The sequence below is a fragment of the Pecten maximus genome, chromosome 1 (genome assembly GCF_902652985.1).
Source record: "Pecten maximus chromosome 1, xPecMax1.1, whole genome shotgun sequence".
Classification (NCBI taxonomy): Eukaryota; Metazoa; Mollusca; class Bivalvia; order Pectinida; family Pectinidae; genus Pecten; species Pecten maximus.
Genome location: NC_047015.1, coordinates 27312851 through 27384939, shown reverse-complemented (window position 1 = coordinate 27384939; position 72089 = coordinate 27312851). Strand labels below are relative to the sequence as shown.

At 37.8% G+C, this 72089-nt stretch overlaps 4 protein-coding genes across 4 annotated transcripts in view; 3 read left to right on the top strand and 1 right to left on the bottom strand.

Annotated features, from left to right (window-relative positions):
- The window catches only part of LOC117329174, a 14885-nt gene extending 9515 nt beyond the window's left edge, over positions 1-5370 (top strand). The window contains exons 2-3 of the mRNA XM_033886944.1: positions 1129-1287; positions 3892-5370. Coding sequence (XP_033742835.1) covers positions 1129-1287; positions 3892-4208 — 476 coding nt within the window. The 3' untranslated portion in view covers positions 4209-5370. The remainder of the gene's footprint in view (positions 1-1128; positions 1288-3891) is intronic.
- Positions 5371-6905: 1535 nt separating this feature from the next.
- LOC117329170 lies at positions 6906-10482 on the top strand. The gene is made up of 3 exons (XM_033886928.1): positions 6906-7703; positions 7894-8049; positions 9338-10482. The coding sequence occupies exons 1-3, from the start codon at positions 7112-7114 to the stop codon at positions 9637-9639; spliced, it is 1050 nt and encodes a 349-aa protein (XP_033742819.1). The 5' UTR covers positions 6906-7111; the 3' UTR covers positions 9640-10482.
- A 17530-nt stretch (positions 10483-28012) lies between these two features.
- Positions 28013-50124, bottom strand: LOC117329159. Its single transcript, XM_033886917.1, has 3 exons — positions 49684-50124; positions 48300-48455; positions 28013-28332 (listed from the first exon to the last, which is right to left on the bottom strand). The coding sequence occupies exons 1-3, from the start codon at positions 50033-50035 to the stop codon at positions 28046-28048; spliced, it is 795 nt and encodes a 264-aa protein (XP_033742808.1). The 5' UTR covers positions 50036-50124; the 3' UTR covers positions 28013-28045.
- Positions 50125-58903: 8779 nt separating this feature from the next.
- LOC117329151 lies at positions 58904-61420 on the top strand. The gene is made up of 3 exons (XM_033886904.1): positions 58904-59437; positions 59985-60140; positions 60320-61420. The coding sequence occupies exons 1-3, from the start codon at positions 59032-59034 to the stop codon at positions 60673-60675; spliced, it is 918 nt and encodes a 305-aa protein (XP_033742795.1). The 5' UTR covers positions 58904-59031; the 3' UTR covers positions 60676-61420.
- The last annotated feature ends 10669 nt before the right edge of the window (positions 61421-72089 follow it).

The window sequence follows — 72089 nt, the reverse complement described above, 5'->3', positions numbered from 1 at the left end:
ACACCTGCAGGCAAAGTGTATTGATGCGTGAATTTTGTTATTAGCTCACCGGTTACGAGTAACCGAGACCTAATGCTGTCGCGTCGGCGTCCCACCCCAAAACTTTAAAGTTTTTGGAGTAAGTTTTTGGAAAGCTTGTAAGTCCAAAAGTATACAGCTCAGGCCCTTCTAAGTTGGTTTATGCATTCATTAGAGGTCTAAGAGTGATGTTATGGCAAAATAATGCAGAATTTTCTTTTTTGATTTTTTCGCATTTTACCATTTAGTGGACTTAACTTTTTTTGGCACCAAAACCCACTTTAAAGTTTTTGGAGTAAGTGTTTTGAAAGCTTGTAAGTCCAAAAGTATACACCTCATGTCCTTCTAAATTGGTTTATACATTCATTAGAGGTCTAGGAGTGATGTTATGGCAATATCATGCAGAAAAAAATTGTGATTTTTTCGGATTTTACCATTTTGTGGACTTAACTTTTTTGGCACCAGAACCCACTTTAAAGTTTTTGGAGTAAGTTTTTTGAAAGCTTGTAAGTCCAAAAGTATACACCTATCACCCTTCTAATTGGTTTATACATTCATTAGAGCTCCAGGATTGATGCTGTGGCAAATCATGCAGAAAAAAATTGGCATTTTGGCATTTTACTATTTAGTGGACTTTGGGGGTTAGTTTTGAAAGCTTGTTAGTCCACACCCTTCTTATTTGGTTTATACATCCATTAGAGGTCTAGGAGCGATATTATGTGACATACCATTTCAAAATTACATGCTTATACATACATAAAAAATGAATGCATAGTGTGATTGCTGCCGCCGGTGAGCTTTCGCAATCATTGATTGCACTTGTTTCCCCTGATATTATATTCCGTGGGCAATGACATCCTTTAAAACTTTTCGTTATCGAGGATTCCGGCGGACGCTATAATATTATACTTGCTAGTAACTTCAAATCCTAACAAAACCAATAGAAATGACGGATGGATTATTAGAATTTTAAAAGAACATTGGGCCTTTATAGTCATAACCATTCAGGTGTACTTTTGTAAAATGATTATCGAGGCAGGAAACGTTTAAATCAGATGAAGCTGTATGCAATGGATTAGTTTTATTTACCTGGAATCATCTCTTCCACAGTTGCCGACATTTTGAACATCGCTCAATACCAGGTACTTACATCGCTCGCCGTCGGCCTCGGCGTCGTCGGCCTGCTGTTCCTCGGGCTCCACTTCCGTCGACCCGTCCTCTCCAGCAAGTGTAACGGCATGTTGTCCATTGGCTGTTTCTTCATCTCGGGTATGATTTTTAACATTCTCTACTGGACAGTGATTTAAGTTTGAATGGGTTACCTCCCTTACATAGTATTCCATGTGCTGATAAAACTCGAGTATATTAGGATTATACAAAAGTATGAAGTAAATATATTATATGTACGTAACATTAATCTTAAAGGCCATGGATGGTGGAACAACATAAACAATCGTTGATAACACGCGACTTACATATTATAGGTTTGCTACATTGATGTTTGTCCGGATCACAGTTATGTAGAACATAATTAAGACTCAGAACTGAAGTCGCTTAAAATTATTAGTCGTGTCTTTATCAATCGCCGTGTAGTAAAGGACTCGACCATCCAGAGCACAGTGTCTTTATTCTCTTTACTATAAAAATAGCATTTTCAGTGGAATGTTTTTCGTATTTTGAAAATAAGTTTCTCTTTTTGTTATAAGTCAATTAAAAAAAAAATCCATAAAAAAACAATAATAAAAAAAACGAAAAAAAAATATGGAAGTCCTTGTAATACATTTTGACGTGTTACATATATACATGTACTTGTGATACACGTAATGATGACGTGTTACATATATACATGTACTTGTGATACACGTAATAATGACGTGGTACATATATACATGTACTTGTGATACACGTAATAATGACGTGGTACATATATACATGTACTTGTGATACACGTAATGATGACGTGTTACATATATACATGTACTTGTGATACACGTAATAATGACGTGGTACATATATACATGTACTTGTGATACACGTAATAATGACGTGTTACATATATACATGTACTTGTGATACACGTAATGATGACGTGTTACATATATACATGTACTTGTGATACACGTAATAATGACGTGGTACACATATACATGTACTTGTGATACACGTAATAATGACGTGGTACACATTTACATGTACTTGTGATACACGTAATGATGACGTGTTACATATATACATGTACTTGTGATACACGTAATAATGACGTGTTACATATATACATGTACTTGTGATACACGTAATAATGACGTGTTACATATATACATGTACTTGTGATACACGTAATAATGACGTGTTACATATATACATATACTTGTGATACACGTAATAATGACGTGGTACATATATACATGTACTTGTGATACACGTAATGATGACGTGTTACATATATACATGTACTTGTGATACACGTAATAATGACGTGTTACATATATACATGTACTTGTGATACACGTAATAATGACGTGGTACATATATACATGTACTTGTGATACACGTAATAATGACGTGGTACATATATACATGTACTTGTGATACACGTAATGATGACGTGTTACATATATACATGTACTTGTGATACACGTAATAATGACGTGGTACATATATACATGTACTTGTGATACACGTAATAATGACGTGTTACATATATACATGTACTTGTGATACACGTAATGATGACGTGTTACATATATACATGTACTTGTGATACACGTAATAATGACGTGGTACACATATACATGTACTTGTGATACACGTAATAATGACGTGGTACACATTTACATGTACTTGTGATACACGTAATGATGACGTGTTACATATATACATGTACTTGTGATACACGTAATAATGACGTGTTACATATATACATGTACTTGTGATACACGTAATAATGACGTGTTACATATATACATGTACTTGTGATACACGTAATAATGACGTGTTACATATATACATATACTTGTGATACACGTAATAATGACGTGGTACATATATACATGTACTTGTGATACACGTAATGATGACGTGTTACATATATACATGTACTTGTGATACACGTAATAATGACGTGTTACATATATACATGTACTTGTGATACACGTAATAATGACGTGGTACATATATACATGTACTTGTGATACACGTAATAATGACGTGGTACATATATACATGTACTTGTGATACACGTAATGATGACGTGTTACATATATACATGTACTTGTGATACACGTAATAATGACGTGTTACATATATACATGTACTTGTGATACACGTAATAATGACGTGTTACATATATACATGTACTTGTGATACACGTAATAATGACGTGGTACATATATACATGTACTTGTGATACACGTAATGATGACGTGTTACATATATACATGTACTTGTGATATACGTAATGATGACGTGTTACATATATACATGTACTTGTGATACACGTAATAATGACGTGGTACATATATACATGTACTTGTGATATACGTAATAATGACGTGGTACATATATACATGTACTTGTGATACACGTAATAATGACGTGGTACATATATACATGTACTTGTGATACACGTAATAATGACGTGGTACATATATACATGTACTTGTGATACACGTAATAATGACGTGGTATATATATTTGTACTTATGATACACGTAATAATGACGTGGTATATATATTTGTACTTATGATACACGTAATAATGACGTGGTATATATATTTGTACTTGTAATACACGTAATGATGACGTGTAACAGATATATGTACTTGTGGCGTACATAATTTTCATATTTAACGAATGATTCATTATTTCCCTAGGCGTCTTGATGTGGTATGTGATCGGGAAATTTGCGAAACTTGCTCTTAATCTCCACCCTATCCTGTCCCAGGCAGAGGAATTGACCGCCATAACTCCCTTCTCTGTCGTCCTCGCTGCCATTGGAGCCTCTTTTTCGTTTGTCGTGGCGATCTTGTTGGTGCTGGAGGTGTTCAAAACCGCGGGTGCAACAGAGGGAGGGATTGTCGTAAACAGGCAACAACACACACTACTGAGTATCAACCACCAGACAAACGTGATGCCGCCTCCTGTTGTTTCTCAAACGACTCACATCAGTATGCACAATGCTTGTATGTAATGTAGTGGTTGACTGATAGCATATGTTCATAAACACAAACCCTCACTACATAAAGAAGTTGTGAAATTACTTGTGCGACTATAGGAATATGTCCATTTATCTTCATGGCCATTAACTTGACACCTTGTTTTTGAGTTAATCACTTTGCATTACTGACCAATAACTTAAAACTTTGATTTTCGATTACCTTTATTTTTACAGTGTGAATTGTGACGTCATCACTGTTAGATTGACGACCAATCACATTGGTGATCACTGACCATTACCTTTATTTGACGATGTTTATTGTGACTTCACAATTTTGAGACGTCGCCATGTTTAGATTAATTAATGACCAATAACTTGACACTGATTATGACGTCAGTACTCAAAGATTAATCACCAATAATTCTACACTGTTTGTGACGTCATCACTGTAAGATTAAATGTCAATAACTCCACTGATTGTGACTCCATCTGTTAGATTAATGACCAATAACTTTACAATGTTTGTGACGTCATCAACAACAATAGTAACAATAACATTACACTGTTTGTGACTTCATCACTGTTAGGCTAATGACCGATAACTTAACACTGTTTTGACGTCATCACTGTTAGATTATTTACCAATATTTTTACACTGATTGTGACTTCATCACTATTGGGTTGATGACCAATATCTTTACATTTATTGTGACTCCAACCCTTAGATTAATAACCAATATCTTTATCCTGATTCTGAAGTTATCACTCTAAGATTAATTACCAATTACTTAACACTGAGTGTTACGTCTTTAGTCTCATATTTATGACTATTGTCTTTGCAATGTTTGTGACGTCACCAGAAATATTAATGATTAAAATCATTTTACTATGACGGCATCAATTAGGTTAATGACCAATAGCATTACACCGTTTTTTACGTCATCGGTAACAATAATGACCATTAACATTACAATGTCTAGGATGCCATCAGCACCAGTAATTGCAAGTGGCTGCAACTGTTCGTGACGTCACAAGTATCAATAAGGACTAATAACTTTATACTGTGATTTTTTCTTCATTTATGAAATTAATGACCGATGAATATCAATGTTTGTGACGTCATCACTGTAAAATAATGAACTGCCTTCTTTGGAGAGTTATGGTCCAGTGATTCTCAAGGGATTGCAGACAAAAACGTAATCCAGTGAGAATTATAGAACCATAACTTTCCAACGGTAGTTAAATGCTTCCAATAACTTTTCACTGTGTTTGTGACGCCATCATTGTTGAACTAATAGCCAATAACTTTACACTGTTTGTGACGTCATCATTGTTGAACTAATAGCCAATAACTTTTCACTGTGTTTGTGACATAACTTTACACTGTTTGTGACGTCATCATTGTTAAATAAGTGGCCAATAACTAAAAACTGTTTGTGGCGTCAGCATTGTTAAATTAATGGCCATTAACGTTACATTGTGTTTGTGACGTCATTATTGTTTAACTAAAGGCACCTAACTTTCCACTGTGTTTTTGACGTCATCATTGTTAAATTAATGGCCAATAAGTTTACACTGTTTGTGACGTCATCGTTTGTGAATAAATAGCCAAAAACTTCACACTGTATTTGTGATTATTCTGTTTTGTCCATGTCTTTTTTGCAAACAAAACAATTAATATGATCATTGTTGTTTGTTTCTCTGTCTAGTCAAATATTTCGTGTTTAAAAGTAGGTATTCGAACTAATGTCCGCGACAACACACAATTGGATTTCAGATACTTTACTTTGACAACAATGAAAAAAAAACAATATTTTAGATTGAGAATTTTATCACTTTAGCAAATCAAAATTGATTTTTTTTTTTTTTTATTAAACATAAAATCACTATCTACCTGCAGTATCGCGCTTCAGTGTAATAGATACATTTTCATGATAATTTTGCTATTTGCCTCGAACAGTTTTCTATCAACGAAGGGGCTACGCATGGGAAGGAGGAGAGGGGGGCGGGGGGGGGGGGGAGAGAAATGGGACATTATACACTCGACGGGGCTCGAGGTTTAGTCTCTGCGTTCCATTTATAAGGTATAATATTAGGAAAGAAATAGTTGTTTAGAAAGAAGTTGAAAAGATTAGTAGCCTCTTACAGATTATACAAGGAAGGACCCGGTACGATTCTTACACAGGGCCACTTGGAGACACAAAAAAGCCAACAATAGCAAAATCGTATCGGGTAGAAATTATAAGCAAATCATGAGACCCAAACTACCTTCTTACACCTTCTGATTGGCATAACTAGCACAATGCTAATGGCTGTAGACTAAATGGATTCTTACCAAAACGAAACAAGCGGCCATTATCATTTCCTCGTGACATTAGAAATTGGAATGATATGGAATAGTCAGGCGTACATTTGCCTAACAAGTCACGTGTAAAATAAGCGTTTACCGTAAAATGTTCGCGATAAGTAGCACGTTTTGAGACATGTTTATGTTAATGAGTTGTATACATGTACCCGGTTGGGTGAACACACAATTTGGGCTCTATTGTTGAAACTACTCCATGGTCACGATTTCCGTATGTATGTTTTATTTATAGTCATGACCTAGCAGTCGTCCAATTGGCAGGCGCGATCATTACTGTATTTCTAGTCCACGACCGTAATACTGCTGGGATATAATGCTATTTACAATTTTGAGGCAGTCGGTCTACCCGGTATAAGTGAAGGAAATCCAGGTTTTACCTGTGCGTCAGTCTTGCATTATAGAACACACACTGAGTGCCGTCTGTCAGTATCGATCGTCTCCTCCAACCAGGTACACTTACCGCAGCATCACCTGGTGTCTACAGGTAGCATCTCATTACCTCAAGGTAGACCAGCTCCCGAGAACGACACAGTTGTTAAGTTTTACGGAAGCGAATAGCACACTTTCGAAAATGGAGGTTTCTCGTCAGCTTCTCGTTATTGGGGTGCTGGCCAGCTTGGGTTTGTTGATGAAAATAATTGTGTTTACTAGCCCTGGCTGGGCTGGCGTACATATTCCTGTGAAGAAGGCACAACCTGTGTTTATCGACGATATGGTGATGCCGCCATGTGATGACGGAAGTATTAGCGAAATCCCGGAAGATGCCAGGACGGACCAAATGCGTCGTCTTCCTCCATGCAATATGGTGAAACCGGCACCATCTAGGAGAGTTGCGATGCATGAGGAACACAGGAGAGGAAAACACCACTGTGGTCCCGGTGTACACATGTCCCTTGGTCTTTGGTACACCGTCACGTGCACTCGCGTCAGTAAACAGGACGGGAAGAGTAGTCCACCACCAACCCCGGAGATGATTATTGATCGCAAGAAACGCAGCAACCATGACAGTTCCGAGGAGATTGACGATGACGATGACGACCATGATGATCATGACAAAATGAGGAAGAACTGTCACGTGACGTCATACAAGCACGCCGATGACGTCGCTAACGATCTACCCGCTGAGACAAGACCTTTGGCTGAAATAGTGAAAAACATTGCACGTGAGTTGCATTTTATTTTGAATTTTGTTTTTTATTTTTGTTTTGATTTTACTTTAACAGCATTGTGCGTTTCATTTTACATTACCTTTATCTTTTTTCCAGAGTAGTGAATGGATAAAATACAATTCTAGTATCAATACAATGGCTTTTGTTGTGGTACTACTTACACCAATGTATTATTTTATTACAGTATACACGGATAAGATGCTGTGTGAGTTCCGAGTAGAGGCCACCATCGGACTCGCCATGTCCTTCATGGGAATCTTCGCTCTGTGGGTGTATGCTCGTGGTGGCGCTAGGGGTCGCTGGAGTGCTATCTTGTCGTTCATGTCCCTCCTCACATCCGGTAAGTTTCCTAGAACAGTCCTAGCACTATTCCTATGTACCAGTAAATAGTTTGTAATTGTGTAATTATTTTACATTGTCTTTATCTTCAGTTTGCAATTCCCCATTGTGTTCTAACAATACATATTGTTTGTCGGATTACAGTGTTTACTTCCGTGTTTGAGTTGGACCAATAGGAATCGTCCGAAATTGTACATCTCCGACCTTGACTGAAGTTATAACATGATGAAATGGATATGTTTTTGTTAAATATATAGTACATGTATATAGAGGTACATGTAGATAGGGACAAACAGTGCGGTAACCAGAATGGAAGTCCGGCATATCGGAACCTGTACAAAGCTATACATGTAGAGGTGCATCATCTCCATTTTAAAGTCAGAAGCTAATCATTGGTCAACACTTCTGTTTATAATCATAGGCCTGTTTCAGCAATATTACTTATTCAATATTTTCCTCCAGTAAAACCTTCCATAATTTTAAGGACGGTTCCTTAACAAAATTATTCCCTGAAACTCTATAATGCTTCCCTTTGGGTTTTTAATGGATATCTAAACAGCAAATCCACAGTGATATTTAACAAGCCTATACATTCCTGATATTGTGCAATTTAATAGAAATAACTCGATGAACTATTAGAATGTACCATGACAAACCGTGGGCCTTTCTGTGGACATGTAATTTGTTAAACTGTGTGTAAATTCAACAAAACAAGCGAAAAATGTATGTTTCAGGGGGGGCATGATTAGCTCATTTGTAACAAAAGGGCCATGTCGTTCATAGTTTCGCTATTTTTCAAGTTTGGTTATTTGTGTGACTCAGAATTATGACCTGCTACATCTTACCACAAAGTAACTCATTAGAAGAAACTGTTGGCATCTACATCATATTATTGGTGTTATGAAGAAACTAAATGTCCAAACAAACATTTTGGTATATTAAATGACTATTTTTGTGCAATATTTAGATATATGTTTCGTGTTGGAAATTCAACATTATTCTGCTATATAGACGCCCCTTAAGAAGAGGAACTTCTTTGTAAACATATACGAATTGTTTCAGATGCTACCTTTATAGGGATCAATGATTGAAATAATTGGTTGTATTTACATCATGTATTTATTGTAGTACTTTCGAAGATAATTCCCTAGTTTGCCGATTGAACGAAGTTTGTTTAACTCATTAATAGAATGGCTCTCAAATACAGGGATAGGACGCCATTGGAGGTAGCCAAACTAGACAAAAATAGACTTAGTCCCAACCTGTCATTTTTTTATTTACCATTACAGGTGTCATCTACCTCGTTGCGGTCGGTAAGGTGGCGTCCGTTCTCATAATGGCTCACAAGTATCTGGAGTTCCAGATGAGTGACCTCAACGTCCACATCACTGTGCCATGGTGCCTCATTGTCGCCGTGGTCGGCTCCTTGTTGACCTTGGTCGCAACCTTCGGAATGCTTCTAGTTCTATCTAGGGGACACAACACCCGTGATATCGCAAAGCCATATGCAGTGGGCATGAACGAGAACGGCAAATATGCCCGTTTCGTCAACGACGAAGCCGGCCCACTTCCCATGAAGGTGAAGTTTTAAGGAAGACATTCCTGAAAACATTGTTTTTTTTTTTTTTATACATGTATAGTTTTTTGTGACTTTCCTTTTTTATATATAACCCACTTATTTGTGAATGTAAGAACGAGGCTGGCCTTTATGTACACGATTCGTAGGATGTTTGCGGAATCATCTCTGAATACAGTTGTTTGATGCAATGACTCCAATCAGGGACCATAGATGAAGATGTACTGGCATTGATGTACTGTGATGAACAGGCAATGATGTACTATGATGTACCCGCATTGATGTACTGTGATGAACAGGCTATGATGTACTGTGATGTACCCGCATTGATGTACTGTGATGAACTGGCAATGATGTACCCACATTGATGTACTGTGATGAACTGGCTATGATGTACTACGATGTACCCACATTGATGTACTGTGGTGAACTGGCTATGATGTACTGTGATGAACTGGCAATGATGTACTACGATGTACCCACATTGATGTACTGTGATGAACTGGCTATGATGTATTGTGATGAACTCAATTAATAAATTAATATCGGAATAATCCAGAGAAAAGCTTTCTGTAGTGTTTGCGTTTTTAAAAACTTTTTGTTAGTCTTACTTTATTTGATATTTATCTTCGAACGCTCAAACAAATTTTGAAATTGATAGCATTTCTTCTGTAAAGCAAATGTAGACTGTATTTGTTTTTCTTCCAAACGTAATTAAATACACCAATTTCAGGCATAAAGAACTACTATAGGACGCATACTTTCGGCTTTGTTGTGAGTACTTACCAATTAGGCAAACCAGATATTTTGTTATACGGTATTTTGTATTTTCAGAAATAAAATTTGTTATTTTGTGTCCATATCTTGTTTCATATCTCATGGATCTACTTTTTAAGATGTCCTGTCATATAAGATAGGACCGTCGGTACAACACACCTGACGTCCATATAGTACTTGCTGCTCATTCGGGGAAATGGACCAGGATCTTCAAACTCTGTTTACTGCGCAATGCTTCCGGTCAATTCACGACCTCACATTGGCTGTTTCTTCCGATTTTCCCCATTAAAATGTTGTAACCAAGGTTCCATAGAGTAGATTTATATAGTAAACTGACATCTCTTCTCCTGCTACAGCTGGTTTCCTATTTTCACACCTAATTTACTATAGATATAATACTATAGGGAGGAAGGGATCTTCACACCTAATTTACTATAGATATAATACTATAGTGAGGAAGGGATCTTCACACCTAATTTACTATAGATATAATATTATAGGGAGGAAGAGATCTTCACACCAAATTTACAACATATATACTACTATAGGGAGGAAGAGATCTTCACACCAAATTTACTATAGATATAATACTATAGTGAGGAAGGGATCTTCACACCTAATTTACTATAAATATAATACTATAGGGAGGAAGAGATCTTCACACCTAATTTACTATAGATATAATACTATAGGGAGGAAGAGATCTTCACACCTAATTTACTATAGATATAATATTATAGGGAGGAAGAGATCTTCACACCTAATTTATTATAGATATAATAATATAGGGAGGAAGAGATCTTCACACCTAATTTATTATAGATATAATACTATAGGGAGGAAGAGATCTTCACACCTAATTTACTATAGATATAATAATATAGGGAGGAAGGGATCTTCACACCTAATTTACTATAAATATAATACTATAGGGAGGAAGAGATCTTCACACCTAATTTACTATAGATATATTACTATTAGGAGGAAGAGATCTTCACACCTAATTTACTATAGATATAATAATATAGGGAGGAAGGGATCTTCACACCTAATTTACTATAGATATAATATTATAGGGAGGAAGGGATCTTCACACCTAATTTACTATAGATATAATATTATAGGGAGGAAGAGATCTTCACACCAAATTTACAACAGATATAATACTATAGGGAGTAAGAGATCTTCACACCTAATTTACTATAGATATAATATTATAGGGAGGAAGAGATCTTCACACCTAATTTACTATAGATATAATACTATAGGGAGGTAGTGATCTTCACACCTAATTTACTATAGATATAATACTATAGGGAGGAAGATATCTTCACACCAACTTTACAACAGATATAATACTATAGAGAGGAAGGGATCTTAACTCCTAATTTACTATAGATATAATACTATAGGGAGGAAGGGATCTTCACACCTAATTTACTATAGATATAATATTATAGGGAGGAAGAGATCTTCACACCTAATTTACTATAGATATAATACTATAGTGAGGAAGAGATCTTCACACCTAATTTACTATAAATATAATAATATAGACAGGAAGAGATCTTCACACCTAATTTATTATAGATAAAATAATATAGGGAGGAAGAGATCTTCACACCTAATTTATTATAGATAAAATACTATAGTGAGGAAGAGATCTTAACTCCTAATTTACAACATATATACTACTATAGGGAGGAAGATATCTTCACACCTAATTTATTATAGATATAATATTATAGGGAGGAAGAGATCTTCACACCTAATTTACTATAGATATAATACTATAGGGAGGAAGAGATCTTCACACCTAATTTATTATAGATATAATACTATAGGGAGGAAGAGATCTTCACACCTAATTTACTATAAATATAATAATATAGGGAGGAAGAGATCTTCACACCTAATTTACTGTAGATATAATACTATAGGGAGGAAGAGATCTTCACACCTAATTTACTATAGATATAATACTATAGGGAGGAAGAGATCTTCACACCTAATTTACTGTAGATATAATACTATAGGGAGGAAGGGATCTACACACCTAATTTATTATAGATATAATATTATAGGGAGGAAGAGATCTTAACTCCTAATTTACTTTAGATATAATACTACAGGGAGGAAGGGATCTTCACACCTAATTTACTATAGATATATTATTATAGGGAGGAAGAGATCTTCACACCTAATTATGGGCCGGCAGGAGCCGGGCCATTATATTGTATAGTTCTAGTTTACTATAGATATAATACTATAGGGAGGAAGAGATCTTCACACCTAATTTACTATAGATATAATAATATAGGGAGGAAGAGATCTTCACACATTATTTACTATAGATATAATACTATTCGGAGGAAGATATCTTCACACCAAATTTACTATAGATATAATACTATAGGGAGGAAGAGATCTTCACACTAATTTACTATAGATATAATATTATAGGGAGGAAGGGATCTTCACTACTAATTTACTATAGATATAATACTATAGGGAGGAAGATATCTTCACACCTAATTTACTATACATATAATACTATAGGGAGGAAGAGATCTTCACACTAATTTACTATAGATATGATACTATAGGGAGGAAGAGATCTTCACACTAATTTACTATAGATAAAATACTATAGGGAGGAAGATATCTTCACACCAACTTTACAACAGATATAATACTATAGAGAGGAAGGGATCTTAACTCCTAATTTACTATAGATATAATACTATAGGGAGGAAGGGATCTTCACACCTAATTTACTATAGATATAATATTATAGGCAGGAAGAGATCTTCACACCTAATTTACTATAGATATAATACTATAGTGAGGAAGAGATCTTCACACCTAATTTACTATAAATATAATAATATAGACAGGAAGAGATCTTCACACCTAATTTATTATAGATAAAATAATATAGGGAGGAAGAGATCTTCACACCTAATTTATTATAGATAAAATACTATAGTGAGGAAGAGATCTTAACTCCTAATTTACAACATATATACTACTATAGGGAGGAAGATATCTTCACACCTAATTTATTATAGATATAATATTATAGGGAGGAAGAGATCTTCACACCTAATTTACTATAGATATAATACTATAGGGAGGAAGAGATCTTCACACCTAATTTATTATAGATATAATACTATAGGGAGGAAGAGATCTTCACACCTAATTTACTATAAATATAATAATATAGGGAGGAAGAGATCTTCACACCTAATTTACTATAGATATAATACTATAGGGAGGAAGAGATCTTCACACCTAATTTACTGTAGATATAATAATATAGGGAGGAAGAGATCTTCACACCTAATTTACTGTAGATATAATACTATAGGGAGGAAGAGATCTTCACACCTAATTTACTGTAGATATAATACTATAGGGAGGAAGGGATCTACACACCTAATTTATTATAGATATAATATTATAGGGAGGAAGAGATCTTAACTCCTGATTTACTTTAGATATAATACTATAGGGAGGAAGGGATCTTCACACCTAATTTACTATAGATATATTATTATAGGGAGGAAGAGATCTTCACACCTAATTATGGGCCGGCAGGAGCCGGGCCATTATATTGTATAGTTCTAGTTTACTATAGATATAATACTATAGGGAGGAAGAGATCTTCACACCTAATTTATTATAGATATAATATTATAGGGAGGAAGAGATCTTCACACCTAATTTACTATAGATATAATACTATAGGGAGGAAGAGATCTTCACACCTAATTTATTATAGATATAATACTATAGGGAGGAAGAGATCTTCACACCTAATTTACTATAAATATAATAATATAGGGAGGAAGAGATCTTCACACCTAATTTACTGTAGATATAATACTATAGGGAGGAAGAGATCTTCACACCTAATTTACTATAAATATAATAATATAGGGAGGAAGAGATCTTCACACCTAATTTACTATAGATATAATACTATAGGGAGGAAGAGATCTTCACACCTAATTTACTGTAGATATAATAATATAGGGAGGAAGAGATCTTCACACCTAATTTACTGTAGATATAATACTATAGGGAGGAAGAGATCTTCACACCTAATTTACTGTAGATATAATACTATAGGGAGGAAGGGATCTACACACCTAATTTATTATAGATATAATATTATAGGGAGGAAGAGATCTTAACTCCTGATTTACTTTAGATATAATACTATAGGGAGGAAGGGATCTACACACCTAATTTATTATAGATATAATATTATAGGGAGGAAGATATCTTCACACCAAATTTACTATAGATATAATACTATAGGGAGGAAGATATCTTCACACCAAATTTACTATAGATATAATACTATAGGGAGGAAGAGATCTTCACACTAATTTACTATAGATATGATACTATAGGGAGGAAGGGATCTTCACACCTAATTTACTATAGATATAATACTATAGGGAGGAAGAGATCTTCACACCTAATTTACTATAGATATAATACTATAGGGAGGAAGGGATCTTCACACCTAATTTACTATAAATATAATATTATAGGGAGGAAGAGATCTTCACACCTAATTTACTTTAGATATAATACTACAGGGAGGAAGGGATCTTCACACCTAATTTACTATAGATATATTATTATAGGGAGGAAGAGATCTTCACACCTAATTATGGGCCGGCAGGAGCCGGGCCATTATATTGTATAGTTCTAGTTTACTATAGATATAATACTATAGGGAGGAAGAGATCTTCACACCTAATTTACTATAGATATAATAATATAGGGAGGAAGAGATCTTCACACATTATTTACTATAGATATAATACTATTCGGAGGAAGATATCTTCACACCAAATTTACTATAGATATAATACTATAGGGAGGAAGATATCTTCACACCTAATTTACTATAGATATAATACTATAGGGAGGAAGATATCTTCACACCAAATTTACTATAGATATAATACTATAGGGAGGAAGAGATCTTCACACTAATTTACTATAGATATGATACTATAGGGAGGAAGGGATCTTCACACCTAATTTACTATAGATATAATACTATAGGGAGGAAGAGATCTTCACACCTAATTTACAACAGATATAATACTATAGGGAGGAAGGGATCTTCACATCTCATTTACTATAAATATAACGTTATTTGATTGGGAGGAAGAGATCATCGAACTTCATCAACTATGTATGAAATATTGACAAGTAAACAAGCCGCAGTTTGAAACCTCAATCATACCGACTATATTCGTTCCGAGGTAGTTTGAAGGCAATCTAGTATGTTTATTATATACCAGTGTGTACAGGTATGTAGGTGTATCACGTAATCGATAGACAGGGGTTTGTATAGATACAATGTGTACAGGTATTGAGTTATACACTCCGGGGCAGTCACGGATCTTGTTAATTATTCAATGAAACGTATGTTACCTTGGCTGGTATAGTCATTAAAGCTTGGTTAGTGGATAATGTACCTTCCAATATCTTCTCTAAGCCTTCGATAAAAAAACCTGTTGTGCAAGGGAAATCCCACAGTAACTATTTCCCTGTTTTGTGAGATTTGGCAAAATTTTGAGATCTTCTCGTAGCTATCAAAAATATTGTACATTTTTCCAATCGTTACGATCGCATCAGTTACATAAAAACATCAATATATTGAAAACGTTTAGTAAGCCCTCTGAGTTATACAAAGTCAGGACATGCTCTGATTCCGCTGTCACTAAACAGCAACACAAATAACATCCAGTGTCAATATTTAGACCTGGAGGTAACAGTCAGCTGACTTGATACTCACATACTACTCGAGGTAAGTCAGCTGATCTAATACTCACATAATACTCGAGGTAAGTCAGCTGACCTAATACTCACATACTACTCGTGGTAACAGTCAGCTGACCTAATACTCACATACTACTCGTGGTAACAGTCAGCTGACCTAATACTCACATACTACTCGTGGTAACAGTCAGCTGACCTAATACTCACATACTACTCGTGGTAACAGTCAGCTGACTTGATACTCACATAATACTCGAGGTAACAATCAGCTGACTTGATACTCACATATTACTCGAGGTAACAGTCAGCTGACTTAATACTCACATACTACTCGGGGTAAGTCAGCTGACATTGTATATATATATATATATATATATATATATCACGGATAGATGTCTATGATAGTCACTCAGAGTCAAAAGTTTCTGTTCTGACCGTAACAATTTTAACAACTTCAATTTCAAAATCGACAAACATTGTGTTTATAAAATGTCTTACGGTCTGTTGACTCATCCTTGGGTGATATTAATGAAACTGTCGTACAGGTACGTGTCAGGTACGCATTCCTAGTTTAACCGGAAGTATTGCTCGATAAATGTAGATAAAAATAGACGTGACTACTTGATTTCTTGTACAGCACGTGATGGTAACATCTCTAACATACAGTTCCAGTATAGATGACGTGCTACATGTATCTAAAAACATAAATCATCGACTTGATCAAATCTCATCTGTTAGAACTAGTCCCATCTTGTTTGTACAGTCAGTGTGGAATAGTCTAACATAACAAACAAACACTGTAACATTCCTGGATACTACAATAGTCTAATATAACAAACACTGTAACATTCCTGGATACTACAATAGTCTAATATAACAAACACTGTAACATTCCTGGATACTACAATAGTCTAATATAACAAACACTGTAACATTCCTGGATACTACAATAGTCTAATATAACAAACACTGTAACATTCCTGGATACTACAATAGTCTAATATAACAAACACTGTAACATTCCTGGATACTACAATAGTCTAATATAACAAACAAACACTGTAACATTCCTGGATACTACAATAGTCTAATATAACAAACACTGTAACATTCCTGGATACTACAATAGTCTAATGTAACAAACACTGTAACATTCCTGGATACTACAATAGTCTAATATAACAAACAAACACTGTAACATTCCTGGATACTACAATAGTCTAATATAACAAACACTGTAACATTCCTGGATACTACAATAGTCTAATATAACAAACACTGTAACATTCCTGGATACTACAATAGTCTAATATAACAAACACTGTAACATTCCTGGATACTACAATAGTCTAATATAACAAACACTGTAACATTCCTGGATACTACAATAGTCTAATATAACAAACAAACACTGTAACATTCCTGGATACTACAATAGTCTAATATAACAAACACTGTAACATTCCTGGATACTACAATAGTCTAATATAACAAACACTGTAACATTCCTGGATACTACAATAGTCTAATATAACAAACACTGTAACATTCCTGGATACTACAATAGTCTAATATAACAAACACTGTAACATTCCTGGATACTACAATAGTCTAATATAACAAACACTGTAACATACCTGGATACTACAATAGTCTAATATAACAAACAATGTAACATTCCTGGATACTACAATAGTCTAATATAACAAACACTGTAACATTCCTGGATACTACAATAGTCTAATATAACAAACAAACACTGTAACATTCCTGGATACTACAATAGTCTAATATAACAAACACTAACATACCTGGATACTACAATAGTCTAATATAACAAACACTGTGACATTCCTGGATACTACAATAGTCTAATATAACAAACACTGTAACATTCCTGGATACTACAATAGTCTAATATAACAAACACTGTAACATTCCTGGATACTACAATAGTCTAATATAACAAACACTGTAACATTCCTGGATACTACAATAGTCTAATATAACAAACACTGTAACATACCTGGATACTACAATAGTCTAATATAACAAACAATGTAACATTCCTGGATACTACAATAGTCTAATATAACAAACACTGTAACATTCCTGGATACTACAATAGTCTAATATAACAAACAAACACTGTAACATTCCTGGATACTACAATAGTCTAATATAACAAACACTGTAACATTCCTGGATACTACAATAGTCTAATATAACAAACAAACACTGTAACATTCCTGGATACTACAATAGTCTAATATAACAAACACTGTAACATTCCTGGATACTACAATAGTCTAATATAACAAACAATGTAACATTCCTGGATACTACAATAGTCTAATATAACAAACACTGTAACATTCCTGGATACTACAATAGTCTAATATAACAAACAAACACTGTAACATTCCTGGATACTACAATAGTCTAATATAACAAACACTGTAACATTCCTGGATACTACAATAGTCTAATATAACAAACACTGTAACATTCCTGGATACTACAATAGTCTAATATAACAAACACTGTAACATTCCTGGATACTACAATAGTCTAACATAACAAACAAACACTGTAACATTCCTGGATACTACAATAGTCTAATATAACAAACACTGTAACATTCCTGGATACTACAATAGTCTAATATAACAAACACTGTAACATTCCTGGATACTACAATAGTCTAATATAACAAACACTGTAACATTCCTGGATACTACAATAGTCTAATATAACAAACAAACACTGTAACATTCCTGGATACTACAATAGTCTAATATAACAAACACTGTAACATTCCTGGATACTACAATAGTCTAATATAACAAACACTGTAACATTCCTGGATACTACAATAGTCTAATATAACAAACACTCTAACATTCCTGGATACTACAATAGTCTAATATAACAAACACTGTAACATTCCTGGATACTACAATAGTCTAATATAACAAACACTGTAACATTCCTGGATACTACAATAGTCTAACATAACAAACAAACACTGTAACATTCCTGGATACTACAATAGTCTAATATAACAAACACTGTAACATTCCTGGATACTACAATAGTCTAATATAACAAACACTGTAACATTCCTGGATACTACAATAGTCTAACATAACAAACACTGTAACATTCCTGGATACTACAATAGTCTAATATAACAAACACTGTAACATTCCTGGATACTACAATAGTCTAATATAACAAACACTGTAACATTCCTGGATACTACAATAGTCTAATATAACAAACACTGTAACATTCCTGGATACTACAATAGTCTAACATAACAAACACTGTAACATTCCTGGATACTACAATAGTCTAATATAACAAACACTGTAACATTCCTGGATACTACAATAGTCTAATATAACAAACACTGTAACATTCCTGGATACTACAATAGTCTAATATAACAAACAAACACTGTAACATTCCTGGATACTACAATAGTCTAATATAACAAACAAACACTGTAACATTCCTGGATACTACAATAGTCTAATATAACAAACAAAAACTGTAACATTCCTGGATACTACAATAGTCTAATATAACAAACAATGTAACATTCCTGGATACTACAATAGTCTAATATAACAAACACTGTAACATTCCTGGATACTACAATAGTCTAATATAACAAACAAAAACTGTAACATTCCTGGATACTACAATAGTCTAATATAACAAACAAAAACTGTAACATTCCTGGATACTACAATAGTCTAATATAACAAACAAAAACTGTAACATTCCTGGATACTACAATAGTCTAATATAACAAACACTGTAACATTCCTGGATACTACAATAGTCTAATATAACAAACAAAAACTGTAACATTCCTGGATACTACAATAGTCTAATGTAACAAACACTGTAACATTCCTGGATACTACAATAGTCTAATATAACAAACACTGTAACATTCCTGGATACTACAATAGTCTAACATAACAAACACTGTAACATTCCTGGATACTACAATAGTCTAATATAACAAACACTGTAACATTCCTGGATACTACAATAGTCTAATATAACAAACACTGTAACATTCCTGGATACTACAATAGTCTAAAATAACAAACACTGTAACATTCCTGGATACTACAATAGTCTAATATAACAAACAAACACTGTAACATTCCTGGATACTACAATAGTCTAATATAACAAACACTGTAACATTCCTGGATACTACAATAGTCTAATATAACAAACACTGTAACATTCCTGGATACTACAATAGTCTAATATAACAACAAACACTGTAACATTCCTGGATACTACAATAGTCTAATATAACAAACACTGTAACATTCCTGGATACTACAATAGTCTAATATAACAAACACTGTAACATTCCTGGATACTACAATAGTCTAATATAACAAACACTGTAACATTCCTGGATACTACATTAGTCTAACATAACAAACACTGTAACATTCCTGGATACTACAATAGTCTAATATAACAAACACTGTAACATTCCTGGATACTACAATAGTCTAATATAACAAACACTGTAACATTCCTGGATACTACAATAGTCTAACATAACAAACACTGTAACATTCCTGGATACTACAATAGTCTAATATAACAAACACTGTAACATTCCTGGATACTACAATAGTCTAACATAACAAACAAACACTGTAACATTCCTGGATACTACAGTAGTCTAATATAACAAACACTGTAGCATTCCTGGATACTACAATAGTCTAACATAACAAACACTGTAACATTCTTGGATACTACAATAGTCTAATATAACAAACAAACACTGTAACATTCCTGGATACTACAATAGTCTAACATAACAAACACTGTAACATTCCTGGATACTACAATAGTCTAATATAACAAACACTGTAACATTCCTGGATACTACAATAGTCTAATATAACAAACAAACACTGTAACATTCCTGGGTACTACAATAGTCTAACATAACGAACACTGTAACATTCCTGGATACTACAATAGTCTAACATAACAAACACTGTAACATTCCTGGATACTACAATAGTCTAATATAACAAACTAACACTGTAACATTCCTGGATACTACAATAGTCTAACATAACGAACACTGTAACATTCCTGGATACTACAATAGTCTAATATAACAAACAAACACTGTAACATTCCTGGATACTACAATAGTCTAATATAACAAACACTAACATACCTGGATACTACAATAGTCTAATATAACAAACACTGTGACATTCCTGGATACTACAATAGTCTAATATAACAAACACTGTAACATTCCTGGATACTACAATAGTCTAATATAACAAACACTGTAACATTCCTGGATACTACAATAGTCTAACATAACAAACACTGTAACATTCCTGGATACTACAATAGTCTAATATAACAAACACTGTAACATTCCTGGATACTACAATAGTCTAATTTAACAAACACTGTAACATTCCTGGATACTACAATAGTCTAATATAACAAACACTGTAACATTCCTGGATACTACAATAGTCTAATATAACAAACACTGTAACATTCCTGGATACTACAATAGTCTAATTTAACAAACACTGTAACATTCCTGGATACTACAATAGTCTAATATAACAAACACTGTAACATTCCTGGATACTACAATAGTCTAATATAACAAACAATGTAACATTCCTGGATACTACAATAGTCTAATATAACAAACAAACATTGTAACATTCCTGGATACTACAATAGTCTAATATAACAAACACTGTAACATTCCTGGATACTACAATAGTCTAATATAACAAACAATGTAACATTCCTGGATACTACAATAGTCTAATATAACAAACACTGTAACATTCCTGGATACTACAATAGTCTAATATAACAAACACTGTAACATTCCTGGATACTACAATAGTCTAATATAACAAACACTGTAACATTCCTGGATACTACAATAGTCTAATATAACAAACACTGTAACATTCCTGGATACTACAATAGTCTAATATAACAAACACTGTAACATTCCTGGATACTACAATAGTCTAATATAACAAACACTGTAGCATTCCTGGATACTACAATAGTCTAACATAACAAACACTGTAACATTCTTGGATACTACAATAGTCTAATATAACAAACAAACACTGTAACATTCCTGGATACTACAATAGTCTAACATAACGAACACTGTAACATTCCTGGATACTACAATAGTCTAACATAACAAACACTGTAACATTCCTGGATACTACAATAGTCTAATATAACAAACAAACACTGTAACATTCCTGGATACTACAATAGTCTAATATAACAAACACTGTAACATTCCTGGATACTACAATAGTCTAATTTAACAAACACTGTAACATTCCTGGATACTACAATAGTCTAATATAACAAACACTGTAACATTCCTGGATACTACAATAGTCTAATATAACAAACAATGTAACATTCCTGGATACTACAATAGTCTAATATAACAAACAAACACTGTGACATTCCTGGATACTACAATAGTCTAATATAACAAACACTGTAACATTCCTGGATACTACAATAGTCTAATATAACAAACACTGTAACATTCCTGGATACTACAATAGTCTAATATAACAAACAATGTAACATTCCTGGATACTACAATAGTCTAATATAACAAACACTGTAACATTCCTGGATACTACAATAGTCTAATATAACAAACACTGTAACATTCCTGGATACTACAATAGTCTAATATAACAAACACTGTAGCATTCCTGGATACTACAATAGTCTAACATAACAAACACTGTAACATTCTTGGATACTACAATAGTCTAATATAACAAACAAACACTGTAACATTCCTGGATACTACAATAGTCTAACATAACGAACACTGTAACATTCCTGGATACTACAATAGTCTAACATAACAAACACTGTAACATTCCTGGATACTACAATAGTCTAATATAACAAACACTGTAACATTCCTGGATACTACAATAGTCTAATATAACAAACAAACACTGTAACATTCCTGGATACTACAATAGTCTAACATAACGAACACTGTAACATTCCTGGATACTACAATAGTCTAATATAACAAACAAACACTGTAACATTCCTGGATACTACAATAGTCTAATATAACAAACACTAACATACCTGGATACTACAATAGTCTAATATAACAAACACTGTGACATTCCTGGATACTACAATAGTCTAATATAACAAACACTGTAACATTCCTGGATACTACAATAGTCTAATATAACAAACACTGTAACATTCCTGGATACTACAATAGTCTAACATAACAAACACTGTAACATTCCTGGATACTACAATAGTCTAATATAACAAACAATGTAACATTCCTGGATACTACAATAGTCTAATATAACAAACAAACACTGTAACATTCCTGGATACTACAATAGTCTAATATAACAAACACTGTAACATTCCTGGATACTACAATAGTCTAATTTAACAAACACTGTAACATTCCTGGATACTACAATAGTCTAACATAACAAACACTGTAACATTCCTGGATACTACAATAGTCTAATATAACAAACACTGTAGCATTCCTGGATACTACAATAGTCTAATATAACAAACACTGTAACATTCCTGGATACTACAATAGTCTAATATAACAAACAAACACTGTAACATTCCTGGATACTACAATAGTCTAATATAACAAACACTGTAACATTCCTGGATACTACAATAGTCTAATATAACAAACAAACACTGTAACATTCCTGGATACTACAATAGTCTAACATAACAAACACTGTAACATTCCTGGATACTACAATAGTCTAATATAACAAACACTGTAACATTCCTGGATACTACAATAGTCTAATATAACAAACACTGTAACATTCCTGGATACTACAATAGTCTAATATAACAAACACTGTAACATTCCTGGATACTACAATAGTCTAATATAACAAACAAACACTGTAACATTCCTGGATACTACAATAGTCTAACATAACAAACACTGTAACATTCCTGGATACTACAATAGTCTAATATAACAAACAAACACTGTAACATTCCTGGATACTACAATAGTCTAATATAACAAACAAACACTGTAACATTCCTGGATACTACAATAGTCTAATATAACAAACAAACATTGTAACATTCCTGGATACTACAATAGTCTAATATAACAAACACTGTAACATTCCTGGATACTACAATAGTCTAATATAACAAACAATGTAACATTCCTGGATACTACAATAGTCTAATATAACAAACACTGTAACATTCCTGGATACTACAATAGTCTAATATAACAAACACTGTAACATTCCTGGATACTACAATAGTCTAATATAACAAACAATGTAACATTCCTGGATACTACAATAGTCTAATATAACAAACAATGTAACATTCCTGGATACTACAATAGTCTAATATAACAAACACTGTAACATTCCTGGATACTACAATAGTCTAATATAACAAACAATGTAACATTCCTGGATATGAACACTTGACATTAGAAGGCGCTGCAGGTCATACCGTCATTGAACGAAGTTGGATAAAATGCTTGGGTATCTACGTACGGGTGGACTAACCAGTGTTTGGAACAAGGACGTTAAACCCCATCTACGTACGGGTGGACTAACCAGTGTTTGGAACAAGGACGTTAAACCCCATCTACGTACGGGTGGACTAACCAGTGTTTGGAACAAGGACGTTAAACCCCATCTACGTACGGGTGGACTAACCAGTGTTTGGAACAAGGACGTTAAACCCCATCTACGTACGGGTGGACTAACCAGTGTTTGGAACAAGGACGTTAAGCCCCATCTACGTACGGGTGGACTAACCAGTGTTTGGAACAAGGACGTTAAACCCCATCTACGTACGGGTGGACTAACCAGTGTTTGGAACAAGGACGTTAAGCCCCATCTACGTACGGGTGGACTAACCAGTGTTTGGAACAAGGACGTTAAACCCCATCTACGTACGGGTGGACTAACCAGTGTTTGGAACAAGGACGTTAAGCCCCATCTACGTACGGGTGGACTAACCAGTGTTTGGAACAAGGACGTTAAGCCCCATCTACGTACGGGTGGACTAACCAGTGTTTGGAACAAGGACGTTAAGCCCCATCTACGTACGGGTGGACTAACCAGTGTTTGGAACAAGGACGTTAAGCCCCATCAATCAATCAGTACTTCTCCATATTGAATTCGACACAGGACCGAGAAGGACCACCTAGCCGAGCCAATGTCCGTCCCAGGGAGATGTCCGACCCTGTGGACGTACCGGATGGATATGACAAGGACTCACCTGAGGGTTCAATGTTCAATGTTCATTTCACTTTAAGCCTTATGGCTCATAAGTATACTAAAAGATTATATCATATAATTTACCATCCTTAATATAAAATAGAAATTAACAAAAGATGGACAGCATTGATATAATTACTTTACATATACAGTAGATCTATAAAAATATATCATATTGAAAATAAATATTACAGTAAGGTTACAGGCACCGGAGCCATTCAACAACTCTCACCACAACCGCCGTGCTTTTATCAGACTTATTAATAACATGACCTGTCCTGCTTGATAAAAATGGAAATGTTTTGTTGTGAATCGGTGCTGTGCATCAAATACGAACGCTACTATAATTGGATGTATTGTATTGTAGATATGTTTTTCTCTATACATTACGTCAGTCTGTGAAAAGAGAATAAAATGAATTTGAATTTGTGAATGTAGACGTAAAACCTGTAAACCGAACCTGTACTGCCCCGATACTTACTAGTTTATTGTGAAATGTCAACGCCAACGATAAGGGTATGATGTTCATAGTCTGTCTTTTATATTGAAATAAAATACACAAGATGGAAGCGGATCACAGTAACCGAGATATGCAGTTCGTGGTGTAACAGCATTAATTATGATGGTCTTATAATATCATAAGCAAGGCATACTTAACATTTTATTGATGAATAACCATTAAACCTTTAACGACGGTTATTTTCTTCTATCCGATCAATATTTGTCCATATTTGATCGAAAGTAATAATTCATATTTAAAAAGTAGAAATGTACTTAATTTCTAAATGTACTTTCGTTTACAAAATGATGCTCATACAGCAACGCTTGTTTGAAGGTATATGACCAGAAGAAATGGGGAGCTTATTTATTTTGTCACCCGTCAATGTCAGCATTAGTTTCTAAATATCCAGTTTTTGGTGCAACGATACAAACAACTATAGAGGAATAACTCTAGTAAGTTGTTTATCTCAATTATTTACTAGTGTTTTAAACAATACATTGTTGGATTGGTCTAGGGAGAATAACATCGTCTCTGATGCCCAATTTGGTTTTAAACCTGGTTTTGGAACCAATGATGCTATTTTTGCTTTAAATGGTATAATTAAGAAAATGCTTTCAAACAATCGTAAACTTTATTGCTGTTTTGTTGATTATCGTAAGGCTTTTGATAGCGTGAATAGAAATAAATTGTTTTTGAAACTTTTCCAGAGTGGAATCAGAGGGAAATTATTAAATGTTTTGAAGTCTTTATATAAAGGTCTGAAATCATGTGTTAGATTTAAGTCTGAATTGTCTGATTTTTTCTCTTGCTCCCGAGGTTTGATGCAAGGGGAGGGGTTGTCTCCCTTTCTTTACTCTATGTATGTTAATGATTTCGAAAATGAACTAATTAATTCCTCCTGTGACACTTTGTTTTTAAGAGATGTTTCACTTTTTCTTGTTATGTATGCAGATGACACTGTCCTTTTCTCAGAAACTGCTTCCGGCTTACAAAAGTTGTTAGATTCCTTAAAACAATATAGTGACAATTGGCAATTAACAGTCAATACTGATAAAACAAAAATTGTTGTATTTCGTAATAGGGGTAGATTGCGAGTTGTCGAAAATTTTTACTTTAATGGCAATGAAATAGAGATTGTTGATCGTTTTAACTACCTAGGTATAGTATTTAACTTTAATGGTAAGTTCACAAAAACCCAAGGTGTTATTGCAGAACAAGGCCGTAAATGTATGTATAATGTGTTGAAAATTTGAAATAATTTATCTCTTAATGTAGAATCTAAATTGAACGTTTTTGATGTTTACGTCTCCTCTATTCTCAATTATGGTAGCGAAACATGGGGTTTCCATGTTGCAGACAAAGTAGAAAAGGTTTATGTTGATTTTTTGAGAAAGATCCTTGTTGTTAAGACAAGTACGCCTTCCTTCATGATATATTCGGAATTAGGACGTTTGCCGTTGCATATCGTCAGGAAATGTCGAATAATATAATATTGGCTGAAATTGATCAAATGCGAGAATATTGTTCTTAAGTCGGTTTATGAAGAGATGGAGGAGCAAGGGGGGGGGGGGGGGCAGGTTTGAAAGGATCTAAACATTTTTGACTTCAACTTTTTATGCCAAACCTAATTGAAGTTTTTGTTGCAAGTGTTAAAAGACATCAGTAAACCTCTGTATTATTGTACTAGGGTACTAACTTTAAGTCTGAGGGTTGTTGTGGGATTAACTATTATTTCGAGGAGTTGAATAGGTTTCATGGTATTGATGATTTCAATGGCTTACAAATATGCAAAACCTAATCTAATCTGCAATACATCTGCTAGTGTTAGGTATAGTGATATACAATGTGAGGCGACCTTTGTATTGATAACGGTACTTTACAATTTCCGACAAATAAACGACAAAAACGCCCATGGTTTGCCATCTTTTATATACAATTAGATGATTTAATTAACAGGAGAAACCGTATTGTTCGGAATATCTTTGGACTTATCTCTGATTATCAAGCCCTCTGAGTCTTGGTCAGGTATAAGCGTTTTCTTATCGGTGAGAGTCAATAGCAGGGACAGAGAGGATCCAAACAGAAAAATGGCCGCCAATCCGGAAAGAAGGAGACCGTACGGGAAGCGAAATTTAACCACACTCATGTCGAAGTCGAAATTGCTGCTGAGGAGGACTCGTGACTGTAGAATCAACGTCACACACTTGGCAGTGGCCACGGCGAGAAAGATACCTGGAAACATAACATCAGGGCCAAGTTGTTCAAAAGGTGATTAACTTAATCACTTGATAAGTGAAAATTTCATATCTTTTTTTTATGCTAACCCTGTGAGTATATCGTCATTAAATTATGCTAGTTGGAAAATAATGAAGAATTACAGAATTTCATAAAGTTTTGTCAAGTTAGTTCAACCAGAAATTATTTTATCAGAATTTGAAAAATGTTGTTAAAATGTGATTAGCCTAATCACCTTTTGAACAACTGGGCCCAGGTGTTTCATTGTCATAATTCACCATGGAACATCAGTCTTTACCATGTATAACTATGGAGGACAAACATGGATGTCGTTACTGTATATAACTATGGAGGACAAACGTGGATGTCGTTACTGTATATAACTATGGAGGATAAACGTGGATGTCGTTACTGTATATAACTATGGGGGACAAACGTGGATGTCGTTACTGTATATAACTATGGGGGACAAACGTGGATGTCGTTACTGTATATAACTATGGAGGACAAACGTGGATGTCGTTACTCTATATAACTATGGAGGACAAACGTGGATGTCGTTACTGTATATAACTATGGAGGACAAACCTGGATGTCGTTACTGTATATAACTATGGAGGACAAACGTGGATGTCGTTACTGTATATAACTATGGGGGACAAACGTGGATGTCGTTACTGTATATAACTATGGAGGACAAACGTGGATGTCGTTACTGTATATAACTATGGGGGACAAACGTGGATGTCGTTACAGTATATAACTATGGGGGACAAACCTGGATGTCGTTACTGCATATAACTATGGAGGACAAACGTGGATGTCGTTACCATGTATAACTATGGAGGACAAACGTGGATGTCGTTACTGTATATAACTATGGGGGACAAACGTGGATGTTGTTACTCTATATAACTATGGAGGACAAACGTGGATGTCGTTACTATATATAACTATGGGGGACAAACGTGGATGTCGTTACTGTATATAACTATGGAGGACAAACGTGGATGTCGTTACTGTATATAACTATGGAGGACAAACGTGGATGTCGTTACTGTATATAACTATGGGGGACAAACGTGGATGTCGTTACTGTATATAACTATGGGGGACAAACATGGATGTCGTTACTGTATATAACTATGGAGGACAAACGTGGATGTCGTTACTGTATATAACTATGGGGGACAAACGTGGATGTCGTTACTGTATATAACTATGGAGGACAAACGTGGATGTCGTTACTGTATATAACTATGGGGGACAAACGTCGATGTCGTTACTGTATATAACTATGGGGGACAAACGTGGATGTCGTTACCATGTATAACTATGGAGGACAAACGTGGATGTCGTTACTGTATATAACTATGGGGGACAAACGTGGATGTTGTTACTGTATATAACTATGGGGGACAAACGTGGATGTCGTTACTGTATATAACTATGGAGGACAAACGTGGATGTCGTTACTGTATATAACTATGGAGGACAAACGTGGATGTCGTTACCATGTATAACTATGGAGGACAAACGTGGATGTCGTTACTGTATATAACTATGGGGGACAAACGTGGATGTTGTTACTATATAACTATGGAGGACAAACGTGGATGTCGTTACTGTATATAACTATGGAGGACAAACGTGGATGTCGTTACTGTATATAACTATGGAGGACAAACGTGGATGTCGTTACTGTATATAACTATGGGGGACAAACGTGGATGTCGTTACTGTATATAACTATGGAGGACAAACGTGGATGTCGTTACTGTATATAACTATGGGGGACAAACGTGGATGTCGTTACTGTATATAACTATGGGGGACAAACGTGGATGTCGTTACTGTATATAACTATGGGGGACAAACGTGGATGTCGTTACCATGTATAACTATGGAGGACAAACGTGGATGTCGTTACTGTATATAACTATGGAGGACAAACGTGGATGTCGTTACTGTATATAACTATGGGGGACAAACGTGGATGTCGTTACTGTATATAACTATGTAGGACAAACGTGGATGTCGTTACTGTATATAACTATGGAGGACAAACGTGGATGTCGTTACTGTATATAACTATGGGGGACAAACGTTGATGTCGTTACTGTATATAACTATGGAGGACAAACGTGGATGTCGTTACTATATATAACTATGGGGGACAAACGTGGATGTCGTTACTGTATATAACTATAGAGGACAAACGTGGATGTCGTTACTGTATATAACTATGGAGGACAAACGTGGATGTCGTTACTGTATATAACTATGGGGACAAACGTGGATGTCGTTACTGTATATAACTATGGAGGACAAACGTGGATGTCGTTACTGTATATAACTATGGAGGACAAACGTGGATGTCGTTACTGTATATAACTATGGAGGACAAACGTGGATGTCGTTACTGTATATAACTATGGGGGACAAACGTGGATGTCGTTACTGTATATAACTATGGGGACAAACGTGGATGTCGTTACTGTATATAACTATGGAGGACAAACGTGGATGTCGTTACTGTATATAACTATGGGGACAAACGTGGATGTCGTTACTGTATATAACTATGGTGGACAAACGTGGATGTCGTTACTGTATATAACTATAGGGGACAAACGTGGATGTCGTTACTATATATAACTATGGAGGACAAACGTGGATGTCGTTACTATATATAACTATGGAGGACAAACGTGGATGTCGTTACTATATATAACTATGGGGGACAAACGTGGATGTCGTTACTGTATATAACTATGGGGACAAACGTGGATGTCGTTACTGTATATAACTATGGTGGACAAACGTGGATGTCGTTACTGTATATAACTATAGGGGACAAACGTGGATGTCGTTACTATATATAACTATGGAGGACAAACGTGGATGTCGTTACTATATATAACTATGGAGGACAAACGTGGATGTCGTTACCATGTATAACTATGGAGGACAAACGTGGATGTCGTTACTGTATATAACTATGGGGGACAAACGTGGATGTTGTTACTATATAACTATGGAGGACAAACGTGGATGTCGTTACTGTATATAACTATGGAGGACAAACGTGGATGTCGTTACTGTATATAACTATGGAGGACAAACGTGGATGTCGTTACTGTATATAACTATGGGGGACAAACGTGGATGTCGTTACTGTATATAACTATGGAGGACAAACGTGGATGTCGTTACTGTATATAACTATGGGGGACAAACGTGGATGTCGTTACTGTATATAACTATGGGGGACAAACGTGGATGTCGTTACTGTATATAACTATGGGGGACAAACGTGGATGTCGTTACCATGTATAACTATGGAGGACAAACGTGGATGTCGTTACTGTATATAACTATGGAGGACAAACGTGGATGTCGTTACTGTATATAACTATGGGGGACAAACGTGGATGTCGTTACTGTATATAACTATGTAGGACAAACGTGGATGTCGTTACTGTATATAACTATGTAGGACAAACGTGGATGTCGTTACTGTATATAACTATGGAGGACAAACGTGGATGTCGTTACTGTATATAACTATGGGGGACAAACGTGGATGTCGTTACTGTATATAACTATGGAGGACAAACGTGGATGTTGTTACTATATATAACTATGGAGGACAAACGTGGATGTTGTTACTATATATAACTATGGGGGACAAACGTGGATGTCGTTACTGTATATAACTATGGAGGACAAACGTGGATGTCGTTACTGTATATAACTATGGGGGACAAACGTGGATGTTGTTACTCTATATAACTATGGAGGACAAACGTGGATGTCGTTACTATATATAACTATGGGGGACAAACGTGGATGTCGTTACTGTATATAACTATGGAGGACAAACGTGGATGTCGTTACTGTATATAACTATGGAGGACAAACGTGGATGTCGTTACTATATATAACTATGGGGGACAAACGTGGATGTCGTTACTGTATATAACTATGGGGGACAAACATGGATGTCGTTACTGTATATAACTATGGAGGACAAACGTGGATGTCGTTACTGTATATAACTATGGGGGACAAACGTGGATGTCGTTACTGTATATAACTATGGAGGACAAACGTGGATGTCGTTACTGTATATAACTATGGGGGACAAACGTCGGATGTCGTTACTGTATATAACTATGGGGGACAAACGTGGATGTCGTTACATGTATAACTATGGAGGACAAACGTGGATGTCGTTACTGTATATAACTATGGAGGACAAACGTGGATGTCGTTACTGTATATAACTATGGGGGACAAACGTGGATGTCGTTACTGTATATAACTATGGAGGACAAACGTGGATGTCGTTACTGTATATAACTATGGGGGACAAACGTGGATGTCGTTACCATGTATAACTATGGAGGACAAACGTGGATGTCGTTACTGTATATAACTATGGGGGACAAACGTGGATGTTGTTACTATATAACTATGGAGGACAAACGTGGATGTCGTTACTGTATATAACTATGGAGGACAAACGTGGATGTCGTTACTGTATATAACTATGGAGGACAAACGTGGATGTCGTTACTGTATATAACTATGGGGGACAAACGTGGATGTCGTTACTGTATATAACTATGGAGGACAAACGTGGATGTCGTTACTGTATATAACTATGGGGGACAAACGTGGATGTCGTTACTGTATATAACTATGGGGGACAAACGTGGATGTCGTTACTGTATATAACTATGGGGGACAAACGTGGATGTCGTTACCATGTATAACTATGGAGGACAAACGTGGATGTCGTTACTGTATATAACTATGGAGGACAAACGTGGATGTCGTTACTGTATATAACTATGGGGGACAAACGTGGATGTCGTTACTGTATATAACTATGGAGGACAAACGTGGATGTCGTTACTGTATATAACTATGGAGGACAAACGTGGATGTCGTTACTGTATATAACTATGGGGGACAAACGTTGATGTCGTTACTGTATATAACTATGGAGGACAAACGTGGATGTCGTTACTGTATATAACTATGGGGGACAAACGTGGATGTCGTTACTGTATATAACTATGGAGGACAAACGTGGATGTCGTTACTGTATATAACTATGGGGGACAAACGTGGATGTCGTTACTGTATATAACTATGGAGGACAAACGTGGATGTCGTTACTGTATATAACTATGGAGGACAAACGTGGATGTCTTTACTGTATATAACTATGGAGGACAAACGTGGATGTCGTTACTGTATATAACTATGGAGGACAAACGTGGATGTCGTTACTGTATATAACTATGGGGGACAAACGTGGATGTCGTTACTGTATATAACTATGGGGACAAACGTGGATGTCGTTACTGTATATAACTATGGAGGACAAACGTGGATGTCGTTACTGTATATAACTATGGGGGACAAACGTGGATGTCGTTTACTGTATATAACTATGGGGGACAACGTGGATGTCGTTACTGTATATAACTATGGAGGGACCAAACGTGGATGTCGTTACTGATATATAACTATGGAGGACAAACGTGGATGTCGTACTGTATATAACTATGGGGGACAAACGTGGATGTCGTTACTGTATATAACTATGGAGGACAAACGTGGATGTCGTTACTGTATATAACTATGGAGGACAAACGTGGATGTCGTTACTGTATATAACTATGGGGGACAAACGTGGATGTCGTTACTGTATATAACTATGGAGGACAAACGTGGATGTCGTTACTGTATATAACTATGGAGGACAAACGTGGATGTCGTTACTGTATATAACTATGGAGGACAAACGTGGATGTCGTTACTGTATATAACTATGGAGGACAAACGTGGATGTCGTTACTGTATATAACTATGGAGGACAAACGTGGATGTCGTTACTGTATATAACTATGGAGGACAAACGTGGATGTCGTTACTGTATATAACTATGGGGACAAACGTGGATGTCGTTACTGTATATAACTATGGAGGACAAACGTGGATGTCGTTACTGTATATAACTATGGAGGACAAACGTGGATGTCGTTACTGTATATAACTATGGAGGACAAACGTGGATGTCGTTACTGTATATAACTATGGAGGACAAACGTGGATGTCGTTACCATGTATAACTATGGAGGACAAACGTGGATGTCGTTACTGTATATAACTATGGAGGACAAACGTGGATGTCGTTACTGTATATAACTATGGGGGACAAACGTGGATGTCGTTACTGTATATAACTATGGAGGACAAACGTGGATGTCGTTACTGTATATAACTATGGAGGACAAACGTGGATGTCGTTACTGTATATAACTATGGGGGACAAACGTGGATGTCGTTACTGTATATAACTATGGGGGAACAACGTGGATGTCGTTACTGTATATAACTATGGGGGACAAACGTGGATGTCGTTACTGTATATAACTATGGAGGACAAACGTGGATGTCGTTACTGTATATAACTATGGGGACAAACGTGGATGTCGTTACCTGTATATAACTATGGGGACAAACGTGGATGTCGTTACTGTATATAACTATGGAGGACAAACGTGGATGTCGTTACTGTATATAACTATGGGGGACAAACGTGGATTCGTTTTACTACAAACGTGGATGTCGTTACTGTATATAACTATGGAGGACAAACGTGGATGTCGTTACTGTATATAACTATGGGGACAAACGTGGATGTCGTTACTGTATATAACTATGGAGGACAAACGTGGATGTCGTTACTGTATATAACTATGGAGGACAAACGTGGATGTCGTTACTGTATATAACTATGGAGGACAAACGTGGATGTCGTTACTGTATATAACTATGGGGACAAACGTGGATGTCGTTACTGTATATAACTATGGAGGACAAACGTGGATGTCGTTACTATATATAACTATGGAGGACAAACGTGGATGTCGTTACTGTATATAACTATGGGGGACAAACGTGGATGTCGTTACTGTATATAACTATGGAGGACAAACGTGGATGTCGTTACTGTATATAACTATGGGGGACAAACGTGGATGTCGTTACCGTATATAACTATGGAGGACAAACGTGGATGTCGTTACTGTATACAACTATGGCGGACAAACGTGGATGTCGTTACCGTATATAACTATGGAGGACAAACGTGGATGTCGTTACTGTATATAACTATGGGGGACAAACGTGGATGTCGTTACTGTATATAACTATGGGGGACAAACGTGGATGTCGTTACTGTATATAACTATGGAGGACAAACGTGGATGTCGTTACTGTATATAACTATGGAGGACAAACGTGGATGTCGTTACTGTATATAACTATGGAGGACAAACGTGGATGTCGTTACTGTATATAACTATGGGGGACAAACGTGGATGTCGTTACTGTATATAACTATGGGGGACAAACGTGGATGTCGTTACTGTATATAACTATGGAGGACAAACGTGGATGTCGTTACTGTATATAACTATGGAGGACAAACGTGGATGTCGTTACTGTATATAACTATGGAGGACAAACGTGGATGTCGTTACTGTATATAACTATGGGGGACAAACGTGGATGTCGTTACTGTATATAACTATGGAGGACAAACGTGGATGTCGTTACTGTATATAACTATGGGGGACAAACGTGGATGTCGTTACTGTATATAACTATGGGGGACAAACGTGGATGTCGTTACTGTATAACTATGGAGGACAAACGTGGATGTCGTTACTGTATATAACTATGGAGGACAAACGTGGATGTCGTTACTGTATATAACTATGGAGGACAAACGTGGATGTCGTTACTGTATATAACTATGGAGGACAAACGTGGATGTCGTTACTGTATATAACTATGGAGGACAACGTGGATGTCGTTACTGTATATAACTATGGAGGACAAACGTGGATGTCGTTACTGTATATAACTATGGGGGACAAACGTGGATGTCGTTACTGTATATAACTATGGAGGACAAACGTGGATGTCGTTACTGTATATAACTATGGAGGACAAACGTGGATGTCGTTACTGTATATAACTATGGAGGACAAACGTGGATGTCGTTACTGTATATAACTATGGGGGACAAACGTGGATGTCGTTACTGTATATAACTATGGAGGACAAACGTGGATGTCGTTACTGTATATAACTATGGAGGACAAACGTGGATGTCGTTACTGTATAATAACTATTGGGGACAAACGTGGATGTCGTATATAACTATGGGGGACAACGTGGATGTCGTTACCATGTATAACTATGGAGGACAAACGTGGATGTCGTTACTGTATATAACTATGGAGGACAAACGTGGATGTCGTTACTGTATATAACTATGGGGGACAAACGTGGATGTCGTTACCTGTATATAACTATGGAGGACAAACGTGGATGTCGTTACTGTATATAACTATGGAGGACAAACGTGGATGTCGTTACTGTATATAACTATGGGGGACAAACGTGGATGTCGTTACTGTATATAACTATGGAGGACAAACGTGGATGTCGTTACTATATATAACTATGGAGGACAAACGTGGATGTCGTTACTGTATATAACTATAGGGACAAAACGTGGATGTCGTTACTGTATATAACTATGGAGGACAAACGTGGATGTCGTTACTGTATATAACTATGGGGACAAACGTGGATGTCGTTACTGTATATAACTATGGAGGACAAACGTGGATGTCGTTACTGTATATAACTATGGGAGGACAAACGTGGATGTCGTTACTGTATATAACTATGGAGGACAAACGTGGATGTCGTTACTGTATATAACTATGGAGGACAAACGTGGATGTCGTTACTGTATATAACTATGGGGGACAAACGTGGATGTCGTTACTGTATATAACTATGGAGGACAAACGTGGATGTCGTTACTGTATATAACTATGGAGGACAAACGTGGATGTCGTTACTGTATATAACTATGGGGACAAACGTGGATGTCGTTACTGTATATAACTATGGAGGACAAACGTGGATGTCGTTACTAGTATATAACAATGGAGGACAAACGTGGATGTCGTTACTGTATATAACTATGGGGACAAACGTGGATGTCGTTACTGTATATAACTATGGAGGACAAACGTGGATGTCGTTACTGTATATAACTATGGGGGACAAACGTGGATGTCGTTACTGTATATAACTATGGAGGACAAACGTGGATGTCGTTACTGTATATAACTATGGAGGACAAACGTGGATGTCGTTACTGTATATAACTATGGAGGACAAACGTGGATGTCGTTACTGTATATAACTATGGGGGACAAACGTGGATGTCGTTACCATGTATAACTATGGAGGACAAACGTGGATGTCGTTACTGTATATAACTATGGAGGACAAACGTGGATGTCGTTACTGTATATAACTATGGAGGACAAACGTGGATGTCGTTACTGTATATAACTATGGGGGACAAACGTGGATGTCGTTACTGTATATAACTATAGGGGACAAACGTGGATGTCGTTACTATATATAACTATGGAGGACAAACGTGGATGTCGTTACTATATATAACTATGGAGGACAAACGTGGATGTCGTTACTATATATAACTATGGGGGACAAACGTGGTGTCGTTACTGTATATAACTATGGAGGCAAACGTGGATGTCGTTACTGTATATAACTATGGGGGACAAACGTGGATGTCGTTACCGTATATAACTATGGAGGACAAACGTGGATGTCGTTACTGTATACAACTATGGCGGACAAACGTGGATGTCGTTACCGTATATAACTATGGAGGACAAACGTGGATGTCGTTACTGTATATAACTATGGGGGACAAACGTGGATGTCGTTACCATGTATAACTATGGAGGACAAACGTGGATGTCGTTACTGTATATAACTATGGAGGACAAACGTGGATGTCGTTACTGTATATAACTATGGAGGACAAACGTGGATGTCGTTACTGTATATAACTATGGGGGACAAACGTGGATGTCGTTACTGTATATAACTATGGGGGACAAACGTGGATGTCGTTACTGTATATAACTATGGGGGACAAACGTGGATGTCGTTACTGTATATAACTATGGGGGACAAACGTGGATGTCGTTACTGTATATAACTATGGGGACAAACGTGGATGTCGTTACTGTATATAACTATGGAGGACAAACGTGGATGTCGTTACTGTATATAACTATGGGGGACAAACGTGGATGTCGTTACTGTATATAACTATGGAGGACAAACGTGGATGTCGTTACTGTATATAACTATGGGGACAAACGTGGATGTCGTTACTGTATATAACTATGGGGGACAAACGTGGATGTCGTTACATGTATATAACTATGGAGGACAAACGTGGATGTCGTTACTGTATATAACTATGGGGGACAAACGTGGATGTCGTTACTGTATATAACTATGGGGGACAAACGTGGATGTCGTTACTGTATATAACTATGGAGGACAAACGTGGATGTCGTTACTGTATATAACTATGGAGGACAAACGTGGATGTCGTTACCATGTATAACTATGGAGGACAAACGTGGATGTCGTTACTGTATATAACTATGGGGGACAAACGTGGATGTCGTTACTATATAACTATGGAGGACAAACGTGGATGTCGTTACTGTATATAACTATGGGAGGACAAACGTGGATGTCGTTACTGTATATAACTATGGAGGACAAACGTGGATGTCGTTACTGTATATAACTATGGGGGACAAACGTGGATGTCGTTACTGTATATAACTATGGAGGACAAACGTGGATGTCGTTACTGTATATAACTATGGGGGACAAACGTGGATGTCGTTACTGTATATAACTATGGGGGACAAACGTGGATGTCGTTACTGTATATAACTATGGGGGACAAACGTGGATGTCGTTACCATGTATATAACTATGGAGGACAAACGTGGATGTCGTTACTGTATATAACTATGGGGGACAAACGTGGATGTCGTTACTGTATATAACTATGGGGGACAAACGTGGATGTCGTTACTGTATATAACTATGTAGGACAAACGTGGATGTCGTTACTGTATATAACTATGGAGGACAAACGTGGATGTCGTTACTGTATATAACTATGGGGGACAAACGTGGATGTCGTTACTGTATATAACTATGGAGGACAAACGTGGATGTTGTTACTATATATAACTATGGGGGACAAACGTGGATGTCGTTACTGTATATAACTATAGAGGACAAACGTGGATGTCGTTACTGTATATAACTATGGAGGACAAACGTGGATGTCGTTACTGTATATAACTTATGGGGGGACAAACGTGGATGTCGTTACTGTATATAACTATGGAGGACAAACGTGGATGTCGTTACTGTATATAACTATGGAGGACAAACGTGGATGTCGTTACTGTATATAACTATGGAGGACAAACGTGGATGTCGTTACTGTATATAACTATGGGGGACAAACGTGGATGTCGTTACTGTATATAACTATGGGGGACAAACGTGGATGTCGTTACTGTATATAACTATGGAGGACAAACGTGGATGTCGTTACTGTATATAACTATGGGGACAAACGTGGATGTCGTTACTGTATATAACTATGGTGGACAAACGTGGATGTCGTTACTGTATATAACTATAGGGGACAAACGTGGATGTCGTTACTATATATAACTATGGAGGACAAACGTGGATGTCGTTACTGTATATAACTATGGAGGACAAACGTGGATGTCGTTACTATATATAACTATGGGGGACAAACGTGGATGTCGTTACTGTATATAACTATGGAGGCAAACGTGGATGTCGTTACTGTATATAACTATGGGGGACAAACGTGGATGTCGTTACCGTATATAACTATGGAGGACAAACGTGGATGTCGTTACTGTATATAACTATGGCGGACAAACGTGGATGTCGTTACCGTATATAACTATGGAGGACAAACGTGGATGTCGTTACTGTATATAACTATGGGGGACAAACGTGGATGTCGTTACCATGTATAACTATGGAGGACAAACGTGGATGTCGTTACTGTATATAACTATGGAGGACAAACGTGGATGTCGTTACTGTATATAACTATGGAGGACAAACGTGGATGTCGTTACTGTATATAACTATGGGGGACAAACGTGGATGTCGTTACTGTATATAACTATGGGGGACAAACGTGGATGTCATTACTGTATATAACTATGGGGGACAAACGTGGATGTCGTTACTGTATATAACTATGGGGGACAAACGTGGATGTCGTTACCATGTATAACTATGGAGGACAAACGTGGATGTCGTTACTGTATATAACTATGGAGGACAAACGTGGATGTCGTTACTGTATATAACTATGGGGACAAACGTGGATGTCGTTACTGTATATAACTATGGGGGACAAACGTGGATGTCGTTACTATATATAACTATAGGGGACAAACGTGGATGTCGTTACTATATATAACTATGGAGGACAAACATGGATGTCGTTACTATATATAACTATGGAGGACAAACGTGGATGTCGTTACTATATATAACTATGGGGGACAAACGTGGATGTCGTTACTGTATATAACTATGGGGGACAAACGTGGATGTTGTACCGTATATAACTATGGAGGACAAACGTGGATGTCGTTACTGTATATAACTATGGGGGACAAACGTGGATGTCGTTACCGTATATAACTATGGAGGACAAACGTGGGATGTCGTTACTGTATACAACTATGGCGGACAAACGTGGATGTCGTTACCGTATATAACTATGGAGGACAAACGTGGATGTCGTTACTGTATATAACTATGGGGGACAACGTGGATGTCGTTACCATGTATAACTATGGAGGACAAACGTGGATGTCGTTACTGTAATATAACTATGGAGGACAAACGTGGATGTCGTTACTGTAATATAACTATGGAGGACAAACGTGGATGTCGTTACTGTATATAACTATGGGGGACATCGTGGATGTCGTTACTGTATATAACTATGGGGGACAAACGTGGATGTCATTACTGTATATAACTATGGGGGACAAACGTGGATGTCGTTACTGTATATAACTATGGGGGACAAACGTGGATGTCGTTACTGTATATAACTATGGAGGACAAACGTGGATGTCGTTACTGTATATAACTATGGGGGACAAACGTGGATGTCGTTACTGTATATAACTATGGGGACAAACGTGGATGTCGTTACTGTATATAACTATGGGGACAAACGTGGGATGTCGTACTGTATATAACTAGGAGGACAAACGTGGATGTCGTTACTGTATATAACTATGGGGACAAACGTGGATGTCGTTACTGTATATAACTATGGGGACAAACGTGGATGTCGTTACTGTATATAACTATGGAGGACAAACGTGGATGTCGTTACTGTATATAACTATGGGGGACAAACGTGGATGTCGTTACTGTATATAACTATGGAGGACAAACGTGGATGTCGTTACTGTATATAACTATGGAGGACAACGTGGATGTCGTTACTATATATAACTATGGAGGACAAACGTGGATGTCGTTACTGTATATAACTATGGGGGACAAACGTGGATGTCGTTACTGTATATAACTATGGAGGACAAACGTGGATGTCGTACTGTATATAACTATGGGGGACAAACGTGGATGTCGTTGTATATAACTATGGGAAAAAGTGGATGCGTTACTGTATAATATGGGGAAAACGGGAGTGTTACTATATAAACAGGAGGGCAACGTGGATGTCGTACTGTATATAAATATGAGGGGCAAAAGTGGATGTCGTTTTGTATTAACATTGGGGGCAAAGTGGATGTCCGTTATTTTTATTACTATGGGAAAACTGGATTTCGTTACTGTTAAACTTTGGGACAACGTGGATGTTTCTGTAATTTAAATTGGAGGAAAAACGTGGATTCGTTACAGGGATAAATATGGAGACAAACGTGGATTTTGTACGTATAAACTTGGAGGGGGCAAACTGGTGTCGTTCCATGTTTAAAAAACTATGGGGGCAAACGTGGGTGTCTTTTTTGTTATAAATATGGAGGACAAAATGATGTCGTTTGTAATAACTAGGGGGGACAAACTGGATGTCGTTACTGTATAAACTGGGGACAAACGTGGATGTCGTTTCCTGTATTAGGAGGACAACGTGGATGTCGTTACTGTATATAACTATGGGGGACAAACGTGGATGTCGTTACTGTATATAACTATGGGGACAAACGTGGATGTCGTTACTGTATATAACTATGGAGGGACAAACGTGGATGTCGTTACTGTATATAACTATGGAGGACAAACGTGGATGTCGTTACTAGTATATAACTATGGAGGACAAACGTGGATGTCGTTACTAGTATATAACTATGGGGGACAAACGTGGATGTCGTTACTGTATATAACTATGGAGGACAAACGTGGATGTCGTTACTGTATATAACTATGGGGGACAAACGTGGATGTCGTTACTGTATATAACTATGGAGGACAAACGTGGATGTCGTTACTGTGTATAACTATGGAGGACAAACGTGGATGTCGTTACTGTATATAACTATGGGGGACAAACGTGGATGTCGTTACTATATATAACTATGGAGGACAAACGTGGATGTCGTTACTATATATAACTATGGAGGACAAACGTGGATGTCGTTACTATATATAACTATGGGGGACAAACGTGGTTGTCGTTACTTGTATATACTATGGAGGACAAACGTGGATGTCGTTACTGTATATAACTATGGGGACAAAACGTGGATGTCGTTACTGTATATAACTATGGGGACAAACGTGGATGTCGTTACTGTATATAACTATGGGGACAAACGTGGATGTCGTTACTGTATATAACTATGGGGACAAACGTGGATGTCGTTACTGTATATAACTATGGGGAGACAACGTGGACTCATGTCTTTATCAGTGACTTATTATAACTATAGGGGACAAACGTGGATGTTCGTTTTACTGTAATATAATATGGAGGCCAAACGTGTGATGTCGTTTACTATATATAACTATGGAGACAAACAGTGGATGTCGGTTACTGTATATATAACTATGGATGGACAAACGTGGATGTCGTTACTGTATATAACTATGGAGGACAAACGTGGATGTCGTTTACCTGTATATAAACTTAGGGGCCAAACGTGATGTCGTTCACTGTATATAACTATGGGGGACAAACGTGGATGTCGTTACTATATATAACTATAGGGGACAAACGTGGATGTCGTTACTATATATAACTATGGAGGACAAACATGGATGTCGTTACTATATATAACTATGGAGGACAAACGTGGATGTCGTTACTATATATAACTATGGGGGACAAACGTGGTGTCGTTACTGTATATAACTATGGGGGACAAACGTGGATGTCGTTACCGTATATAACTATGGAGGACAAACGTGGATGTCGTTACTGTATATAACTATGGGGGACAAACGTGGATGTCGTTACCGTATATAACTATGGAGGACAAACGTAGATGTCGTTACTGTATACAACTATGGCGGACAAACGTGGATGTCGTTACCGTATATAACTATGGAGGACAAACGTGGATGTCGTTACTGTATATAACTATGGGGGACAAACGTTGATGTCGTTACCATGTATAACTATGGAGGACAAACGTGGATGTCGTTACTGTATATAACTATGGAGGACAAACGTGGATGTCGTTACTGTATATAACTATGGAGGACAAACGTGGATGTCGTTACTGTATATAACTATTGGGGACAAACGTGGATGTCGTTACTGTATATAACTATGGGGGACAAACGTGGATGTCATTACTGTATATAACTATGGGGGACATCGTGGATGTCGTTACTGTATATAACTATGGGGGACAAACGTGGATGTCGTTACTGTATATAACTATGGAGGACAAACGTGGATGTCGTTACTGTATATAACTATGGGGGACAAACGTGGATGTCGTTACTGTATATAACAATGGGGACAAACGTGGGTGTCGTTACTGTATATAACTATGGAGGACAAACGTGGATGTCGTTACTGTATATAACTATGGGGACAAACGTCGATGTCGTTACTGTATATAACTATGGGGACAAACGTGGATGTCGTTACTGTATATAACTATGGAGGACAAACGTGGATGTCGTTACTGTATATAACTATGGGGGACAAACGTGGATGTCGTTACTGTTTTCAACTATGGAGGACAAACGTGGATGTCGTTACTGTATATAACTATGGAGGACAAACGTGGATGTCGTTACTGTATATAACTATGGAGGACAAACGTGGATGTCGTTACTGTATATAACTATGGGGGACAACCGTGGATGTCGTTACTGTATATAACTATGGAGGACAAACGTGGATGTCGTAACTGTATATAACTATGGGGACAAACGTGGATGTCGTTACTGTATATAACTATGGAGGACAAACGTGGATGTCGTTACTGTATATAACTATGGGGGACAAACGTGGATGTCGTTACTATATATAACTATGGAGGACAAACGTGGATGTCGTTACTGTATATAACTATGGAGGACAAACGTGGATGTCGTTATTGTATATAACTATGGGACAAACGTGGATGTCGTTACTGTATATAACTATGGGACAAACGTGGATGTCGTTACTGTATATAACTATGGGGACAAACGTGGATGTCGTTACTGTATATAACTATGGAGGACAAACGTGGATGTCGTTACTGTATATAACTATGGAGGACAAACGTGGATGTCGTTACTGTATATAACTATGGAGGACAAACGTGGATGTCGTTACTGTATATAACTATGGGGGACAAACGTGGATGTCGTTACTGTATATAACTATGGAGGACAAACGTGGATGTCGTTACTGTATATAACTATGGGGGACAAACGTGGATGTCGTTACTGTATATAACTATGGAGGACAAACGTGGATGTCGTTACTGTATATAACTATGGAGGACAAACGTGGATGTCGTTACTGTATATAACTATGGGGACAAACGTGGATGTCGTTACTGTATATAACTATGGGGACAAACGTGGATGTCGTTACTGTATATAACTATGGGGGACAAACGTGGATGTCGTTACTGTATATAACTATGGAGGACAAACGTGGATGTCGTTACTGTATATAACTATGGAGGACAAACGTGGATGTCGTTACTGTATATAACTATGGGGGGACAAACGTGGATGTCGTTACTGTATATAACTATGGAGGACAAACGTGGATGTCGTTACTGTATATAACTATGGGGGACAAACGTGGATGTCGTTACTGTATATAACTATGGAGGACAAACGTGGATGTCGTTACTGTATATAACTATGGAGGACAAACGTGGATGTCGTTACTGTATATAACTATGGGGACAAACGTGGATGTCGTTACTGTATATAACTATGGAGGACAAACGTGGATGTCGTTACTGTATATAACTATGGGGGACAAACGTGGATGTCGTTACTGTATATAACTATGGAGGACAAACGTGGATGTCGTTACTGTATATAACTATGGAGGACAAACGTGGATGTCGTTACTGTATATAACTATGGAGGACAAACGTGGATGTCGTTACTGTATATAACTATTGGGGACAAACGTGGATGTCGTTACTGTATATAACTATTGGGGACAAACGTGGATGTCGTTACTGTATATAACTATGGAGGACAAACGTGGATGTCGTTACTGTATATAACTATGGAGGGACAAACGTGGATGTCGTTACTGTATATAACTATGGAGGACAAACGTGGATGTCGTTACTGTATATAACTATGGAGGACAAACGTGGATGTCGTTACTGTATATAACTATGGAGGACAAACGTGGATGTCGTTACTGTATATAACTATGGGGACAAACGTGGATGTCGTTACTGTATATAACTATGGAGGACAAACGTGGATGTCGTTACTGTATATAACTATGGGGGACAAACGTGGATGTCGTTACTGTATATAACTATGGAGGACAAACGTGGATGTCGTTACTGTATATAACTATGGAGGACAAACGTGGATGTCGTTACTGTATATAACTATGGGGGACAAACGTGGATGTCGTTACTGTATATAACTATGGAGGACAAACGTGGATGTCGTTACTGTATATAACTATGGAGGACAAACGTGGATGTCGTTACTGTATATAACTATGGAGGACAAACGTGGATGTCGTTACTGTATATAACTATGGAGGACAAACGTGGATGTCGTTACTGTATATAACTATGGAGGACAAACGTGGATGTCGTTACATGTATATAACTATGGAGGACAAACGTGGATGTCGTTACTGTATATAACTATGGAGGACAAACGTGGATGTCTTTACATGTATATAACTATGGGGGACAAACGTGGATGTCGTTACTGTATATAACTATGGAGGACAAACGTGGATGTCGTTACTGTATATAACTATGGGGGACAAACGTGGATGTCGTTACTGTATATAACTATGGGGGACAAACGTGGATGTCGTTACTGTATATAACTATGGAGGACAAACGTGGATGTCGTTACTGTATATAACTATGGAGGACAAACGTGGATGTCGTTACTGTATATAACTATGGGGGGACAAACGTGGATGTCGTTACTGTATATAACTATGGAGGACAAACGTGGATGTCGTTACTGTATATAACTATGGAGGACAAACGTGGATGTCGTTACTGTATATAACTATGGAGGACAAACGTGGATGTCGTTACTGTATATAATCTATGGAGGACAAACGTGGATGTCGTTACTGTATATAACTATGGAGGACAAACGTGGATGTCGTTACTGTATATAACTATGGAGGACAAACGTGGATGTCGTTACTGTATATAACTATGGAGGACAAACGTGGATGTCGTTACTGTATATAACTATGGAGGACAAACGTGGATGTCGTTACTGTATATAACTATGGAGGACAAACGTGGATGTCGTTACTGTATATAACTATGGAGGACAAACGTGGATGTCGTTACTGTATATAACTATGGAGGACAAACGTGGATGTCGTTACTGTATATAACTATGGAGGACAAACGTGGATGTCGTTACTGTATATAACTATGGAGGACAAACGTGGATGTCGTTACTGTATATAACTATGGAGGACAAACGTGGATGTCGTTACTATATATAACTATGGAGGACAAACGTGGATGTCGTTACTGTATATAACTATGGAGGACAAACGTGGATGTCGTTACTGTATATAACTATGGAGGACAAACGTGGATGTCGTTACTGTATATAACTATGGAGGACAAACGTGGATGTCGTTACTGTATATAACTATGGAGGACAAACGTGGATGTCGTTACTGTATATAACTATGGAGGACAAACGTGGATGTCGTTACTGTATATAACTATGGAGGACAAACGTGGATGTCGTTACTGTATATAACTATGGAGGACAAACGTGGATGTCGTTACTGTATATAACTATGGAGGACAAACGTGGATGTCGTTACTGTATATAACTATGGGGACAAACGTGGATGTCGTTACTGTATATAACTATGGAGGACAAACGTGGATGTCGTTACTGTATATAACTATGGAGGACAAACGTGGATGTCGTTACTGTATATAACTATGGAGGACAAACGTGGATGTCGTTACTGTATATAACTATGGGGGACAAACGTGGATGTCGTTACTGTATATAACTATGGAGGACAAACGTGGATGTCGTTACTGTATATAACTATGGGGGACAAACGTGGATGTCGTTACTGTATATAACTATAGAGGACAAACGTGGATGTCGTTACTGTATATAACTATGGGGGACAAACGTGGATGTCGTTAGTGTATATAACTATGGAGGAAATTGATGACGTAGTAATAGTGACTTAATTACATACTAATAATTAGTTGATGACCTACCTGCCAGTAGCGTGTTGATGAAGGCAGTAAGACCGACGCATCTACGGTATTTACGTCCTCGGTAATACAACAAAGTTGTCACCAGCGAGGCCATCACGCAGAATAGTGACGTCGTTATCTCGACTTGGAACTCCAGGAAAGCAAATTTGGCGATATCTGCGGAAAGATAATGTAAAGTCTTTGATGTAAAATCAAAAAAACATACATAACAGTATAGAGATTAACCAGGCTGACCACTGAATTATCCACACCGACACTCCTTCTTTTCATAAGCAACCTTCCAAACAAGTTGTAACCCCTGATAAAAGAGGCTCTGACTTGGTATCGCATGGTTAACCGATGGTTTACCGATAATCTTGGTACAGAGATCGGAAATGTTCACACATCACAACTGCTATAGCTATTGCACTATTGCTTGCTTATGTCATTAGTTAACCAAATACAATGTCATATTCTGTCAGTATAAAATTACACTTTGAGGCGTGTCCCTAGTCAACTATTATTTATGAATCGACCGGAAATACAGGTTTGTCATAAGTCAGAGCATTGATGGTATAGACTCGAATGCCACTTTTCAAATTAGGCATAGAAGTACCCACTTTACCATGTTTGCGACGTGGACACATCGCCGATTCATATTCGTCTATCCGAAATGTACATCGGAAAAAGTAATCATCTCTATCGATTTTTTATTTAAAAGAGGGCCTTTTCTGGATCATAAAGACCCTAACCCTTTGTGCTAAAATATGTGTATGCTCATTGTCACGAGGAATCAATTCATTTCTTTTCTTTAAACTTATATTTGCTGTTCAACTTGCTGGCGTCTGTTTTGGTAAACGAGAAATGGCAACACCGCTTTTTTCCAGAATATGGAGAACAAGTAAAATGTAAATATTTAAGCATTGATGTCATTTTTTTTGTTTTAGTTTCATCCGGGTATGAAACAAATTTTGTTTGCAAACTGTATGAATCCGCGTAAATCAACGCTTATAATTAATTTTTGAAAATGATTTTCTAATTCAAAACATCTTTTATGTACAATTTTAAATGGCATTATTTTTCTCAAATCAATACGCAACGTCAATTGTCGTATTATGACGTCACATTTTTTGCGCCATTCTCGGAATTTCTTTCATAGAAGAATGAAAATAATTTTTCGATCAATCACATTTGAGTATATACCATGAAAACAAAGTAAAATTAATTATAAACATTTGAATACAACTGGAGTGACACATAAAAAGCAGCGGATAATAGTTCTATGCCCAAATATGGAGCATTGTCAATTTCTAAAGGTAGACCATCAAACTCGTGAATGATAAATTGTTTGCGTTTCTTTGTTAGCTGATAAAGTTTTACATTAAATAGTGCTATGTTATCGTACCCCCGATGTGGTCGTAAATCTCCTCCATGTCCATGCCCTGTAGCGGTTCGTCGAAGTGTCTAGCGGCGTGTTTGGCGTGCTGATAAGAATGGACATCACAGTATTCTGGAACACAGGCGCTGAAGTACCACAGACCGCACGACAATGTCACAATCGTAGGGATAAACACGGTGACCGGTTCCCTCACGTGGACGGTCTTGTTTCCAACTATTTTTGTAACCTCTTGTGTCGTGGGTACCTTCTTGTTTTTATGGATACGTAAGATGTACATACCAGGGGTACAGAAGGTTATACATACTAGTAGCAGTGATATTGCAGTGAAAAGGAAACCTAGTTTCTGTGACCGCTTCATTGTGTCGACGCTCCCAGATAATTGACAAGAGTCAAATCAGGCCAGCTTATTTTATACAAATCTCTGTCCTATGATAACAAAGCCGTTGTGCAATATTTGTCACGTGCTATTCTATATCACGTGTGGTGATGATTATTGTTTATTTACACTTCACCCAATTCATTATCTTCTTGCGATTTTCGTTGAAATACTAAACAGTCTTGTTGAGAAATCAGTCAACATACTAACTTTAATACTCACTTTACACAAAAGACAAACCTGTGAAGGATTGGGGGAGGGATATACCTGTGAAGGATTGGGGGAGGGATATACCTGTGAAGGATTGGGGGAGGGATATACCTGCTGCAATCTCAGTAAATGTCGTCAGATGTGACTAATTTTAGGGGGCCCCCTACAGGGTTCGGGATGGTTTCTCCTTTGTCTTCTGGTCAGCAGACATTGGAGAGCCCCTCGATAAGGCCCGCTTTATCCAGGCGACTGTACGTTGATCTTAGGAGGTGACTGAAAGTGGGACTTTGACGATAGGCGGATCTAGAGTTACTTCCCCATCCCAACACTTAGGGGCTTTATCTTTTTCTTTCTGTCATGTGCTTGAATTTCTATTCCCATATGACCTTAGCTGTTGCGAGGAGGTAAGACCCCTAAAACAAAATAAAACAAGTCCAACAAGAAATATCTTTAAAAAAAGATAAATGGCATAGTTTTAATGCTGGTGAACTAAGTCAACGAACTACATTGTAATTAATAAATGCGCAGTTTCAGCACGGATAACAAAATTATATCAGTTTGAATCATTTTTGATGATAATAAGACTGCAAATGTGTCATTTTAATAGATGCGTCCACTTATTCAGCTTGCATTCAATTTAAAAGCGACATCACGGTAAAAACGTTGCAATTTTCACTGAATGTACGCGTTTTGTTCCTTTCCAGTTATGTTTCTGTGCTGTCCCAATGTTCACAGTCAATCCCTATGTCCAGCTTGACCACTCGATTTAGTTGGGAATCCCCCTCTAAATTTAGCGCAAAAATTATTTTTAAATCATTACGTGACTGTTTTGAAATCGTGGCAGCACAAACACACGATAGTTTACGAGGCGATATATATATTCCATCTGGGTTAGTTTGATAACGATATTATACAGTGGTTTAAATGTTTAAAAATAACACGTTCTGTATATATTACGGCACACATATTTATGTGTAAATAAGTGTAAACATTGTTCATATAGTATAGTGACAGTAGCGATGTACTGGTACAGACTGTATAAATATTACCGAGTTTGTGGAACTATTACAGAGTTTGTGGAAATCTTATCGAGTTTGTGGAAATCTTACCGAGTTTGTGTAAATATTACCGAGATTGTCATGACCTACTATCAAACAATCAAGCAGAATACGAGCGGCGTCCGTATTACTGCTGTTTTCATGTTTGAACTGTTACAGTCTATTGTACTGCTTCCCAAGTTTAATTCTAGGATTGTGTTTGACCCATTTTCCTATTATTCTCTTCATTGCGGAAGCTGTTATCGTTTTCAACCGCAGTCGATTCACATTGGAAGCCATTTTTGTTTCCATGTGTTTTAGTTTGTTGTGCGCATGCGTTCATCGTATATGTCACAAAATTTTTGCATATTCAGATTGTTTGATAACCTTTTAATAATTGATAATTGATGTTTTTATGTACATAGGCCTACATCATCGAATTCGAATGGTTATTGTTCAGAAGGTTATTTTTTAAAAGATATACCCAATAATATGATAAAAAATACTAAATAAATATTGGTTTACCGTGAAGTCCCTTAACTTTGTTTCGTTTTTAACTGTATATCTGCATTTTGCATTGATCGCTACATTGACCAATCACATACTTCATCTGGACAAGAACGCTACCTGTCGAGTCATATCCGGGGCCAAAACAAAATTAGACGGCTATGCCGAAAAATAACATCGAAGAATAAAGCCTATCATGCAGATGACTAAGTGAGCGGTAATGAGTGGTAGTAAGGGTTAGTGAATATAAGCGGAAGTGGTTGATTGTGAGAAGTGAGTGGTAGTGAGTGATATTAAGTGAGCGGTAGTGAGTGACAATTAGTGAACGGTAATGAGTGGTAGTGAGTGATATTAGTGAGTGATATTTAGTGAGCGGTAGTGATTGACAATTAGTGAGCGGTAATGAGTGGTAGTGAGTGATATTAGTGAGTGGTAATGAGTGGTAATGAGTGGTAATGAGTGGTAGTGAGTGGTAGTGAGTGACAATTAGTGAACGGTAATGAGTGGTAGTGAGTGGTAGTGAGTGACAATTAGTGAACAGTAATGAGTGGTAGTGAGTGATATTAGTGAGTGGTAGTGAGTGGTAGTGAGTGATATTAGTGAGTGGTAGTGAGTGGTAGTGAGTGGTAGTGAGGGATATTAGTGAGCGGTAGTGAGTGACAATTAGTGAGCGGTAATGAGTGGTAGTGAGTGATATTAGTGAGTGGTAGTGAGGGATATTTAGTGAGCGGTAGTGAGTGACAATTAGTGAGCGGTAATGAGTGGTAGTGAGTGATATTAGTTAGTGGTAGTGAGTGATATTAGTGAGTGGTAATGAGTGGTAGTGAGTGATATTAGTGAGTGGTAGTGAGTGGTAGTGAGTGATATTAGTGAGTGGTAGTGAGTGGTAGTGAGTGATATTAGTGAGTGGTAGTGAGTGGTAGTGAGTGATATTAGTGAGTGGTAGTGAGGGATATTTAGTGAGCGGTAGTGAGTGACAATTAGTGAGCGGTAATGAGTGGTAGTGAGTGATATTAGTGAGTGGTAGTGAGGGATATTAGTGAGTGGTAATGAGTGGTAGTGAGTGATATTAGTGAGTGGTAGTGAGTGGTAGTGAGGGATATTTAGTGAGCGGTAGTGAGTGACAATTAGTGAGCGGTAATGAGTGGTAGTGAGGGATATTTAGTGAGCGGTAGTGAGTGACAATTAGTGAGCGGTAATGAGTGGTAGTGAGTGACAATTAGTGAACGGTAATGAGTGGTAGTGAGGGATATTTAGTGAGTGACAATTATTGAACGGTAATGAGTGGTAGTGAGGGATATTTAGTGAGTGACAATTAGTGAGCAGTAATGAGTGGTAGTGAGGGATATGTAGTGAGTGGTAGTGGGCGATAGTGAGTGGTAGTGGGCGATAGTGAGTGGTAGTGAGTAGTGAGCGGAAGAGAGTGATTGTAAGAAGTGAGTGGTGGTGAGTGGTAGTGACCGATGGTGAGTGGCTGTGAGTAATAAGTGGCTGTGAGTAGTGAGCAGAAGTGAGTGATATTGAGTATCGAGCGGTTTGTGAGTGACAATGATTAATGAGCGGTAGTGGGCGGTGGTGAGTAAAAGTGAGTTGAGTGGTTCTGTTCTGTGTTTTCCCCTGAAAGAGTAACCTTGACCCTGTCCCCATATGACCCTGGCTGTTGAAAGGACGTTAAATCCCTTAAACAAAACAAACACAGAAATATCACAACATAGGTTATCGTGCAGATGTCTAATAGGGTAGTAAGGATAACTCATTGGTAGAGATAGATAAGTGGTAGAGATAGGTAAGTGGTAGTGATAAGTAAGTGGTAGTGATAAGTCATTGGTAGAGATAGGTAAGTGGTAGAGATAAATAAGTGGTAGTGATATGTAAGTGGTAGTGATAAGTAAGTGGTAGAGATAAGTAAGTGGTAGTGATAAGTAAGTGGTAGTGATAAGTAAGTGGTAGAGATAGGTAAGTGGTAGAGATAAGTAAGTGGTAGTGATAAGTAAGTGGTAGTGATAAGTAAGTGGTAGTGATAAGTCATTGGTAGAGATAGGTAAGTGGTAGTGATAAATAAGTGGTAGTGATATGTAAGTGGTAGTGATAAATAAGTGGTAGTGATAAGTAAGTGGTAGTGATAAGTAAGTGGTAGTGATAATCTTGGTCGCGCCTCGGTCCGTGGTCCGCTCCGTCCGTGGTCGTGCTCCTCCGATGGATCGTGCCTCCGTCCGTGGTCTTGCTCCGTCCTGGTCGCGCTCCGTCCGTGGTCCGTGCTCCGTCGTTTCGTCCTCCGTGGTCGTGCCCGTCCGTGTCTTCCTCCTGGTCCGCTCCGTCCGTGTCGTGCTCCCTCCTTGGTAGCCGCGCCGTCCGTGGTCGTTCTCCGTCGGGGGTTTCCGTGGTCGTGCTCCGTCCGTGGTAGTGATCGTAGTGGTAGTGATAGTAAGTGGTAGTGATAAGTAAGTGGTAGTGATAAGTAAGTGGTAGAGATAAGTAAGTGGTAGAGATAAGTCCAGTGGTAGTGATACGTCGTGGTCGTGCTCCGTACGTGGTCGCGACTCGTAAGTGGTAGTGATACGTCCGTGGTGTCCTCCGTAGGTGCTCCTCGTGGTCCGTCGTAGCGTGTGAGTGATCGTACGTGGTAGTGATAGTCGTTTGGTAGATATAGTGGTAGTTTCATCAGTAGTGGTAGTGATCAGTAGTGGTAGTGATAAGTGTGGTGGGTAGTAGTGGTCGAGATAAGTACGTTTGGGAGAGATCGTCAGTGGTAGTGATAACGTCGTGGTCGTGATACGTCTTGGTAGAGATAGGGAGTGGTATTGCATAGTCCGTGGTCGGCTCGTCCGTGTCGCGACTCGTATGGTCGTGCTACCGTAGTGTTGCTCAGTCGTGGTCGAGATCGTAGTGGTCGTGCTACGTCCGTGGCCAGTCGATTGTCCCCTCCGTCCGTGGTCGCGCTGGTAAGTGGTAGCTGCTACGTCCGTGGTCGTGCTCGTCGTGGTCGTGCTCGTCTTGGTGTGTCGTAAGTGGTAGTGATAAGTAAGGTGGATACGTCGTGGTAGTGGATCCGTAGTGTAGTTAGGTAGTGGTAGTGTAAGTCGTGGTACGTGATAGTAAGTGGTGTGATAAATCATTGGTTAGCTAGGTCGTGTTGGTAGTGATAAGTCATTGGTAGTGATAAGTAAGTGGTAGTGATAAGTAAGTGGTAGTGATAAGTAAGTGGTAGTGATAAGTAAGTGGTAGTGATAAGTAAGTGGTAGTGATAAGTCATTGGTAGAGATAGGTAAGTGGTAGTGATAAGTAAGTGGTAGAGATAAGTAAGTGGTAGAGATAGGTAAGTGGTAGTGATAAGTAAGTGGTAGTGATAAGTCATTGGTAGAGATAGGTAAGTGGTAGTGATAAGTCATTGATAGAGATAGGTAAGTGGTAGTGATAAGTAAGTGGTAGTGATAAGTAAGTGGTAGAGATAGGTAAGTGGTAGAGATAGGTAAGTGGTAGTGATAAGTAAGTGGTAGAGATAAGTAAGTGGTAGAGATAGGTAAGTGGTAGTGATAAGTAAGTGGTAGTGATTAGTGAGTGGTAGAGATAAGTGAGTATTAGTAAGTGACATGGAGTAGTTAATGGTAGGGAGTAGTGATGTGTAGTTAGCAGTATTGAGTGGTAGTGTGTAGTGAGCGGTAATGAACAGTGAGAGTAAGTGAGCGATAATGAGTGGTAGTGAGAAGTTGTAAACAATGAGGGTAGTGATTGGTAGTGAATTGTGAGCGGTAGTGAGCGTTGGTGGTGAGTAGTGAGTGGTAATGAGTTCTAAGCGGTATTGAAAGGTAGTAAGAAATGGTAGTGAGTGGAAGTGAGTAGTGAGCGACGGCAGTGACCTGTAGTGAGTTGCGGGTAGTGATGGATTGTGAGCGGTAATAAGTGGTAGTGAGTGGTGACCGGTGGTAGTGAGCGGTGGTTGTGAGATGTAATGATTTGTGTGTGGTAATCAGTTTATAGCGAGCGGTTGTAGTGAGCTGTGGAAGGCAATGAGTTGTGAGCGGTAATGAGTGATAGTGTGTGGTAGCGTATGATGTTGAGTAGGGAGCGGTTGTAGTAAATAGTGAGTGGTAGTGAGCTGTGAGCGGTAATGAGCGATGGTAATGAGTTGTGGGTGGTAATGAGTGATAGTGAGTAGTATGGTACGGTAGTTACCTGTCGTGAGTTGAGGGTGGTGATGAGTTGTGAGCGGTAATGAGTGGTAGTGAGTGGTGACAGATGGTAGTTTTATTTTTTTAGATTTGTGTAAGGTAATCAGTCTATAGCGAGCGGTTGTCGTAAATATTGAGTGGTAATGAGTTGTAGTGAGCGATGGTAGTGAGCGATGGAAATGGGTTGTGGGTGGTGTGATCGCTAATGAATGGTAGTGAGTTGTGACCGGTGGTAGTTAGCGGAAGTATTGAGTAGTTAGCGGTAGTGAGTGGTAATGAGTGATCGTGAGTAGGGAGCAATTGTAGTGAGCTATAGTGAGTTGTGGTTGATAGTAAGCGGTGGTTATTGGTATTGAGCGGTAGCGAGTGGCAGTGAGTAGTGAGTGGAAGTGAGTAGCGAGTGGTGGTAGTAAGTAGTGAATGGTAATGAGTTATAGTGAGTAGTGAGCGACGTTAGTCAGCCTTAGTGAGTTGTGAGTGGTAATAAGCGGTGGTAATGGGTAATGAGCAGTAGCGAATGACAGTGAGCAGTGAGTAGTAATGAGTGGTAATGAGCAGTAGAAAGCGTTTCTAGTTAGTGAGCGATATTGAGAAGTGAGCGATTGTAGTGAGAAGTGAGTGTTAGTGAGTAGTAGAGAGTGAGTGTTAATGCGATATGAGCGGTAGTGAGTAGTGAGCGGTAGTGAGCGGTAGTGAATAGTGAGCTGTGGTAGTGAGTAGTGAGCGGTAGTGAATAGTGAGCTGTGGTAGTGAATATTGAGCGATAGTGAGTAGTGAGCTGTGGTAGTGAATAGTGAGCGGTAGTGAGTAGTGAGCTGTGGTAGTAAAAAGTGAGCTGTGGTAGTGAATAGTGAGCTGTGGTAGTGAATAGTGAGCGGTAGTGAGTAGTGAGCTGTGATAGTGAATAGTGAGCTGTGGTAGTGAATAGTGAGCGGTAGTGAGTAGTGAGCGGTAGTGAGTAGTGAGCTGTGATAGTGAATAGTGAGCTGTGGTAGTGAATAGTGAGCGGTAGTGAGTAGTGAGCGGCAGTGAGTAGTGAGCTGTGGTAGTGAATAGTGAGCTATGGTAGTGAGTAGTGAGCGGTAGTGAGCGGCAGTGAGTAGTGAGCGGCAGTCAGCAGTGAGTAGTGAGCGGTAGTGAGTAGTGAGTAGTGAGCGGTAGTGAGTAGTGAGCGGTAGTGAGTAGTGAGTGGTAGTGAGTAGTGAGCTGTGGTAGTGAGTAGTGAGCGGTAGCAAGCGGTAGTTAATAGTGAGCTGTGGTAGTGAATAGTGAGCGGTATATAGTAGTGAGATGTGGTAGTGAATAGTGAGCGGTAATGAGTAGTGAGCTGCGGTAGTGAACAGTGAGCTGCGGTAGTGAACAGTGAGCTGTGGTATTGAGCGGTAGTGAGTAGTGAGTAGTGAGTAGTGAGCTGTGGTAGTGAATAGTGAGCTGTAGTAGTGAGTAGTGAGCGGTAGTTAGTGAGTTGTTGTAGTGAGTAGTGAGCTGTGGTAGTGAGAAGTGAGCGGCAGTGAGTAGTGAGCGGCAGTGAGTAGTGAGCTGTGGTAGTGAGTAGTGAGCTGTGGTAGTGAGTAGTGAGCGGTAGTGAGCGGCAGTGAGTAGTGAGCGGTAGTGAGTAGTGAATAGTGAGCTGTGGTAGTGAGCGGTAGTGAGTAGAGAGCGGTAGTGAATAGTGAGCTGTGGTAGTGAGTAGTGAGCTGTGGTAGTGAGTAGTGAGCTCTGGTAGCGAGTAGTGAGCGGTAGTGAGTTGTGGTAGTGAATAGTGAGCGATAGTGAGTAGTAAGCTGTGGTAGTGAGTAGTGAGCTGTGGAAGTGAGCGGTAATGAGTAGTGAGCTGTGGTAGTGAGTAGTGAGCTGTGGTAGTGAATAATGAGCGGTAATGAGTAGTGAGCTGTGGTAGTGAATAGTGAGCGGCAGCGAGTAGTGAGTGGTAGTGAGCGGCAGTGTGTAGTGAATAGTGAGCTATGGTAGTGAGTAGTGAGCTGCGGTAGTGAGTAGTGAGCTGTGGTAGTGAGTAGTGAGCTGTGGTAGTGAGTAGTGAGCGGTAGTGAGTAGTGAGCTGTGGTAATGAGTAGTGAGCGGTAGTGATTAGTGTGTGGTAAATGTTAGTGTGTGGTAAATGTTAGTGTGTGGTAAATGTTGTATCCAAAATCAAAACTATAGTATTATTTGTCCTATCCGAAGGATCTAAAACACAAGCAATTATGTTGATGAAAGTTAGATACAGTATAGCCAAAATGATACAGCTATAATGATGAGAGCCTAGAGTGTTGGTACTTAGAAGGCGACAGAGGAATTTTTTTTTAAGTGTGGGGCAAAATCTGGATCAGGATGTACACGATGCCAATAATTCAGTACTTTTAAACACGCCTGTCTGAGATGTTAACTTCTGTTTACTGACATCCAGTCTTTTCGCCGGAAAATAAACATTTATAGATACATCGAGATGTATTTGGTAAATACTTTTAGACTGTATTGGTAACGTTGCAGCTGAAATCCCCATATCCATGAACTATCACAATTGCATACCATATCGCCCTGGCGACAGACTTTTACCTGTGCCCATGTCTTTACACACTGTACATGTATATATACACGAGGGTGACTACAGTTTAATTACAATCATTTATCATGGTTTTTTGTTTAAATTTCTTTTCGGCAAAGGGAATATAAATTGATCGTGTATGCTTAATAAATTTATCTGGTCATAATAGTTTGTTGGTATTCAAGAGAATTAGATTCTTCATTAGGTTTATTTTTCTAATGAGATATTTTATGACGTATGTCCCCAATCCCGTGAATCGCACCTGTATAAGGCTTGCATGGTTATCTCCCGATGGTACGACGAATTTGTAATTTCACTATTGTGAGAGCGATAAAAATAGATTTACGTCACGCGGCTACACAGGTGAATAACAAACAATCTCGGTAAACCTAAACTCACGGGTGACACACGGTCATCCGGGCATCATTGTATAAAGCTGCCATTTTATAAACACGGAAGTAGCTATATGTAAATAAGGAATCGATAATAAGATCAGAGTGACCAGGTGACATGTCGATATTACGGAGACACAAGGCCCTGTTAGGCCTGTCGGTATTGGCGGTGTTACTCCTCATCAGCGCCTTCTCCAGTCCTTACTGGTTCCGTCTCCATTACCTGTCGTCCGGACGAGGAGATCATGGCTGGCAGGATCATCTATCGGGAGACGGACCTATCGCCATGGCCAAGAGGGAGAGCGAGCCCCGTCCCCGTCACCCAGACGACACCTTTGTCACTGTGTCCGCTGGACTATGGTACTTCATTACGTGTGTGGACAATGTCAAGTTTACAGAGGAAGGTGCCAGGAATCTCCACAAGTGTCACTTCAGTACCTACTGCCACGCTAGCCATGCCGCTGATCATCTCCCGGAGGAGATGCGCGGGGTCGGTCTCGAATCTATTTACACCAATATTGGAGGTAAGCTACCCAATATACCCGGCTCCAGATCACTCAGCATCCCTTGATTGGGGAACGAGTCGTATTTAATTGGCGTCACCTTTTAAACTGACCTTGACAAGACTCCTCAAGTTTAACTGATTATCTTACCGTCATTGAAGAAAAATAGTAACTCATAATGGCTAAAAACTGAAAATACATGCCACAGGAAAAGTGTTTCAATGGTTATTGCCTTTTCTGCATTTGTTTCATGTATCTAATAATATGAGATCTTTAAATATCAACATTCAATTCAATTTACACAAAAAATAGCCGTTTTCGTTCTCGTGTGCAGTTTAACGTTAATTGGACTTGTTCATTAATTGTACGATGAAAAAGTTTTACTTCAGCTGTAGGTTAACTTACTTTCTCACTTTTTATATTTGGAGAAATATATTGTACTGTAGCAATAAAACTTTTTTTTTTAAATCCCAAGTAATTACAACAATAAATAAAATAAACACCACATGTTGACTTAATCTAAATGATATGCAGGGATTACACGCAGTTCGTGTTTATTTCTTTACAGAATTCAGTCAGTTCGGGCTCCTGGAGTTCCAAGTAGAGGCCACTATTGGGATGGTTTGTGCTATTGTCGGGATGATCGCCGGATTCCGGTACGTGTGTGGTCACTTCACAAAGCGCGGCACTGGACTTTTGACATTCATCTTCCACATAGTTCCAGGTATGATCAAGATTCCAACAATTAAAAACATATTTGTTAAGATTTAAGTGACTGACTTCCAATTGAAACTGATTTGTTTTTTTCCAAATTACTTATAATCATCTATTCTAAATGATGATAGTTTTTACTGCATCTAATTGCGCTTTATCACAAGTCCACTTAATGTTGTTTTTTTGCAGGTGTGTTGTTTGCGGTAATATTCGGTAAGGCGATCACTATGTATAAGATGTGTATGATGGCTCTGACACAGCTGTTCGGGTACCATACCGATTCGCCGTTCCTGTACATCGCCATACCCTACTCCCTTCTTGTCGTGTCTGGCGCCTCCATTATAATACTCGGAATCTCTCTAGTGTTCCTCATCATTCTCTCGAAAGGACCACGTAAACATATCGATGTGATCAGGGCACAAGGAATAGCACCTGGTGTGCCGTTCGGAATGATATCCCCTCCTGGATACCAGCCATTCCTTGGACTCTCCGACCGCCCATCCAGCAAGGAGGGCGAGCAACTTACGGAAAAGGTGCCTTTATAAACTGCTCAAAGAAAGCAATATTGCAATGAAGCTGATGTATCTATTAATGTTGTCGTAAATAATGATCTGAGTAGCATATTTTGGGTTTTTTTTTCACACTTGTTCAATAAATAAGATAAATAGCAGATCCTTATCCACTTGAGGACCAGACAAGAATTTCTAGGAGAATACAGACTATAAAACCTGTACAGTGGTTGGTAATTTTACAGATGATAGATATTTGATTCCCAGTACAAACGTGATCACGTTTCCTGCTATTCTGTCTCATTTGCTGGGCAATGATGATTAAACAAGACAAATGTATTTATCAACTTCAGATGTTTAATATAAACTCTTTTTTTTTTTTACTATTTAAAAACCAAAACGTTATTCTACAGATAATTATGTTGATGTCGTTGAGATCAATTTTCAATTTAAGTCCGTTCAAGATGATGTTTATTTCGCGTTTTGATGAACACTAATTTATTTTTGAAACAAGAACTAATGATATTCCCTTTTCAGCTTACATCCAGGTGATAATATTACTTGAATTACTATAACAATTATTGTTCAAATCTTGGAAATGATAATTTTTACAACATAAATTGATGGGCCAAAGTACAATTTAAAAAAAATAGCATCCTTGCTTTAAATGTGATATTCATTATACAAAGTTCTTTTTGTCAGACTTTATTTAATTAAATAGACTTTACATATAAAATGTTTTGAAAAATTGATGAAGAATAAAGATATTTCTTTACTTTTAGCGTTGTTGATCTGATCCCAGAACTACAAACATTATCAGAGTTATTTCCCTTCTATCAAGAATAGACATTTACAGTTTTGAGTCATTATTTAAGTTAAACTGAGTAGTTCAGAAATGATGAATCTTTAAAAGTACCCTTAAGATCAGGAAAAAACACAAGTAAAAAATATTTATGCTGATACGCTTAAACGAAGAATATGTAAACCACGGAGACGGATACATCTGTCATCTTAGGCTGGATCTTAACAGTGCACCAGCTTGGCACAGTTATAATCTTAACTAAAATCTGTAGGATTTGGGAGTTTTAACATATTACCTGCTTGACAAAGAGATTTCGGGTAAAGCATGGAAGCATCTGTGCCATTTAGTTCATAGATGGCAGTGTCCATGGTATATTGACCATTCAGCGGATTGGGAACTCCCTCGCCTTTCCGAGACAGTCTCGGACACGGGAGGGTGTCCGGGGTATACAACAACGACAGGGTGTCGGGGGGGGGGGGGGGGGGTATACAACAACGACAGGGTGTGTCCGGGGTATACAACAACGACAGGGTGTCGGGGGGTATACAACAACGACAGGGTGTCGGGGGGGGGGGGGGGGGGGGTATACAACAACGACAGGGTGTCGGGGGGGGGGGGGGGGTATACAACAACGACAGGGTGTCGAAACGACTTATTTAAGGTCAATTTAACCATATCAGTTTTGAGACCGTTTTGGAAAACGTTTAAACGTTTCGACACCTCGCTGTAATTTATTTTGGGTGCTGTTTTTTTCCTCTATGAACTGCACTACGTCACTTTTGGGTTTTCCCTTGTGATTTCGCAGCCGGTCACTGTATGCTTCATGGAGTTCCGTATCCAAGGCACCTACAAGGTCGATTGCGATTACCACCAATTCGGCCTTGGTGTTTGATGAAATATCGAAATATCATTATACCCCATACTTTAAATACGTTATGAATTGAGTTAAACTTAAAACTACTTTACTTGATCACTTAGCCTTTCTTTAACACCACGTGTGCAAAGTTTCATAAAATCCAGCAATAGATTTTGAGACTGGTAACGTTTTATGTTGTATATTTGACATGTTATTATATATATCTACTCAACGTGTCATTATTACCGTGTAATTGTAAATATATAATAGGAGAAGGCTCCAATAAGTTGTAATAATTTATGCCAAATCCTTGTTCAAATTGATTTTGGAAATTTTCAAAATCTGTAAGCTGACGTTACTGGAATTTACTAATACCATGGTTAGTTTGCCACTTGTTTTATAAATCCTAAACGGTAGCAGGTAATTATCCTCATTTTCCATTTGAATTGTCTCCCCCTTTTTTGGTTCAGATAGAGGTTTGATTCTGACTTCTGGATACTTTAGACAGTAAAACAGATACCGACATGAGGATCCCCTTAGCTGTCTGTTCAGAACCAGCTGGGCTGGCGATATACCAATACCTTCAATCAATGGGGCGCGATAATCAAGCAGGGTTAAACTGATGTCAAGATTGCTGTCTTAGATTGTAAACACTACCGGACGATCCCAGCCACGCGGAGAAAAGGCGCTACTTGGATTTTCCCTTCTTACCCTGATACCTGAGACTGTAGAATACGATTCAAACAAATTGTAACTATTCCTTCTAATTTTCCACTAAGTGTCCTTCTAAATTGAGGGCTCCCGAGGTTTAAGTTGCCCAATATCTAACTGACACCGTGTGATATTCGACGGCGACACGTTATTCCAAGTATTTATAGCCGAATGTTATACCTACGTCACAATGATATTCGACAGGACATGAACAATATGGTGGGTCACAATATGTTTTTGGCGGGAGCCGCTTATGGACATCAAAATACAGGACTGCTTATGCACCTATAAAATAACCATAATACAATAGATTACTGTCAGCAAAGCATGTGACTTCACGAAATTAACGAATACTGCAATTTGGAACATTGTGTGTGTTATAAATATCGCCTTTAAACCACGATTAAAAACCGCTTTTCCGACTGTCTCGTAAAGTCAAGAGAATTCACAACAGATCAGTGACGTGTTTAAAGTGCCATCATGGTGAAATGACTGATACCATCCACGTTCAATAACGTAAGGAAATCCCTCCATTTAAAATGTTCTGTATCGGTTAAAAGAAAGTATAATATTTTATCAAATTTAATAATGCTTTCCTGCACAATACGTTTCGGAATTCACCTGGGGACAGCCCCCTGTCTCTAAAACATTAAAACTATAAATACGATTTAGCTTAATAATTTAGGTATCTAGGTTGTCTGATTGTAGAAGTTTCAAACTAGGGGAGATAATTTAGTATTAGAACTTACCTGCGCAGTTATTTAAGGATTGTGCCTCATTTTGACTGCCTATACGGTAGTATGCCCGCAGTTGGCAACGAACATTTCCTATGGTTAGCACGTTAACATTTCCTATGGTTAGCGCGTTTGCGCTCCATAGGATATGCTCGTTGCCAACTGCTGGCATACTACCGTATACGCAGTCAAAATGAGGTGCAATCCTTATATTTACATCAAACAACTCGTTTAAATACAGTACGAAGAAAATGAAAATCAGGGTGTGTTGCGACGTTGGTAACTTCGGCAGCCGTGGTTGCTAAGACATGAAATAATAGTTCCATTGAATCTTTGTAGACACCAGTATTGTTAACAAAATTAAAAGAAACAACCCAACATTTTTGTTTAATAACTTTTATGTTTTTAATTGATTGATATATTCAGAATCCACAATTTCCGTCTCAAACTAACTATGGCTGTCAAACACAGCGTGTATTGACACAGAGTTAGCAGTGACGTTGTCAAATGTTCTCTAGGAACTGTACGCGTCAGCCATTTGTTGCTACTTACCTCGCGGAGAAGTTAAATATGCACTCATTTCCGCAATATTCAGTTTAGTTTTTGACAAAATACTCACTTGACGTTAGTTTTTTTTGTGTGTGTAGAGATCATCGGGTAACAGGAGAAAACAATAAATTTGCGTTGATCAATCCTTTCAAAATGGTGCCGTCTAGTTGACGTTACGGTAACGTCACAAATAGACAACTTCATAATTATGGTATCGATTCCCGCGCCTATTAATCCGCTGAGTCTTTATTTCACTGCGTATACGCTAATTTATTCGCAGTCAGAGTTAACCAAGCTGTAAAAGTGAGAGATGTAAATATCAACAAAACTTAGGGGCTGGTAGCCTGTCTACATATAGTCTACTGTCATTCATAAATCAGTTAATACAAAATGTACGTTAAATCTTGTTCAATCTTCAATAATGTATGGTTGATAATTACTAAGGACAGATCAGCACTGAAGAAAACATGGCGACTTCAATATCATAAATTATATGACCAGAAAGGCAGACGAGCAACACTCGATGTTTTAAAACAGTTTGAACACAGAAAGAAAAGAAAATATCGTATCTTATGACTTTCAAACAAATTGTACACGAACCTTGCTGCCCCGTGTGTGTTCTAGCGGCCTCAATGGTACCCATCTGGTACATATGTGTTATAAATGATAAATATTCTCGGCTGGTGATGGCTATCTGTATGAGAATACTAGTCTTACACGTGCCGCGACACGTGAATGTGGCTTGGGAATGTCAAATCATCCTCAAACACGAGGGCATACCACACGCGCGAAAGGCAGTCCATATTGTGATAGTGATGATATCACTTATCACATGCCTTTAGTGATTCTGCTTCTACATATGATATGCAATTTGACCCCAAGCTCTTGGAGACTACTATATTAATAAAGATAAAACGGAACTCCTGTAAAAGTAGCGATGTCTTTCAGGACTGGAACGAAACATAAGAGTAACATTAGAGATCTGTGTTACACAAGCTATAAACTACACAGAGACAGGACCGAGATGGAATCGTTCAAATGTGTGTTACAAAGTAAAATCTTTCACGCATGTTGAAACATTTGATTTTGAAATATAGCTCGTCACTAATTTAAAAATAAAACTGTTCTATTGATTTGGTGACAGCTTAAGCCTCACAAATGTACTACAACAAGAACTAATGACAATGGAAACCATTATTTTGAAACTTCAGTCATATCAGCTCAACGTAAATTCGAATTCAATCTTGAATTCAATTGATTCTATACCGTGTAAAGGTGACAACACTCTCAAGGAAATAAGAAAAAATAAGAAGGGAATCGATAAAATATATATCACTAACATATAGCTCCGTTAGGTAATTCATTTCTAACATAACCTTCTCGTGGAAACACCCCTGGGGTTTACACCTTTGGCGCCAAAATGAACCGTTTACCTTTAGTCGTCAATGGCTGTGAGATGGAATCACCTTTCAGGCAGGTTTAATCGATAGTGAAAACATTTCTCCACTTTAAAAAAACCATGACTATAACCGTAATATGTACATGTACGGTAATATAAATATATACCCCGACTATTACAGTAATATTACAGTATGTGTACGGTAGTAATAATGTATACCCCCACTATTACAGTAATATTACAGTATGTGTACGGTAGTAATTATGTATACCCCGACTATTACAGTATGTGTACGGTAGTAATTATGTATACCCCGACTATTACAGTATGTGTACGGTAGTAATAATGTATACCCCCACTATTACAGTAATATTACAGTATGTGTACGGTAGTAATAATGAATACCCCGACTATTACAGTATGTGTACAGTAGTAATAATGTATACCCCGACTATTACAGTATGTGTACGGTAGTAATTATGTATACCCCGACTATTACAGTATGTGTACGGTAGTAATAATGTATACCCCGACTATTACAGTATGTGTACGGTAGTAATAATGTATACCCCGACTATTACAGTATGTGTACGGTAGTAATTATGTATACCCCGACTATTACAGTATGTGTACGGTAGTAATAATGTATACCCCGACTATTACAGTAATATTACAGTATGTGTACGGTAGTAATAATGTATACCCCCACTATTACAGTAATATTACAGTATGTGTACGGTAGTAATAATGTATACCCCGACTATTACAGTATGTGTACGGTAGTAATAATGTATACCCCGACTATTACAGTATGTGTACGGTAGTAATAATGTATACCCCGACTATTACAGTAATATTACAGTATGTGTACGGTAGTAATAATGTATACCCCGACTATTACAGTATGTGTACGGTAGTAATAATGTATACCCCGACTATTACAGTAATATTACAGTATGTGTACGGTAGTAATAATGTATACCCCGACTATTACAGTAATATTACAGTATGTGTACGGTAGTAATAATGTATACCCCGACTATTACAGTATGTGTACGGTAGTAATTATGTATACCCCGACTATTACAGTATGTGTACGGTAGTAATTATGTATACCCCGACTATTACAGTATGTGTACGGTAGTAATAATGTATACCCCGACTATTACAGTAATATTACAGTATGTGTACGGTAGTAATAATGTATACCCCGACTATTACAGTATGTGTACGGTAGTAATTATGTATACCCCGACTATTACAGTATGTGTACGGTAGTAATAATGTATACCCCGACTATTACAGTAATATTACAGTATGTGTACGGTAGTAATAATGTATACCCCGACTATTACAGTAATATTACAGTATGTGTACGGTAGTAATAATGTATACCCCGACTATTACAGTATGTGTACGGTAGTAATTATGTATACCCCGACTATTACAGTATGTGTACGGTAGTAATTATGTATACCCCGACTATTACAGTATGTGTACGGTAGTAATAATGTATACCCCGACTATTACAGTATGTGTACGGTAGTAATTATGTATACCCCGACTATTACAGTATGTGTACGGTAGTAATAATGTATACCCCGACTATTACAGTATGTGTACGGTAGTAATTATGTATACCCCGACTATTACAGTATGTGTACGGTAGTAATTATGTATACCCCGACTATTACAGTATGTGTACGGTAGTAATAATGTATACCCCGACTATTACAGTGATATTACAGTATGTGTACGGTAGTAATAATGTATACCCCGACTATTACAGTAATATTACAGTATGTGTACGGTAGTAATAATGTATACCCCCACTATTACAGTAATATTACAGTATGTGTACGGTAGTAATAATGTATACCCCGACTATTACAGTAATATTACAGTATGTGTACGGTAGTAATAATGTATACACCGACTATTACAGTATGTGTACGGTAGTAATAATGTATACCCCGACTATTACAGTATGTGTACAGTAGTAATAATGTATACCCCCACTATTACAGTAATATTACAGTATGTGTACGGTAGTAATAATGTATACACCGACTATTACAGTATGTGTACGGTAGTAATAATGTATACCCCCACTATTACAGTAATATTACAGTATGTGTACGGTAGTAATAATGTATACCCCGACTATTACAGTAATATTACAGTATGTGTACGGTAGTAATAATGTATACCCCCACTATTACAGTAATATTACAGTATGTGTACGGTAGTAATAATGTATACCCCGACTATTACAGTAATATTACAGTATGTGTACGGTAGTAATGATCTATACCCCGACTATTAAAGTAATATTACAGTATGTGTACGGTAGTAATAATGTATACCCCGACTATTACAGTATGTGTACGGTAGTAATAATGTATACCTCGACTATTAAAGTAATATTACAGTATGTGTACGGTAGTAATAATGTATATCCCGACTATTACAGTAATATTACAGTATGTGTACAGTAGTAATAATGTATACCCCGACTATTACAGTAATATTACAGTATGTGTACGGTAGTAATAATATATACCTCGACTATTACAGTATGTGTACGGTAGTAATAATGTATACCCCGACTATTACAGTAATATTACAGTATGTGTACGGTAGTAATAATGTATACCCCGACTATTACAGTATGTGTACAGTAGTAATAATGTATACCCCGACTATTACAGTAATATTACAGTATGTGTACGGTAGTAATAATGTATATCCCGACTATTACAGTAATATTACAGTATGTGTACGGTTATAATAATGTATACCCCGACTATTACAGTATGTGTACGGTAGTAATAATGTATATCCCGACTATTACAGTAATATTACAGTATGTGTACGGTAGTAATAATGTATACCACGACTATTACAGTATGTGTACGGTAGTAATAATGTATACCCCGACTATTACAGTAATATTACAGTATGTGTACGGTAGTAATAATGTATACCCCGACTATTACAGTAATATTACAGTATGTGTACGGTAGTAATAATGTATACCCCGACTATTACAGTAATATTACAGTATGTGTACGGTAGTGCATAACATTACATCGGGGATTGTACTGTGTTACTACAGACACACTACGTCAGGGATTGTACTGTGTTACTACAGACACACTACGTCAGGGATTGTACTGTATTACTACAGACACACTACGTCAGGGATTGTACTGTTACTACAGACACACTACGTCAGGGATTGTACTGTGTTACTACAGATACACTACGTCAGGGATTGTACTGTTACTACAGACACACTACGTCAGGGATTGTACTGTGTTACTACAGACACACTACGTCAGGGATTGTACTGTGTTACTACAGACACACTACGTCAGGGATTGTACTGTGTTACTACAGACACACTACGTCAGGGATTGTACTGTGTTACTACAGACACACTACGTCAGGGATTGTACTGTGTTACTACAGACACACTACGTCAGGGATTGTACTGTGTTACTACAGACACACTACGTCAGGGATTGTACTGTGTTACTACAGACACACTACGTCAGGGATTGTACTGTGTTACTACAGACACACTACGTCAGGGATTGTACTGTGTTACTACAGACACACTACGTCAGGGATTGTACTGTATTACTACAGACACACTACGTCAGGGATTGTACTGTGTTACTACAGACACACTACGTCAGGGATTGTACTGTGTTACTACAGACACACTACGTCAGGGATTGTACTGTGTTACTACAGACACACTACGTCAGGGATTGTACTGTGTTACTACAGACACACTACGTCAGGGATTGTACTGTGTTACTACAGACACACTACGTCAGGGATTGTACTGTGTTACTACAGACACACTACGTCAGGGATTGTACTGTGTTACTACAGACACACTACGTCAGGGATTGTACTGTGGTACTACAGACACACTACGTCAGGGATTGTACTGTGTTACTACAGACACACTACGTCAGGGATTGTACTGTGTTACTACAGACACACTACGTCAGGGATTGTACTGTGTTACTACAGACACACTACGTCAGGGATTGTACTGTGTTACTACAGACACACTACGTCAGGGATTGTACTGTATTACTACAGACACACTACGTCAGGGATTGTACTGTATTACTACAGACACACTACGTCAGGGATTGTACTGTTACTACAGACACACTACATCAGGGATTGTACTGTGTTACTACAGACACACTACGTCAGGGATTGTACTGTGTTACTACAGACACACTACGTCAGGGATTGTACTGTATTACTACAGACACACTACGTCAGGGATTGTACTGTATTACTACAGACACACTACGTCAGGGATTGTACTGTGTTACTACAGACACACTACGTCAGGGATTGTACTGTGTTACTACAGACACACTACGTCAGGGATTGTACTGTATTACTACAGACACACTACGTCAGGGATTGTACTGTGTTACTACAGACACACTACGTCAGGGATTGTACTGTGTTACTACAGACACACTACGTCAGGGATTGTACTGTGTTACTACAGACACACTACGTCAGGGATTGTACTGTATTACTACAGACACACTACGTCAGGGATTGTACTGTGTTACTACAGACACACTACGTCAGGGATTGTACTGTGTTACTACAGACACACTACGTCAGGGATTGTACTGTGTTACTACAGACACACTACGTCAGGGATTGTACTGTGTTACTACAGACACACTACGTCAGGGATTGTACTGTGTTACTACAGACACACTACGTCAGGGATTGTACTGTGTTACTACAGACACACTACGTCAGGGATTGTACTGTGTTACTACAGACACACTACGTCAGGGATTGTACTGTGTTACTACAGACACACTACGTCAGGGATTGTACTGTGTTACTACAGACACACTACGTCAGGGATTGTACTGTGTTACTACAGACACACTACGTCAGGGATTGTACTGTTACTACAGACACACTACGTCAGGGATTGTACTGTGTTACTACAGACACACTACGTCAGGGATTGTACTGTGTTACTACAGACACACTACGTCAGGGATTGTACTGTGTTACTACAGACACATGACGTCAGGGATTGTACTGTGTTACTACAGACACACTACGTCAGGGATTGTACTGTGTTACTACAGACACACTACGTCAGGGATTGTACTGTGTTACTACAGACACACTACGTCAGGGATTGTACTGTGTTACTACAGACACACTACGTCAGGGATTGTACTGTATTACTACAGACACACTACGTCAGGGATTGTACTGTGTTACTACAGACACACTACGTCAGGGATTGTACTGTGTTACTACAGACACACTACGTCAGGGATTGTACTGTGTTACTACAGACACACTACGTCAGGGATTGTACTGTGTTACTACAGATACACTACGTCAGGGATTGTACTGTGTTACTACAGACACACTACGTCAGGGATTGTACTGTGTTACTACAGACACACTACGTCAGGGATTGTACTGTATTACTACAGACACACTACGTCAGGGATTGTACTGTTACTACAGACACACTACGTCAGGGATTGTACTGTGTTACTACAGACACACTACGTCAGGGATTGTACTGTGTTACTACAGACACACTACGTCAGGGATTGTACTATGTTACTACAGACACACTACGTCAGGGATTGTACTGTGTTACTACAGACACACTACGTCAGGGATTGTACTGTGTTACTACAGACACACTACGTCAGGGATTGTACTGTGTTACTACAGACACACTACGTCAGGGATTGTACTGTGTTACTACAGACACACTACGTCAGGGATTGTACTGTGTTACTACAGACACACTACGTCAGGGATTGTACTGTGTTACTACAGACACACTACGTCAGGGATTGTACTGTTACTACAGACACTACTACGTCAGGGATTGTACTGTGTTACTACAGATACACTACTATGGTTTTGATGTTAACGGGATTATACGTATTTATCTATCATCAAAATTCCCTTTGTATTGTTTACTTGTCATTTTGGTGTCCTCAGTAGCGATCACATGACGAAGGTACATGGAGTGTTTCCCACCTTGGGGTTAACTAAAACCATCCATGTATGGAGACAGAATTGGATCTATTTCGGACCAAATCTTAAAATCTAAAATGTTTACATTGATACGTCGACGCGGCAAACCTCAATCAAATCAATAACATGTATGTGTATTTTGAGTGATTGATGTTGTTGTGAATCCGTTGTCTGTTAAGTTTTATTACAGAACCTTGCGAGCGAAACAATTATTGGAAATAATTCAATCACTCCCCTAGGCCATATGCACCTTTGCTTGAATTAAATCAACTTGCATATTCTGTGTACAAAAAGCATCATTACATAATTGGTTTG

Excerpts from the sequence above, each read along its gene's own strand:
- LOC117329170 (XM_033886928.1), top strand. The coding sequence starts at position 7,112 with ATGGAGGTTTCTCGTCAGCTTCTCGTTATTGGGGTGCTGGCCAGCTTG. Across the intron at positions 7,704-7,893 it reads AATAGTGAAAAACATTGCAC|TATACACGGATAAGATGCTG; the intron begins GTGAGTTGCATT and ends ATTTTATTACAG. Across the intron at positions 8,050-9,337 it reads CATGTCCCTCCTCACATCCG|GTGTCATCTACCTCGTTGCG; the intron begins GTAAGTTTCCTA and ends TTACCATTACAG.
- LOC117329159 (XM_033886917.1), bottom strand. The coding sequence starts at position 50,035 with ATGAAGCGGTCACAGAAACTAGGTTTCCTTTTCACTGCAATATCACTG. Across the intron at positions 48,456-49,683 it reads GATTTACGACCACATCGGGG|ATATCGCCAAATTTGCTTTC; the intron begins GTACGATAACAT and ends ATCTTTCCGCAG. Across the intron at positions 28,333-48,299 it reads CATCAACACGCTACTGGCAG|GTATCTTTCTCGCCGTGGCC; the intron begins GTAGGTCATCAA and ends TTATGTTTCCAG.
- LOC117329151 (XM_033886904.1), top strand. The coding sequence starts at position 59,032 with ATGTCGATATTACGGAGACACAAGGCCCTGTTAGGCCTGTCGGTATTG. Across the intron at positions 59,438-59,984 it reads TATTTACACCAATATTGGAG|AATTCAGTCAGTTCGGGCTC; the intron begins GTAAGCTACCCA and ends ATTTCTTTACAG. Across the intron at positions 60,141-60,319 it reads CATCTTCCACATAGTTCCAG|GTGTGTTGTTTGCGGTAATA; the intron begins GTATGATCAAGA and ends GTTTTTTTGCAG.